The sequence below is a fragment of the Pleurodeles waltl genome, chromosome 8 (assembly GCF_031143425.1).
Source record: "Pleurodeles waltl isolate 20211129_DDA chromosome 8, aPleWal1.hap1.20221129, whole genome shotgun sequence".
Lineage (NCBI taxonomy): Eukaryota > Metazoa > Chordata > Amphibia > Caudata > Salamandridae > Pleurodeles > Pleurodeles waltl.
The window spans coordinates 199,557,843-199,629,931 of NC_090447.1; positions in this window are offsets into that span (position 1 = coordinate 199,557,843).

The following is a 72,089-nucleotide window of genomic DNA, read 5'->3' on the forward strand; positions in this document are numbered from 1 at the left end:
ACTGCTGCATTATATTACTTCTGTGTCCACATCTTCTTCTTCTGCCTCCTCTTCCTCACTGCCCACAGGCTCCAACGCTGCCACAAGACCATCTCCAGGCTCATCCCCCTCCAGGCTCACGCCCTGCAGAAAAGGCACCTGGCGTCTCAAGGCCAGGTTGTGCAACATGCAACATGCAATGATGATCTGACACACCTTTTTGGGTGAGTAGTACAGGGATCCACCTGTCAGATGGAGGCACTGGAACCTGGCCTTCAGGAGGCCAAAGGCTCTTTCAATTATCCTCCTTGTTCAACCATGTGCCTCATTGTAATGTTCCTCTGCCCTTGTCCTGGGATTCCTCACTGGGGCCAGTAGCCATGAGAGGTTGGGGTAACCAGAGTCACCTGCAAATATCGAGGGATACCTGTTAGACACACACTAACCCTTAGGGACAACCCCATATCCAGACACCAACTTATACTGGGTGGGGACCTTGGGCTCACCTATTAGCCACACCTGGTGCCTCTGGAGTTGGCCCATCACATATGGGATACTGCTATTCCTCAAGATAAAGGCGTCATGCACAGAGCCAGGAAACTTGGCATTCACATAGGAGATATACTGGTCCGCCAAACACACCAGCAATAGCTTTTTCTATTCTTGAACACTTGTTCATTTCTCCGGAGGGGGGACAAATGCTACATGTGTACCATCAATGGCACCAATGATGTTGGGGATATGTCCCAGGGCATAACAGTCAGCTTTCACTGTGGCCAACTCCTCCACCTGGGGGAATACGATGTAGCTGTGCATGTGTTTCAGCAGGGCAAACAACACTCTGGTCAACACGATGGAGAACATTGGCTGAGACATCCCTGATGCCATGGCCACTGTTGTTTGGAATGAACCACTTGCCAGGAAATGGAGTACAGACAGGACCTGCACTAGAGGGGGTATCCCTGTGGGCTGGCTGATAGCTGACATCAGGTCTGGCTCCAATTGGGCACACAGTTCTTGGATTGTGGGCCGATCAAGTCTGTAGGTTAGGATAATGTGTCTGTACTCCATAGTCGCAAGGTCTTCCAGGGGTCTGTACAACTTTGCATTGGTTATCATTGGGCCCTATGGGTTCCAGGAGCCAATGGCGATGTACGCTGGCGGTGACAGTATGCACCGCCGCGGACGTGACCTCCATTTTCAATCTTTGCGCTCACTTGCTACCTGACCTTCAACAGGAGAGGACCTACACTGCAAGTGCTGCTGTGACCTGTGTCTGGAAGCTACAATGGCTCATGTGTCTGGGGAAAGGGCCCCTGCCTTCACTACGGAGGAGTTGGAGAAACTGGTGGATGGGGTCCTACCCCAGTACACGTTAATCTACGGTCCTCCAGACAAACAGGTGAGTACACTGTGAGCATGATGCGTGGGCCATGAATGTATGGATTGCTGTGTGTGTAAGCCACATGTGGGGGGGCTGAGGCGTCCTGGCCAGGGTGCTGCATGTATGGTGGTCAATGTATGTGCGTCAGGGGATGGGAGGGATCTGGTGGGCCATCAGTGTGATGGTCTGGATGGTTAACTAATTCCCTTTTCTGCTGTCTTTTCCATGCAGGTGAGAGCCCATCAGAAAAAGGGTATTTGGTGTGCCATCACCATGGAGGTGCGGACCCTGGGGGTCTTTGACAGGCAGAACACCCAGTGCTGCAAACGGTGAGAGGACCTGCGCCGCTGGGCAAGGAAGACGGCAGAGGCCCCGCTGGGGCTGGCCTCCCAATGAGGAAGGGGTGGCCATCGTACCCTGACCCCCCTGATGTTCCGCATCCTGGCAGTGGCCTATCTGGAGTTGGATGGGTGCTTGAAGGCATCACAGCAGCCAAAAAGGGAGAGTACAGATTCCAATTCATGACAGTGCATGCATTAAGGTTTACCTGGGTGGGGGATGTGGGCTGTGGGTGCCCCTAGGCCTGGGCGAACATGACAGGATAGGTCCCTTGTTGGACAGGCTCTGAAGCACTCCACCCCCAATAGTGTTACTGGGCATCTACTACTGGGCAGGGTCCTGTGGGTTTCAGTTGTGCAGCTAATGGCATTAGGCATTGTACCCCATGGGCTGGTGACTATCTTAGTAACTGGTAGTGCATGGCCTAGTGCATAGGGCTGTTCCCTGTGAGTTCTCTACGCCAACGGTAGTGTTGTTGCTGGCATTGACCAAGTGTATCCTCTGTCTCCCCCCCCCTTTTTGTTTTGTCACCCTGTCCTTGTGTGCATTAGCATCATCTGGCGGAGGAGCAGAGGCACCGGCGATGGAGGGAGCTGCATCCCACATGGGCCTAGAGGCCAAATCCACCGTCGGTGAGGGAACCAGTGGGACGGAGGGTGAGGGGACCCCACGACGGGGACAGGAGGGGACACCGCAGACAGCTACTCCTTCTCTGATGGAAGCTCCCTGGCGGTGGTGGACACCTCTGTGCCCACCCCAACAACAGGTACAGCCGCCACCCCCCTACCAGCACCGCTCTCCCAGCAGCCCCTCAGCGTGTTTCCTGTGCCCGCTCACCCAAGAGGGTGGGTATCTCCTTGGCCCCAGGCACCTTAGGCCCTGCCCAAGTCAGCCCTGCTGCCCTCAGTAAGGAGGCTATTGACCTCCTGAGATCCCTCACTGTTGGGCAGTCAACCATACTGAATGCCATCCAGGGTGTCGAGAGGCATTTGCAACAAACAAATGCCTACCTGGAGGGCATTCACTCTGGTGTGGCGGCCCAACAGAGAGCATTTCAGGCTCCTACCTCAGCACTGATGGTAGCCATTGTCCCTGTCTCTAGCCTCCCTCCTTCAACTTCCTCTACCCAGTCCCAATCCCCTCAACCTCAACCTATCCCCAGCACACCTTCAGACCAGCATTCACCCAAATCACTACACAAAAGTGGTTCAGGCAAACACAAGCACCACACTTCATCTCACAGGCACTCACATAAGCACCATCCCCATGCAGACACACCAACATCCACTTCCTCCACTCTGTCCCCCTCCTCCTCCTCGTCCACCTCCCTCCCAGTAGCGTCTCCATTCACACCTGCATGCACTATATCCTCATCTACTACCTCCATCACCAGCACGCCCATCACAACACACCCCTCACTGGCAGTCACCACCCCCACATCCATGCACACGTCCCCTGTGTCCTCTCCCAGTGTGTCTGTGACCCCTCCTCCCAAAGTACACAAACGCAAGCACCCACCCACCCAACAGCCATCCACCTCACAACAGCATCCAGCCCATGCACCTGCATCCAAACTCAGCAGACAGACACCTCCTACAACCAATCCCTCTTCCTCCACTCCCAAACCCTCTCCCTCTTCCCGCCCCAGTGCCCCATGAAAGCTTTTTTCCTGGCCAACTTTGACCTCTTCCCTACCCCTCCACCCCGCCTTCCCCTAGGGCCAGGGTGGCCAGAACCCAGCCCAGCACCTCAGCTACCAAATCGTCATCTGCTGTGGTTCCTGCAGCTATCAAAGGCTCAAAGGGGGCTACAGTCAGCCCAGCCAGTGTGCCACCAACCCCTGCCAAGGCCAAAACCATTCCACCACCTGGCAAGGTGAAGAGGGGACAGGATCCAGCAAGGGGAAGGAGCCACAACTACCCAGCAAGGCCACCTCAAAGACCCAGCTGCCAGACCCAAGGTCACACCACCATCTGCCAAGGTGAGGAAGGGGCAGATAACACCAGCCAAGGCACTTCAGCTGTCCGAGGCTGCAGGTGAAGGTGGGTACCAGCACAACCGCCAGCACCGCCACCTGCACCTCGGGCAGCACCGCCAGCAGTCCCACCGCTAGCACTGCCGCCATCCCTGCCTCCTGCACCACCACCTGCACAGCCGCAAGCACCACTACTCTGAGCAGGAGCAGCCCCAGTGAGCAGCGGTCCAAGGCTGCAGGAGAAGGGCTGGAGCCTCCCTTCACCACTGGCAGCACCAGCACCTGCACCACAGCCAGCACCGCCGGTAGCACCCCCGCCGCAAACACCACCACCTGCACCGCTGACATTAGCACCACTAGCAGCAGCCCCAGTGGGCAGCTGTCCGAGGCTGCAGGAAAAGGCCTGGAGCCTCCCTCCACCACTGGCAGCACCCCCACCAACCCCAGCACTACCACAAGTTTGCAGCCATAGCAGTAGCCATCACCGGATGGAGTCTAGCCCTGCCTCCATGGGCTATCATGCAACCTGGTCCCTGCAAATCTCGTTCCTCAGACACCCATGTGAGGGACTGTGAACTGCCACACCCCAAATGTTGCATCACTGGGCACAAAGTGGAAGAAGGCATCCACTCACCCTATCCTTGGCAGGATGAGGCACACTGGGCACAAATCCCCCTCCAGAACCAGTGGAAGAAGGCATCCACTCGAGAGACTGTGGCCTTGCACTCCCCAGGACCAAGCAGTGGGCAAACCACCTACTTGAGAGACTATGGCTTTGCACTCCCCAGGACATTGCTGTGGGAAACCCACGCACTTGAGAGACTGTGGCTTTGCACTCCCCAGGACCAAGCAGTGGGCAACCCACCCACTTGAGAGACTGGGGTTTTGCACTCCCCAGGACATCGCTGTGGGCAACCGACCCACTTGAGAGACTGTGGACTTGCACTCCCCAGGACATCGCTATGGGCATGGAGCCCACTCCAGGAGCAGTGGAGTTTTACCATCTTCTGGCTTTGGTGCACCCCCCTTCACCCTCCCCCTGAGGTGCCTGTGTGTTTTTGACCTGATGCCCCTGCAGTGTTCTCTCCGTATTGAGGCAGGAGTCAAGTGTGGGCTTCGCCTATGATTTGTGGCCCAGTGGCCCATGGACATTTTGTGTGGGCAATGTACCGCCTTATGTACATATTGTATATTTTTGTAAATACTGTTTTAAAAAATCTTACGTGTATCTGACTATTTCTAAAATGTCACTGATTTGACTCTATTGCTTTTGTCCTTGCATTCTTCCAGGGGGTTAAGGGTGTAAATGTAATGTTGATGCATGTGTTTGTGTGTATGGTGTTGTGGGTCAGGGTGGGGGTGGCGGTGTGGCATGTTACGCATGTGTGTCACTCTCTTTTTCCTCCCCCCTCCCCTGTGTACTAGGTGCAGTACTCACGTGGTCATCACCGCCGCCTTTGGTACTCCTGATAGATGAGGAGATAGACCAGCATTAGGAGGACCTGCAGCTCGGGCTCCATGGCATCCTGGTTCTTCATTGAGTGTTGAGAGGTGAGTGGTTTCCCTCCCAAGTACTGTATCCGCCGTGCTTTTGATGCGTTGATACCGCCCCAGAAAAACTGGTGGATGGGCGGGTTGTGATGGGGTGGGCAGTACTTTAACTTTCTCCTGTCTGTTGGCGGTTACCGCCACGGTGTTTGTTGCTACCACCGTGGCGGTCAGAATGTTAAAGTGGCTGTATGTTTTGTCGGTTTCCGCCGTGGCCGTGATCCCATTTTTTTTACAGCTGGGCTGTTGGCGGTATTACCACCGCTTTAACACCGACCGCCAGGGTTGTAATGAGGGCCATAATGTATTGCTGGCCATTATGAAAAACCACACTGCATTCTGAGCTTAAGAGCAGCACACCATATCTACATCATTGTACAGACATCTTAACAGCCAGGCCCATTGACGTGATGCATACGATCCATACAGCTTGGAAGCATAGCGCAGACTACATCCTAAGACTTGGACATTCATGACAGCCCTTCCATCATGAACAGTGATAACTTCCTTTATGTTGATGTGCGAACATGTGGACAACTTAATATAATATTATACTTCGTCTGTTTGAGTGTGTGTAGTTTGTATCAACATTCCATTGTTGTCTTTGGTATGGATGGATATTAATATGTTGCAAATACATACATCACACCACTTCTAACCCCAAAACATATCTGCGCTGTAAATGTGTGACATGTGCAATTGGCCTGGTCAGTGAAATCATTACTTATGGAAAATAGAAAGCAGACCAGTAGGTGTAAGGGGCCTGTCATCGTGAAATGTGACACACTGCCTATGTGGCTCACTGGAATGAGGTAGAAGCTCAAAGGGGTTACCTCAGTCACCATTCCGAATGTATTTCCTATGAAACTAATCATGGTTAAGAATATGTGCTCTAACTCTATCAGTGCTTTTCCAAGGATTCAGAGGTCTACTGAGAAAATAATGTTGCCATTAGTTGTAGTGCCACACTACCCCTGCCCCAGCCTGGCTCATGGTAATGACTGCACACAATTCCATCTCAGGCCTTGCTCACTGGAGGCTAAGCATACTAATCCCACCTGATGTTCAGATTTCAAACATTTCAAAATATCATCTTTCAAATTGAGGTAATTACTTGTGTGTGCTCAAGGCTGCGTGCCACTCTGAAGGTGTCTGTGAGCTATTGGTAGTTCACAGACAACATATTTTTGGAGACATGATATACACTGAGTAGTAGGTGGAGCCTTACATACCTAACATCATTCCAACAGTTCCATCCAGGATACAGTTGCAGCTCATGCGGTAAGGGAAAGAATTGTGTTTGCAGAGTTAGCATGCTCTGAATGTCATGGGTACCGTGAAAGAGATTCATGCATATATGTCTACATACACCACAAATGGAATATAGCACTTAACACACTTCACACATCCCATCCCAATGATGATGTTCAATACACAATGTATAGTGCTGGCCAATCCCTGACATTATCACCTTATGTTGGGAACACAATACTTTACACAAGTAATCAGACTGTACAGTTGGAATCAGAGGTGTAAGGTTACCTGTGGGAAGGAACATTATGGAGTAAAACATTGGAACATGTGCATGTGAGAAACTTACCTGTTCCTCTGGTGAGCCAGAGAGCTGGCCATACAGGAAAAGGACCTCAGTTGCCAGCAGCTCCTCGGCTGAGAAGGCACAGGCCCTCCCACCTGTCTGGCTTGCCATGATTGCCCCCAGAGGTGACAAACAGCAGCTCAAATGGTGGAGGTCTTGAAAGCAGCAGTTTCAGAAGGCAAGTGAGCGTTTTTAAAAACTGCGCCGTACATGTACGCGACGTATGCGATCATCAGAATATACGGAAACAGCCATTGGCCAACAATGTGACTGCCACAATGCCTCTGTCGTGCTCTCATCTGCTTACTGCATGGACTACTTCCACTGGCGGCGTCAGACGCACAATGTTCAATATGCGTCTTACCACGATGGTAGAGAGACTAGTTTCACCAGAGCAGTACACCGGCCAGGTGTGTAGGGTGACCCCAGCCCCTGGGGGGGATTTCTTCCGCCCCATGGACCTGGTATCCCTGGAGTGGAGTGGAGATGAGACCCAGAGGTGGGCCATATTTAGTCCCCAGATGCCCATTCACTGCAATCTGGGAAATGAGTTACCCCTAGTGTCAGGAGAACTAAGAGGTGTGACCCCTAAGGGTGCCCTGACAGTTCAGTTATCTGGTAGTACCACTCCCCAGAGGAGGGTACGTGAGCCCAGATGTAGGGGCAAGGTAAGGGAAGACTCACCCTTGTCCCCTGTTCAGTCTCAGGGTACAGACCCTAGGTGATTGACCAGTGTCAGGGTCCCACCCCTGATTTGGTGGGAGGTAGAAAGGAAAAGGGGTACCAGACCACTGGGGCTACTGCCCCCAAGTCTGAGATACCTTAGGAGCCCATTGAGAGCTCCCTGCCAGCCCCCCGGCTGGAGGAAAAGCTCATCCAAAGGCCCCACTCAGGGCCTCCACTTAGCAGTGAATGGTCCGTGGCCTGGCTCCAGACACTGACAGCTGTCAGTGGCCTCTTTTGGTTACTGTCCTTTTGGACAGAGTTTTCCCTGGGTTGTGGACAGAAGTCAGACCCAAGGGGTGGGACGGGCCATGGTTGTACTGTCCGCATACTGGGATGCATCTGTTAGCTAATTAAATTTAGGAGCTTCACAGATGGGGTCCTCAGATGAGAAGGGTCCCCATGGGTCAGTTCAGTGGCCCCAGGGACTATAGACAGAGGAGCATCACTGAGTTCAGAAAAGCATAGAACTGGCAAGTGCCCCTGCAGTAGTTCCCATTGTCCATGTTCTATCGCCAAAAGTAGGCAAAGTCCATCAGAGTGTTTATTAGCCTACCTTGGCGTTAGGCTGGAAGGAGGATATGTTGGAAATGGCCTTTCTGCAGGGTCACCCCCAAACTTTTTGCCTTCCTCCTCCTCTTTTTCCGACCTCATTTTTGCTGGCTTTTGGACTCTGCGCACTTTACCACTGCTAATCACTTCTAAAGTGCATATGCTCTCTCCTTAAAACATGGTGACATTGGCTCATACCCAATTGGTTTATTTAATTTACTTGTAAGTCCCTAGTTAAGTGCACTGCATGTGCCCAGGGCCTGTAAATTAAATGCTACTAGTGGGCTGCAGCACTGGTTGTGGCACCCACATATGTAGCCCCCTAACCATGTGTCAGGCCTGTCATGGCATGGTCTGTGTGCACAGTTTCACTGCCACTTCGACTTGGCATTTAAAAGTAATCACCAAGCCTTAAACTCCCCTTTTTCTACATATAAGTCACCCCTAAGGTAGGCCCTAGGTAGCCCATAGGGCAGGGTGCTATGTAGGTAAAAGGCAGAACATGAACATTTGTGTTCTATATGTCCTGGTAGTATAAATCTCCTAAATCCGTTTTACACTGCTGTGAGGTCTGCTCCTTTCATAAGATAGCATTAGGGCTACCCTCATATATTGTTTGAGTGGTAGATCCTGATCTGAAAGGCGTAGCCAGGTCATATTTAGTATGGCCAGAATGGTAATAGAAAATTCTGCTTTTTGGTGAAGTTGGATTTATATTACTATTTTAGAAATGCTACTTTTAGAAAGTGAGCATTTCTCTACACTTAAATCCTTCTGTGCCTTACAATGCACGTCTGGCTAGGTTTAGTTGACAGCTCCCTTGTGCATTCACTCAGACAACCCCATACACAGGATGCTCAGTGAAACTTTCACACATCTGCATATTGAATGGGTCTTCCTAGGCTGGGAAGGTGGAGGGCCTGAAACGTATATGTCAAAGGACAGTAGCCTGCCCCACACAAAGGACTGCCACACCCCCTACTGGGACCCTGGCAGACAGGATGGAACCGAAAGGGGACCTTGTGCACTTCTAAGCCACTCTTTGAAGTCTCACCCACTTCAAAGGCACATTTAGGTATTTAAGCAGGGTCTCTGACCCTACCAACTCAGACACTTCTGGACAAAATACCACTGGTGAAGAATCCCTGAACCCGAACCAGAACCTGCAACCTGCCAAGAAGAAATGCTTGGCTGCCAAAAGGACTCACTTGGACTGCTTTTCTAAGAAGGACTGCCGCCTTGCTGTTGCCCTGCTGCCTTGCTGCTCTCTGGCTGTGCTGAGAAATGCTCTCCAAGGGCTTGGATAGAGCTTGCCTCCTGTTCCCTGTAGTCTCAGCACCAAAAAGACTTCATTCCTGCAAAAGAACTCCTTGTGCAGCGAAAATCGAAGCACAGCCTGTAAGAAACAACGCACAGCCTGCATTGTGGTGAGAAATTGACTGCATGCCGAACCGGATCAACACAGCCCGACTTCCCGAAGAGGAAAAGGATGCAGTGCCAAATTCGCCGCACGGGCCACTGGATCCAAGGAAAGTCGATCCGGAACGACGCAACCCAACTTCCTGAGAGGAATTGACGCAGAGCCTGCGGTGTTAAAGACATTTTCACCCACCGGATCGAAGCACCCCCTGTGACTTCGTCCTGCAAGCCCAAGATTTCAACACATAATCCCTGGGGCATCTGAAAACCCTGCAACCCGAAGAGGATCCCAGTCTCCGTGCCGGAAATCGACACAAAGCCTACCCTGCGTGAAAACTCAACAACGCATCGTCTGTGTGCCCCTGAAAAATTTACTCACACCTCACCGTCGTTTTCCACTCAACTCCTCCTCTGCAGTCCCTTTCAGAGAATTTGAACGCATACCAGGTACTTTGTGCTTGCAAGAGACAGTTGTTGCTTTATAAGAACTAAAGATTCTTTATATCATTTTCTAAATTATATTTCAATGTGTACTTATTGAATCTTAATCGTTTTGACCTGCATCTTACCCCATAAATATTATATATTTTTCTTAACCCTGTGTGGTGTATTTATGTGGTGTTCTTCTGTGTTATTGCATGATTTATTGCACAAATACTTTGCACATTGCCTTCTACGTTAAGCCTGACTGCTCAGTGCCAAGCTACCAGAGGGTGGGCACAGGATAATTTGGATTGTGTGTGGCTTACCCTGACTAGAGTGAGGGCCTTGCTTGGACAGGGGGTAACCTGACTGCCAACCAAAGACCCCATTTCTGACACTCACTCCGTGTAAAAAGACCATCAGTTGTGATATGCCAGACAAGTGAGAATGGTCAAAAACACATTTTTGTTATGTTTTAAATTGCTAAAAATAATGCCTCATGGTAGTTGTAGTCATTTCAATACCTACTTGCCCACACTTTCAAAATGGTTGTTGTGGCATACCTGCTCACAAACTGCACTTGGAATGGATCATATTCTTACCAATTGACACATATATTGGGTCATTGAATTAGTTTGTGGCTGCAACTACACTTACAGACTCCATTTCAACAAGTGGCATGTGATGGTAATTGATACATTTGATGTTATCTGCAGCAACACACATTGACAATGATAGGACAACCTCTCTGCTACTTTGTAGATTGCATGTTACGAAACTAGGCAGACAACACAATGGTAAATGCTGGATTGGGGGCAGACAGGACATTGAGGTTTTGTGAGAGTTAGTAAATTCTGACTTACCAGAGTCAACTCTTCCAGGTATTGCTGCCAACCCTTCAGGATGCAGGATGGCCAAGATCTTCTCCTCCCATGAGAATCATCTGATTGGGTTACTGGGAGAACCACCACCAGTCGTATTGGCCTCCGTGTGTTGCTTGGAGGCCAGTAAATGCACCATACCCCTCTGGTAATTCCCCCTCTTCCTAATTTCCTCCTGAGTGCACAAGGCAGTCCTACTGCACTCACCCTAACCACTATCCCAGATTACATTCCCCTTTTCTATCTAAAAGTGGTATTGGATTAGTGCTCCAAACAATTGTGACTCTACTTTTATGACTTCATCCACCATGACTGTCAACTCTGCCCCTGAAAAACATCGTTTTTTGGGTTAAGACATGTTCCCAAATTAAAGTCAGTGAAAGTGCAACAAAAAACTACACAAAGGGATGGGAAAAAAGAGTGCTGGCAAGATGTGTGGTGGGTAATAATAGGGATGGGTATTGGGAATGGGCCTGCCTTCTCTCACAAAAATGCTGTGTCCAAATAGCTGTGCTGCATTTAAGTGGCAAAAGGTCTTTGTCTGGAATGTGGTGTGTTGTATAATGTGATTTGCAGGTGTATCCACTTTGCAGATGGACATCATGTGTGTTGTATTTGTCTCCATCCAATGGCCACTGTTATGGTGCTTTGCGGAGCGCATACCATGGTGGTCAATCACTGTCAGTGGCCGTCGCCAGAGGACCGTCAGTGCCACTGTGTTTTCATAATCGGCTAGGTGGGAACACCATGCGCTGACACCGACCGAGTACGTATTGCCAACATTGCAGTCAGCCGCTTCGCTGGCAGTTTACACTCCATCAACGCGGGCAGCAGTTCAGGCTGCATGTATTGTATTAGGGCGTACAAAAGAGCGCCAATTCAGTGGTGTTCTTGGAACCCCCACTGCGGAAGACTAGCAGTCCAATGCCATATATATATGGCGTGATAGCCAACACACCACAAATCCCATCAAACAATCCTCTTGATAGAGAAACAAGCTGCACTCCCAGCATGTATGCTTCAAATTTGTTTAGTTGGGCCATGCCAACCAACGTGTTTTGGTCCTCATGGGACCTTTGTCACGGTTGCAACCGGTTGATACCTTTTTTGCCAGTAGATTTATACTCACCCTTGTGGGTGAGGGCTGCAGGGATGCTTCTCGCTGGAAGCCGTCTGGAAACGATGGCAGTAGAGATCCTTTTCAAATATGCTTTGACACCACCTGGTCTTGCTGGATCTATAAACAGCAACATCTCGCAAGGGGAAGCCAGCAGTTGTGCCACATGTCTGATGTAATTAGAGCTGCCTGTGCACGAGTGGACTGTGTGCTAATGCGACCTAGTTGCATCGGAGGAGAACAGTGCTACATAAACAACACTCTTTAAAAGTAAATCATCATTCTTTACTTGTAATGCATAGTGGGTTCTTAGATCGAAAGTCGTGGTGAGGTGTGAGGGGGCTGGAAGCAAGCAAAATATAAAGATTGCTGCATGTCTGAGACACAGTATGTGGTTGGAATGAGCGTGTGATTCATTATGAAAGTTGCATTTTTAAAGCTACATGTGACTGTCACTAATCTTTCTTTTCACCTAAAATGCAAGCCTGTATCAGACTGGTTTCGCACTGGAGGGATTTGGTAGGAGTCAATCTTACATAGGCCCTCATTATGACATTGGCGGTAAATCCCACTTACCTCCATGCTGACTGCCGCCAACATACGTCCGCCACCGCGGATATCCGCCTACCATATTATGACACACACATACCAATCCGTCACTATACAGCCACACACAAAAGTCCGCCCGACCAAAGGTCAGTGATAAACTGGCGGTATCAAAACCCACACTGTTACGCCTGCAGAACTACACCCACAATATTATGACCCATGAATCACCACGGCGGACATTCAATGGAGGTAAACCATTGGTGGTACATATCGCCGCACTCAAAATACACACACTCAAACAAAACAACACCACATTGGACAATTCAAACTACACACACCTGACACCCATACACACACCATACCCACACACCCACACCACTATAAAACACACACCCACATTACCCACAACTCCTTACGACTACAAGCAATTGGCATGAGACTGACACTACGACCACAGCCAAGACCACAGCCACACACCACCATCACCTGTATACCACCCACGCACCCCACATCACAAACCCCAACACATCACCCTACACCCTCACCCACACCACTCACACTACACTTATGGCACCACAACGACACCCCAGGTTCTCTGAGGAGGAGCTAAGGGTCATGGTGGAGGAAATCATCAGGGTAGAGCCACTGCTATTTGGATCACAGGTGCAGCAGATATCCATTGCTAGGAAGATGGAGCCATGGCAGAGGATTGTGGACCGGGTCAACGGTGTGGGACAGCACCCCAGAACAAGGGACGACATCAGGAAGAGGTGGAACGTCTTACGGGGGAAGGTGCGCTCCATTGCAGAAAGACACCAACTGGCTGTGCAGAGGACCGGAGGTGGACCCCCACCTCTTCCACCACAACTGACAACACGGGAGGAGCAAATCTTGGCAATCATGCTTTCTGAGGGCCTGGCAGGAGTAGGAGGAGGACTGGACTCTGGTAAGTCAACTCTTTATTACTTTCACCCCCCTACCTGCATGCCTGACATACCCCCACCCTTGCCCTCACTTCCATCACTCCACCACCTCCCACACACCCCACCATCAGAACCCACTCATCCCAATGCCAAGCCCTGCATGCACCACCAATGCATGGACACCGCTCACAGACCTGTATGGACTGCTTTCACTAAAGCATGCACACTAGAGGCAATCAGTTAGCCCACCAAATAACAACTCACACAAGGCAAAGCTGCCAGGACAATAACTACCATAGAGGGCACACACCCATGCTCAAGATGTCACATGCAGAAACAATAACACTGCATTTACATCCCCACAGGTAACCCAGCCAATGTGACTGGCGAAGAGGTGCCAGCAACATCCAGTCACCCCCCAGAAGAGGCCCACAGTGATGACAGCAGCTCTGGTCGCCTGGATCTGGATGACCAACCTGGCCCATCAGGGACCTCCGGACAGTCGGTTACCCAGGCACACTCTCACACCACTACAGAGCATCCCCCCTCAGGAAACACCACCACAACACCCACCAGCGGGCCCATACCTCTGTTCCCAGGACACGTCAATCAGCAGTGTGTCCACCACTACAGGGACCCCAGGCCACCCCACAAACACAGGACAATCAGGGACCTGGGGTCAGTGGCAGTGGGCACACGGTTCAGGGGACAGGGGCACAGGACAACAGGGAAGCTGGGAGGACTGCTGTGCGACAGGGGGAACCTAGGCCCACGGAACCAACCCTCCAGGAGGCCCTCACCACGATCCTGGGAGCATATCAACATTCCCCGGATACGCTGGGCCAGATTATGGACAAGATGCAGGAGAACATGCGGCTGCCGGAGAGACAGTACCTGGGGATCAGGGAGGACTTGAAGGCCATTAACACCACCCTGGTCTCCATTGCAGGGCTGCTGGCAGACATGGCAACAGTATGAGGGAGGCAGTGGCACACCAGCGAGCCCCTGACACTAGCCACACTACTGAACAGCCCTCCACCTCCGCTGCAGCTAGTGGACAGGAGGCCCCGCCACAGGAACAACAGGCCACCAGCACCCCTCCCCCTGCAGAAAGAGAACCACCCCACAAATGTTCCATGCGATCCAGGCTGAAGTCAGAGACTATTGCCAAGACCCTGCCAGGAAATAAGACTCTCCTGAATGTCACCCTTGTGTCCCACTCAGTCACCCTGTCCACCTTGAACTGCCATTGCTCCCCTACCTATGCCCCCTTGGAAACTGTACCTGTGATACAAATAGACTGGACTCTAACCTGGACTATCCTCTATCATCACCCAGCCCATTGCACTAACCCCTCTTCTTCAGAGCACTGCAATAAACACACTTTGATAAAATACAAGTATGGTGTATGTCAAATGATTTCAAAATGTATTTGTTTAACAAGGTTCAAACATTGCAATTCAACTGTGAAGTAATGTTTACATAGGAATGACCTGTAGTTTGCTGCACAGATCATACCAGGAGCTACAGTGGGGCACCAACATCTGCAAAAAGAGATGCCAAAGGATACAGTGAGTGGGCATAGAAGTAGGAATCCACAGCCTGCCATTGACAATGTCACACATCAAACTGTGTATGATATGCGAAATAACACAGTCTTACCTGTGTCTCATTGGAAGTACTGATGAATGACTGCACTTCTGTTGTCCTCATCCTCATCCTCTGTCTCCTCATCTTCACTGTCCACAGGGTCCACTGCTGCCACATGGCCATCTACAGCCTCCTCCTCCTGCAGAAAAGGCACATGGCGTCTCAAGGCAAGGTTGTGCAACATATAGCATGCCACGAAGATCTGGCAGACCTTCTTGGGTGAGTAGCACAGGGATCCACGTGTTAGATGGAGGGACTGAAACCTGGCCTTCAGGAGGCCAAATGTATGTTCAATTATCCTTCTTGCTCACCCATGTGCCTCATTGTAACGTTCCTCTGCCCTTGTCCTGGGATTCCTCACAGGGGTCAGTAGCCATGAGAAGATGGGGTAACCTGAGTCACCTGCAAATATCGAGGGACAACTTTTAGCCACACACTAACCCTTATGGTACACACCATACCCATACACCAACATCCACTGGGTGGGAACCAGGGCTCACCTATTAGCCACACCCTGTGCCTTTGGAGTTGGGCCATCACATTTGTGATGCGGCTATTCCTCAGGATGAAAGCATCACGCACAGACCCAGGATACTTAGCATTTACGTGGGAGATGTACTGGTCCGCCAGGCACACCATCTGGACATTCATGGAGTGAAAACTCTTTTGATTTCTGAACAGCTGTTCATTTCGCCGGGGGGGAGGGGACAAATGCAATATTTGTAACATCTATTGCCCCAATGATGTTGGGGATATGTCCCATTGCCTAGAAGTCAGCTTTCACTGTGGCCAAATTCTCCACCTGGGTGAAAACGATGTATCTGCACGTGTCTAATCAGGGCAGACAACACTCTGGTCAGCAATATTGAGAACATTGGCTCTAAGGCTCTGACATCCCTACTGCCAAGCCCACTGTCACTTGGAAAGAACCAGTTGCCAGGAAATGGAGCACAGATAGCACTTGCACAAGAGGGGGATCCCAGTGGGGTGACGGATAACAGATATGTCAGGCTCCAATTGGGCACACAGCTCAGTGATTGTGGCCCTGTCAAGTCCATAGGTGAGGATAATGTGCCTGTCCTCCATTTTTGGCAAGTCCACCAGGGATCTGTACACGTGGGGATGTCTCCATCCCCTATTCATCCACAGCATTTGCAATCTATGGGGCAAAAAGTGAGCAGATGGTCATTATCTGTACATTCTAACTACTACAGTGCAATGCATATTGTGATTGTTACACAATTCTGGTGGATATGTCCATAATGTGAATTTGTATACTGTGACGCAGTTAGGATCCATGTCCTGCCCCCCCACCCCCGAAATGGCATCCGCCTGTCCTGTATGGATTGACATGTGGAAATGAGGTAATTCCGCTGATGTTGTGCACCGTTGCGGGAGGTGTGCAACTCCTCATTGGTTATCAATGGGCCCTATGGGGTACAGTGGCCAATGGTGATGTACGCCGGCGGTGACGGTACACACCGCCACGGACGTGACCGCCATTTTCTGTTTACTCACTTACTACCTGACCTTCAACAGGAGAGGACCTACACTGCATGTGCTGCTGTGACCTGTGTCTGGAAGTAAACCATGGCTCATGTTACTGGGGAAAGGGCCCCTGTCTTCACCTCAGCGGAGTTGGAGCGACTGGTGGATGGGGTCCTACCCCAGTACCGACTGCTGTATGGTCTCCAGACCAACAGGTGAGTACACCGTGAGTACGATGCATGGGGTGCGAATGCATGGAGTGCTGTGTGTGAAGGGCTCATTTAGGGGGGTGGGTGGATGGGCCTTGAGCAGCGTGCAGCATGTATGCTGGGCCATGTCTATGCTAATGGGGTTGGGATGGGGCATGGTGGGCCATAAGTGTAACAGGCAGGATGGTTGGACTAATACCTTTTCCTGTGTGTATTTCCCTGCAGGTCAGCGTCCAGCAAAAGAAGGAAAATGGCGTGCCATCACCAAGGACGTGGGGACCCTGGGGGTCTACCGCAGGCGAAGCACCCACTGTCGGAAACGGTGGGAGGACCTGAGACGCTGGGCACAGAAGACGGTGGAGGCACAGCTGGGGTTGGCCTCCCAACGAGGAAGGGCTGCCCGTCTAACCCTGACCCCCCCGATGGCCTGCATACTGGTGGTGGCCTAGCTGGAGCTGGATGGGTGCTTGAGGGCATCAAAGCAGCAAACAAGGTGGTGAGTACAGTGCCCTTCATTACTACTTACGTCTGGTGGGGCGGTATCCAGGTGGGGGATGTGGACCTGTGGGTGCCCCTAGGCCAGGCCTGACATTGCAGAGTACGTCCCATGTTGGGCAGGGTTCTTATGTGAAAGTCCTCCAACCAAGCTAGTAGGCATCCACTACTGGGCAGGGGTCTGTGGGTTTCAGGCATGCTGCAATTGGCGTTAGGTGTCCCTATCCATGGGCTGGTGACTAGCATTGTGACTGGTAGTGCATTGCCTAATGCATAGCGCTGTTCCCTTTGTGTGAGTGTGTTGTGTACGCCAACGGTGGTGTTGGTGCCACCATTGACCAAGTGTATCCTTTGTCACTTACCCTCCCTTTTTGTTTTGTCACCATGTCCTTCTGTGCATTAGCATCATTTGGCAGAGGAGCCTAGGCACAGGCGACGGAGGGAGCTGCATCCCACAGGATCAAGGAGGCCGAATCCACCAACGGTGAGGGCACCAGTGGTACGGAGGGCGAGGGGAGCACCACTGCAGAGACTGGACGGGACAGTTCGGACATGGATACCTCCTCCAATGGAAGCTCCCTGGTGGTGGAGGACACCTCTGTGCCCACCCCAGCTACAGGTACAGCCACCACCCCCCATACCAGCACTGCCCTCCCAGCAGCCCCTCAGTGAGTTGCCTGTGCCCGCTCACCCAGGAGTGTGGGCATCTCCTTTGCCCCAGGCACCTCAGGCCCTGCCCCAGTTAGCCCTGCTGCCCTGAGTAAGGAGGCTATTGACTTCCTGTGATCCATCTCTGTTGGGCAGTCAACCATTGTGAATGCCATCCAGGGGCTGGCAGCCCAAATGCAACCGTCCAATGCATTTCTGGAGAGTGTTCACACTGGCTTGGCGGCCCAACAGAGATCAGTTCAGGCTCTGGCCTCCTCTCTGATGGCAGCCATTGTCCCTGTTTCCACCCTCCCCCCTCCAACTTCCTCTTCCCAATCCCATTCCCCTCAACCCCAACCTATCCCAAGCACACAATCAGACGAGCAGGCACCCAGGACAACACACAAGAGTGGGCTTGGCAAACACAAGCACCACACTTCATTCTACAGGCACTCACACAAACACCATCCAGAAGCAGACCTATCAACATCCACTGCCTCCACTGTGGCTCCCTCCTCATTCTTGTCCACCTCCCTCCCAGTAGCGTCTCCACTCACACCTGCATGAGGAACATCCTCATCCACTACCACCATCACCAGCACACCTATCAGTACACACCCCTCACTGGCAGTCACCACCCCCACATCCATGCATACGTCCCCTGTGTCCTCTCCTACTGAGTCTGTGCCCCCTCCTCCCAGAGTACACAAATGCAAGCACTCAGACACCCAATAGCCATTCACCTCACAACAGCATCCAGCCCATGCACCCGCACCCAAACACAGCAAACTGACACCTCTCTCTCTTCCTCCACTCCCAAACCACCTCCCTCTTCCCGCCCCAATGTCCCTAAGAAGATTTTTCCTCGCCACCATTGGCCTCTTCCCTAGCCCTCCCCCCTCCCGTCCCTCACGTCAGGCCAGGGTGGTCAAAACCCAGGCAAGCACCTCAGCCACCCAGTCCACGGGAACAGTAGTGTCTCCTTCAGCTCCAGGTGAGAAAGGATCCCGGCCACCAGCCAGCCAGACGGAAAGGGTGCCTGCCCCAAGTGCTTCAAGGAAGGGCAAGGAGCCAGCCCCAGCAGCAGGAAGGAAGGGCAAGGGGCCAGCCCCAGCTGCAGGCTGGAAGGGCTAGGAGGCAGCCCCAGCTGCAGGAGGGAAGGGCAAGGGGCCGGACCCAGCTGCAAGAAGGAAGGGCAAGGAGCCAGCCCCAGCTGCAGGAGGGAAGGGCAAGGGACCTGCAACTGCAGGCAGTAGAGACAAGGGACCTGGTGCTGGAACTCAGTCGGAGCCACCACCAACAACCATGGTGGTGCAGCCATCCGAGGCTGCAGGGGTTGGCCTGGCCCCACCACTACCAGCTCCACCAGCAGCACCGCCACCAGCACCACCACCAGCAGCAGCAGCACCAGTGGGCAGCCGTCCGAGGCAGCAGGTGATGGGCTGGAGCCTCCCCCACTACTACCAGCTCCACCAGCAGCAGCGCCACAAGCACCAGCACCGCCACCTGCCCCAGTGGGCAACCGCCTGAGGCTGCAGTGGATGGGCTGGAGCCTCCCCCCACCACTACCAGCTCCACCAGCAGCACCACCACTGCGACCTCTGAGCTGCCGTCACCGCCGGCGGACAGTGTGTAGTCCTGCGTCCATGGGCTGTTGTGCGGCCTGGCCCCTGTAAATTCTGTGGGTATGACACCCACCTGAGAGACTGTGACCTTGCACTCACCAAGATCTGCATCACAGGCCACGATGCACCCTCCAGAACCAGTAGAGAAGCATTCCACTCACCCCATCCTCCCCAGGATGAAACTCACTGGGCATGATGCCCCCTCAAGAACCAGTGGAGAAGCTTTCCACTCACCCCATCCTCCCCAGGATGAAGATCACTGGGCACGATGCCCCCTCCAGAACCAGTGGAGAAGCCTTCCACTCACCCCATGCACCCCAGAATGAAGCTCACTGGACACAATGCCCCCTCCAGAACCAGTGGAGAAGCCTTCCACTCACCCCATCCTCCCCAGGACGAAGCTCACTGGGCACAATGCCCCCTTCAGAACCAGTGGAGAAGACATCCACTCACCCCATCCTTTCCAGGATGAAGATCACAGGGCATGCTGCCCCCTCCAGAGCATGTGGGCAAGTTAACCACTTGAGAGACTGTGGCCTTGTACTCCCCAGGACAGAGCACAGGGCATGTTGCCCCCTCCAGAGCATGTGGGCAAGTCACCCACTTGAGAGACTGTGGCCTTGCACTCCCCAGGACCAAGCACAGGGCATGTTGCCCCCCCTCCAGGACCAGTGGTGTTGTACCATCTTCTGTCTGAGGTGCCCCTCCATTCCCCGTCGCCCTGAAGTGCCTGGCTATTTTCAACTTGATGCCCAGGCAGTGTTCTCTCCATGTTGTTGCAGGAGTGAGGTGGGGCCTTGGACTTTGTGATGTGGCCCTGTGGCCCACGAACATTGAGGACTGGGCAGTGCCCCTTGATTTGTAAGTATGTATATACTTTTTGATTTGCTACTTATTTATCTTATTACACTCTTTTTACTCTATAGTAGTTGTCCTTGCATTATTCCTGAGGGGTACAAGGTGAATATGTTATGTTACTGCATCTGCTTGTGTGTATGGTGTTGGGGGTGGGAGTGTTGTGTGTTGCATGTGTGTGTCAGTCTCTTTTTCCTCCCCCTCCCCTGTGTGCTAGACTACAGTACTCACCATGGTCGTCTTCGCCGCCATTGGTGTTCGTAGTGGAGCAGGACAGAAAACAACATTGAGAATATGTGCAGCTCAGGCTCCATGGCGGCCTGGTTCTTCCCTGAGTCTCCACAGGTGATTCTTTTCCCCTCTATGCAGTGTTTTCGCCAGACTTTTGATGTCGGTGGTACCACCCGGAAAAGGTGGCGGATTGGCCTCTCATAATACAGTGGGTGGAACATTGTCTTCCGCCTGGCTGTTGGCGGTTACTGCTGTGGTGCCTTTGGCGGTCAGTGTGTTAAAGTGGCTGTCTGAGCTGTTTCCGCCATGGTCATAATTCCACATGTATTACCGCCGGCTTGTTGGCGGTATTAATCCCACTTTATCTCCGACCGTCAGGGTTGCAATGAGGGCCATAGTCTCGCAAAATACTAAGGGCCTGATTTATGAAAAGTTAGCACCACCCTTACATAATTTTTTGACGAAAAAGCGGTGCAAACTTACAAAATGAAGTAAAGTTAGATTTTGTGAGTTTGCGCCGCTTTTGCGTCCAAAAATGACTTAATTTTTCATATATCAGGCCCTAAGAATCCTCAAACTTTCTTGAGGAATGCAAGACGAACTGATTTAGAGCCTGATTTAGGGTTTGGGGAAGGAGGTTCCTTGGATATCCCGTCCACCGTATTAGAATTCCATTATAGTTTATGGAACTTGTAATACGCGAACGGAATATCCGTCACCTTGGTGACGGAGTAACCGTTTGCCTACCTCTAAATCATGCCCACATTGTTTATACCTGCACTGCGTAAAATAATTCTTTTGAGAAGTAAAATGAAGCTGAAAGGGATGAGTATGTCGTGTGTGTGACCCCTGCACAGTGGGATTACTTGAGGGAGTTATAGAAGGACGATCCTGAAACAGTAAGGCAGGCACCAGATTTCCCTTCCAGTGATGGACTATGCAGCATTAACCAAAGTCACTCTTGACAGAAATCATAAATGAATCCTATTTTCTCAAATTGGTAATCAGACACCATAACATTCCAAGGAAATTAAAAGATGAAGCCGTCTTCCCGGCTTGATTAAATAACCGCCTGGCACGCGCTGCACTGCTAACTTGGGAAGAGTGGTGCCAGTCTCAGGGACAGACCTATTAGTAGTGAAACAGATACAGTGACGGAGGAGCACAGCAATGTAAGGGGCCCACTATGCCCCAGATTTGGCTTTTACTACCGAGCCCTCAAGGCTGGCGGCTCATCCTCTTTGCTTGCATTAACCCCCTTACACTCTTCCAACACTTTTGGCCAGTTCTCGATCGATCATATAAGCAAAGCTTTGTGTTGTCGTTGCTAATTCATGCAGTCACTTCATGTGCACAGAAAATGTTACTCAACTCAATAAATCTCTGTATTGTAAGTTGTAACAAAGGACTTAAGCCTTAAGATTAATGACAAACTTTTCTTCTTTCTCTGCTTCATAAACACTATAATTGAAAGTGTTTTTGAAAGGCGACTCTGCAAAGTTCAAATTTTGCCCACATTTTGAAATAACATTTGACTGTAAATCTTTTGCAAGAGCTACATGCTATGTTGGAAAACAGTAGATCGAGGTCATGACAACATGGACACCATGGAATATGCAATGAGTATTTTTTACGCTACAGCCATGGATCCGAGGAAATCCACTTAATACTGACAACGTGGGCAGGAGACTTTCCTGTTAGAGTTAGGATATTGTGTTTCCGTTGGGGTACCTTATTAATTGCCTCTACAGCGATGTTCTTGTGATGATTTGTATTCACTTCCATAAATTCACTTGCGGTGATTCCATCATGGCAAAATATCTCATTTTCACTTGTAGTGATGCAATCGAATAAAAGGCCATACAGTTTTACTTGTTATGATGTCATCTGAGGCCAAAGCAGACGTGGTATCACTTTCGCTAACCCTGGCATCTTGGAGAGTCGACGGTCTCGGGATGATCTCTAATTATCATAAAATGAACTCAAAGAAAACAGCTCTTCTCAGCTGAATATATAGCGTCCAACTGCATAAAAAGTGTCTGATTGGCCAGTAAATTTAGAACTTGAACCTTATCAATGGACACAGTGAAAACCTAGGAGTCATCATTCATGCACAGCTCACTGTAGATCTAAATAAATGTTGTGGTGAAAAACTCTATGGATGTTCTCAAAATCGTATTACAGCTTTTTCCTTTTCTGAGGTTTCTTCAAAGTGCCTGACACTTCTGTCACACTGGTAAACAGGTATACTTGTTTGCTTGGACTAAGTAAACAGGCTTTAGTTGGAACTAAATGATGGATTTGCATTTCACATAATTACATATAATTTTGGTTAATGTTGCCTAGATTTTGCATAATTACTTGAATTTCGCTCACCCCTACTTTAAACTCTGGAGTCACATTACTCTAACACTTTTGTCACTGTACTGACTTTCAGTTCTTTACTGGATTACTTTCAAGCCGCTGTGCTAAATGCCCTGAGCAGTCCAAGTAATGACTAATAATCCTTCAACAAAGATTTCAGACCCACCGCCCTGACACACTTTTAATTCGAAGACATAACACATTCCTATATATCACAGTTCCATGCTTCAACAAAGCCCAACTTGGAGGGTGTTCTTTTCAGTCAGAGCCAGCAAACATTGGCACTCACTTCTTCAAATAAGGAAACACCTCATGTTGGAAACTGGGTTATTAGTTGTGTGGCCAGAACAAATAATAGTTCCTCAGTTGTTATCAGCGGGAACCAAACACCCCATTGTAGCATTTGACTCTCACAAAGGAAGTGGACTGGGCTAAGAATCACCAATTACTGGCACACAATAATAACATTCCATAAATGACTGTCCAGTCAGTACTTTTTCTTTACGAAAGGAGAAGTACATTTATTGCGCAAACTCTACTAAATACTACGCAGCAATTCAAATATACATTGGAGGATGGAACATTCCATAGCTTACAATGCACAACCCCAGGTGATCACCCTAGAGGGGACACAAAACATATCAAGTATGTTCAACAGTCAGGTGTAATAAGGATATTACTTTGGCATGAATCATTGTTGTAATTGCAATAATGATGGCTCAATAAAACATATGCAATCATCATGTAAACCCAATAAAAACATTTATCAGAAATAAACTTTGTGTTTGTGCATTCCTTGATACACTTGACATCAGACTGGAATGATCAGAACAGCATAATAATGTAACCATATAATCAGCCCAAAGAGAGCATAACCACAATAAAACAAAATGGGGAAACACATTGCAGGAAAATTACACATTCAGCCCCTAGAGCGCTAAGCACATGAAATATCATTACAATGTAGTCACATTAAAGAACATTACATAGTATCCATATAATCAACCCCTAGAGAACACAGTGCACACATATTTGAAACCTTCCAGGCTTCTCAAAATGTTAAAATACTCTTGACTTCCAGAAGACAAGCTTCCCTCACCTCTAAAGCAAAGGCTTTAGCCATGAGAGAGCTTAGCAATGCCTTTAAAAGTGGGAAAGGTGACAATTTTGGGACCCCCTCCAACTTAGAGAGGGGACTCAAAAGATGACCAGGGAGAAAGAGATTGTGGTGCTGAGTATTTTGATGGTGGCCCTATTGTCCTAGGACCACCACAAGCAAAGGTGTGGCAAAAATGTGTTTTGAACAGGAGGCCATGCAAGGCATTATGGGGCAAGTTTCCCCAAGTACAGTGAGTTTTCTAGTAGCGGCTCTCCTGCTGTACTAGGGAGAGTTGTGCTGTGGTTTTCCTTGCATTTTTCTATTTAAAAGGTGGCCTTGCACTGCGTTTTTAATGTTTTCTATGGTGGGGGTGTTCTGTCCCACATGGGCATCCCAGAGATCAGGGAGTCAACCCCCGCTGCCCTTGCCAGCTCCCTGCGCTGGCAGCACATCCAAGTGTTGCCACAGGAGCCGGCAGTCCTTCTATGTGTCTGCCCACTCCAACAGGCAGACAGGTGATGTGGGGGCTGCTTCCCAGGGCCCAGGGATGGAGTCCTGGGCAACTCCTGCCTCCTCCCAGGGAAGCGCAACAGCACTTCCCTATTATTACATATACACAGGGGTGAGAGATGGGGTCATGGCCTCGGCAAGGAGAGTCCCCCTGGAGAATGAGGTCCCTGGGCGAGTTAGGATCCTGTGGAGGGGCCAACACACACCCTCTACCCCAACAAAATGAATTTTGCTTCCCTGCGCTGTCCCCTGGGCCCTGGCCCATCCTGGGGGAATTTTACCGGAACTGCGGTGGAGCCCCACGTGCTCATTGACGGAGAAGGTCAAAGGTCACCAAACTTTAAAATGGCATAACTCGGGCTCCGTTGGGCCGATTTGGACAATCTTGGGCTCATTTTACTTCTTGTGGTGAGTGCTATCCAGCAGGGGCAGGGGCACGGGTAGTTGCAGAAACTCTCCTCACCTCTAAAGCACTGCTAGCCTCCAAAAGCTGGTCCTCTTGGCTCCCTCCACCAGTTCTCCCTTGTGGTTTTGTTGGTAGGCATGGTAAAGACCAGGGACTCCCCCAGCTAGTCCTCAGGGGGAGAAAGGGGGCCAACTTCACTGGCCCTTTGGGAGACCCACTGGTCCTGGGGTCAATTGGGTCCTGAGTGGGGGACTTGGGGGTTCCTCCTTCCAGCTCTCCAAGGCAGTCCCAGGATTAAGCAGCAAAGCAGGTAGAAAGTTCACAGGCAAGAGAGAAGAGTCAACCCAGTATGCCGTATATGATAACACTGACTGACTTTTCATTAGCCACTGGGCTTGCTGAAATGAGGCCACTGCGAATCCTCGCACAGCTTGTTGAAACTACATCCCTCTACTTTATGACGACTGTCTTCAAGTGTACATTAGTGTGGGTCAGAGACATTCTAATGCTTTTCACTTTCTCCTGGTGCATCACAAATGAACGCACAATGAGCAATATGCAAATAGTAACGTACCTTATGAGGTTCCTATTCTTTTCAATACCTCTGTATGTGCTATAGTTGCAAAATCCTTAAATGTGAAATTCTGTACAAATCCTTGAAGGCTTGTTTAACCAGGGGAAGTGTATTTGTTATGTTGCTGCATTTTTATTGACCTTTTCCTGTTGCTTTTCTACTTTTTGTTTTACCTGCAGTCTTCATTTTTTTATTCCCTACTACATTTTGTTTTGTTTTCCCTGCTGTGGTCAGATTCCAGTTTGACCAAACTACTCAGAGGCCACAATGGTCATACACTTATGTCAAAGCCAGATGCCCTTTGTCTACCACACCACTTCATTGCCTTGCTTTGTCCTATTCCTTTTTGGACCTGAGACGGCATAGAATGACCTAAGTCTAAGTCTATAAGCCCTGTTTTTTATCACCCTCATATTCTTCCCTTCAACCTGTCCCAAAGTTTCTCCCTCCATTGTTCCAGTAATCTAAATACGTTTCTTCCAGATGTTGTCCTGAATCTTATTTACACAGGTGGGCTTTTCCTTTTACCGTTTCTAGGTGGAACCCATAGACTTTGGAAGGATGGTTGTCTATAGCTTTCCTTGGGTTGCACCATCTTTGCCTCTGGCTGTATCATAATGGACATCTTCTGATGATGCAATGTCCGCATCGGGTTGTGCCTTTTTTCACCTCTGGATGAGCTGCATGGTTCATCTACTGAGGTATTGATGGATTTTTGTTGATCCCATGAAACTATCTTTGTGTGGTATCTGTAGATTTCCATGGGTTATTCCTCCTCCTTCTTGGATTTAATTGTGTTGTTGCTGGTACTTGGTGGACACCAGAGATCCTGTACTAAGGTTTATGATAGGGTTGAGTGGTTTGTGCCTTTGCCACTATTGGTTGGCCTCCTTAGGCCAGAACTATTGACTTTGTCAATTCTGTGACCTCTAAGATAACCCCTGCTCACCCACTTGGTAGCTTGGCACAAGCAGTCAGGCTTATCTAAGAGAAAATGTGTAAAGTATTTGTACAAACACACACAGTAACACATTGAAAACACTACAAATGGACACCATCCCAGTTTAGAAAAATAGCCAATATTTATCTAAGTAAAACAAGACCAAAATAACAAAAATCCAACATACACAAAATAAGACATGAATTTTTTAAAGATCAAATTCCAATAAAGTGCTTAGAAACAGAATAACTCCCACTGGTGCTATCACAGCCCTGTGATGGAGTCGTTCCCAACAGTCCAATGCCACTTGCGAGGGAATGCGGTGCCAGTAACAGAGTCGCATGGACCTCAGGTACAGTCCCTTGGAAACAAGGTCCGATGCCACTTGCGAAGGAGTGTGGCACCGGTCAAGGGGTCGCACGGACCCCAGGTACAGTGCCTTAGAAACGAGGTAGAGTCAAAGATGAGGCACAGAGTCAGGGAGGTGAGGTGTTGCTGTAGCCGATGAGGTGAGGTGTCTGTTCCTTGCTGTTACACAGGGGAGGTGAGGCATTGATTCCTTACAAGGCAGCGGAGGTGAGGGCAGGATCAGCGGCAATGCGTTGGTTCCTTATGATCCAGCTGGGTCGATGATTCCAGCGGGTCAAGACGCGATGAGCCGACATCACTGGGTCGCAGTCACTCCACAGGGCCACAGGCACCACAGCACCACAGAGGTGTTGGGTGTCACGGACGTCGGTGACACAGCACTCAGGACTCACAGTGTTAGGAGACTTCAGAGGTGCTGCTGTAGCATCGGGCCTGCAGTGTCAGTCGCAGTTGTTGCACTTCAGAGGGGATCACAGCCTTGGGTGCAGGCAGCGGCGCTGCATTGGGCAACTCGCCAGTTCTGGAGTCGTCCGGAATTGGTGTGCCTGGTTCTTGTCATTTTATGCCAGACTTTAATTTGAAGAGCCCAGGAACTGGAGTTGGGTACCTCTTGGCAAGTCAGGGTCCTTAGCAAGAGAACCCATGGGAAGTCTTTGATGTCCCTGAGACTTCCTAACCGGAGGCAAGCTTAGTTTAAGCCCTTGGTGAAAGTTCACAAGCAGGATACACAGCAAAGTACAGTCTTTGTCCTCTCTGAATCAGAAGCAGCAACTGCAGGCCAACCCAGCAAAGCAAAAACGGCAAAGTGGCAGTACTCTCCCTCAAAGCTCTTCGGTTCTTCCCTTTGGCAGAGTCTCCTCTTGATCCAGAAGTGTTCTAAAAGTCCGGGGTCTAGGATCCGGGGTTTAATACTAGGAAAGTCTTTGTTGTGCACAAGACCCTGCCTTTCCTGCTCTGGTTCCGGACACACTCTAGGGTGTTCTAGACTGAATTGTGAAAGGACAGGCACAGCCCTATTCAGGCACAAGTGTCAGCTCCTGCCACCACCTTAGCACAGGAAGACCCATCAGGATATGCAGAGCACACCTCAACTCCCTTTGTGTGAGAGTCTAGAGTGAATTCACAAAGTGCCCACTGTCATCCTGACCCAGACATGTATTCCACAGACAGGCAGAGGCACAGAATGGTTAAGCAAGAAAATGACCACTTTCTAAAAGTGGCATTTTCAAACTGACAATCTAAAAACCATCTTTATCAAAAGATGTATTTTTAAATTGTGAGTTCAGAGACCCCAAACTCCATATCGCTATCTGCTCCTAACAAGAAACTGCACATAAAATATATTTAATGGCAGCCCCATGTTAACCTATGAGAGAGCTAGGTATTGCAGCAGTGAAAACCGGATTTGGCAGTATTTCACTGTCAAGACATGTAAAAGACATCTGCACCCTGCCCATGGGGCTACCTAGGGTCTATCTTAGGGTTGCCTTAAATATACAAAAAGGGAAGGGTTTGGCCTGGCAAGTAAGTACACTTGCCAGGTTGATTTGGCAGTTTAAAACTGCACACACAGACACTGCAGTGGCAGGTCTGAGACATGTTTACAGGGCTACTTATGTGGGTGGCACAAGCAGTACTGCAGGCCCACTAGCAGCATTTGATTTACAGGCCCTGGGTACACATGATGCACCATACTAAGGACTTACACAGGGAGCACTTGCACATTAGCACTGATCAACAGTGTAAAGTGCCCAGAGTACCAAAATCATTAAAAACTAAATCCAGCACACAGTCAAAAATACAGGAGGCAGAGGGAAAACGACTGGGGAAACCACATCAAGGATTCCAGGCCTAACATAATGCGAAGCATAACCCACCTATTGCAGTGTACATTGTGCCTGAAATGGGAGAAGCACATCCCTCTCTGTCCAAAATGCTCTCATTAAACTCATGACCTGTTTTGACTGCAAGTCACAACACTACTTACAAGAGTTCGGGACCCCCACTGTTTTCCTAACTTCCAGTACAAACTCATAACTGATTTTGTTTGATACTACTGTATATGCCTCTTGCAGTTCTTAAATCGATGTGACCTCACTCTTTATGGCTACAGTGAGGGACATTTGCTGCCTTCTCCTCTGAAAGCTCAGTTTATTTCTATAGTTAGATTGATTTTCAGTGTGCCGACACCTAGGGGTACTTGTCGCAGTACTGGCATGCCAAAGGCAACAGCTTGATCTTGGTCTACAGACATTTTTGTTGTTCTATTACATCTTTGATTCATATGTGCCTTTTGAAGTGATTCAGTGTGGCACGTGCACATTACTGCATTTGGAAAAAAGTAACTTAACAGCTGCATGAAAAACAGCGTGGTTTATCAATGCCTCAGTGTAGGGCACACAGCACCAAGTCCAGAACAAATATACAATTTCACAAGTGCAGGTGGGAACCCCTGCAGGTGGTGCAATTACTGTAATAGACTTCACCTTTTACACATGAAGTCATGCAAAGAATGAATTATTTTCTGGAATATTTGTAATTTTGTAATATTATATTACATACCTACTTGAAGCTTACACCTGTTATTTGGGCTCAGATGATGGTGCTGTGCTCAAAGGGTAGCAGTGATCCTTCTGTTGAAGTTTATATTATACTACACAGAATATGCAGCTTGCCTGTATATTTATTCATTTATTTATGTATTATGGACATTTGTAAATTACTATGAGTTGCCATTTGTTCTCATTTTGCAGTTCTAACAGTACAGACAAAAATACATATTTGTGAAACAAGCATCCAAAGCTCTCACTCACTCACTCCTCTACAACAGGGTTGTTTCATGACAAATATTACAACAGTATAGGGGGCTCAGCGGGTCATTGCTAAATATGTAATGGAAACTCCTTCAAAGGCCTGTGTCAGAACATTTTAGAGAAGATCTGCTTTTATTCATGTTTTTAGGGGATGTCTGCTCTGAAAAGTGGCTCTGAACTCATAGAGATCAGATTTTACAAATACATTAGTGGCATAGAAGTTACTATATGGCGACTTCTAAATCTTTACTTTAAAGCCTAACATAGAAATTAACATGATATGTAAAATTGTGCACGGTTGAAAGCTTTAGCCATGGCAGATGTGAATTTATATTTTAGTAAACTACTGATATGAATTAACATTAAAAGTATTGTTTTTAGAGAAACTGTAGAGATGAAAAATATATCATGATTATTGTATGAACATGAATAAACCATACTTATATTGATGTATATGGATTTTATGAATGTAGCATTGTGTTCAGAGAAATAAATACACATTTCAAATGTTTCTAATGTTATATTATGCATTAATGATGTCTGCAAATAAATGAATTTTGTTTGCATATGTTAATTAAATGGCACACATTAGCATAAGTGTTTAGCTATTAGAATTATGTATTTAGGCTTACTTAGCTAGACTAGGCTTAAATATTTATTTTTGCTGCAATAGTGAGAAGTGCTAATTCATCATGTTTCCTTTGACCTGAATTATGTCCTATGTTTGCTTACTTGTTGAAGATTGTCTCATTACATTAAGAGATAACAATTGTGGTTCTGTTGACCTTGAAATGTAACAATATTTGTTCTAGCTACCTGATGGACGACAAGTATTATTGAATTCACATGAGAACTGTTGGGATCATCCTGTGGGACAGGGAAGAAGTTGTACTGTTTCAAATAATATACCAATTGTCATTTTTCAGTGGTACTGTATGAATTAATCAAGATGACTTTGCACCTTCCATGAGACAATCCGGAATAGTTGCAAACCTGATGGGCGTCTATAATTCTCATTGGATATTGGTCCATTTGAACACGATGGACCCACTCTGAGGACCAATCAAAACTCTATGGACATTTCTAGTTAGGGAGAGACTTTTGAAACTTAGAGGAGTTCTTGCTTAAGTGTTTGTGCTGTCACCTTCTGTTTCTCTCCAAGTCTTCTACTATTTCTAGCCTTTCATGTTATGACTTTTCCTTTAGTCCTATATGTCCCATTTACAAATGCTGTTCAGTACTAATATGCTGAATAAATTCTGAACTGCTGTCCTGCCCTATGTGCAGGTCGTGTTCTGCACTGTCCCTGATGCTGCTGTCTATTGATGCTGAGAAGCTGTGAGCACTCTGGACCGATGAACCATTCCTGCCTGCTGTCTCATAAGGTGAAGCAGGCAATGTTGTTCTTCTTGTTTCCTCTACAGCTTAAATGATTTATACCAGTGTATTTTTATAGTGAGTTACCCTAGTTACATGGTTTTTCAAATTATTTTTGTCTCTTCTTTGTTTTGTACGCATGCATTAGCTGGTCCCCACAAATGCAAGTCAAAATTCGTATTAGGGATAAGGATTGTCCAGGCCCAAGATTTGATTGTTACTAATTGAATTTTGATGATTTACTTATGTCACCATCATCTGCTTTGAAATCTGTTTTTGATGTGCATATTATAGTTTTGTTAATTTGTATTATTCTCCTGGAATGTTTAAGCGTATTGATGTTTATCAACAATGGGTGGTCATTATGACATTGGCGGTCAGGTTACCGCCACGACGTTGGTAGTACCATCGCCAGATAATGACCATGGCGGTGATCCCTCCCATAGACAGTCAATGTACCACACCAACGGCCAGTGCGGTTCGACGAGAGGACATGGCGGTAGCCACCCACATACAGACGGAAGACATGAATCGGCCAACCATATCATGACATAGCACACCGTCAGGATTTGCGAGGCGGTAGCAACGACACCAAAAGCCTGGCGGAAACACACACTCACCCCCAGGGACAGAGAGGAGTCCGCTGCCCACCATGGAACCAGAACTGCAAGCCTTCCCAATGCTGTATGACGCCATGGCCATCCTGAAGTAACAACACTGACGAAGACAACAATGGTGAGTCCAGCCGCCTAGCACACATGGGAGGGAGAAAGGGTGGGGAGAGTGACCCACCACACACACACAGCACCCACCATACACCCACACCACAAACCCAGAACCAACCACCGAGTAAATCAACAGTAACAGGACCCCGGAGCAAAGAAGGCCAGGACACATACCTCTGTTCCAACCATTGTAATCATGTTGGATGACAATTGAAGTTCAAAAAACATACAACTGATATGTACATGCAGGCCCAAAGGCCAGTTCAAAGTCTCCAATCCCCAACTTGACTCCTGACAATATCGGCACTCCACTGTTCAGGGGCATCATGTTGGAAATGGGCAGGCACCTCAGGAGGCAGGGGGCATTGGGGTGGGTGGGGGTGCATCTCATTGTGAGGGGGCCCCCAGCCCACTGGTTCTGGAGGGGCTCCTTGCCCACTGGATACTTCGGGGGCTCCTTGCCCACTGGATACTGAGGGGGCTCCTTGCCCACTGGATACTGAGGGGGCTCCTTGCCACTGGTTATTGAGGGGGCTCCTTGCCCACTGGTTCTGGAGGGGACCTTTGCCCACTGGATACTGAGGGGGCTCCTTGCCCACTGGTTACTGAGGGGTGTCCTTGGCCACTGGTTCTAGAGGGGTGTCCTTGGCCACTGGTTCTAGAGGGGTGTTCTTGGCCCCTGGTTCTAGAGGGGTGTCCTTGGCCACTAGTTCATGAGGGGTGTCCTGGGCCACTGGTTCTTGAGGGGTGTCCTGGGCCACTGGTTCTTGAGGGGTGTCCTGGGCCACTGGTTCTTGAGGGGTGTCCTTCGCCTCTGGTTCTGGAGGGATATCCTTTGCCTCTGGTTCTGGAGGGGTGTCCTTATCCACTGGTTCTGGAGGGGTGTCCTTGGCCACTGGTACCGGAGGGGAGTCATTGGGCTTCGTTTTTTTTGGGACCTCCTTGTGCTTAGTTTTTGTAGGGGCCTCCTTGGACTTAGTTTTTGTTGGGGCCTCCTTGGGGTTTGATTTTGTAGGGGCATCCTTGGGCTTTACTTTTATAGGGGCCTCCTTGGGCTTACTTTTTGTAGGGGCCTCCTTGGCCTTGTTCTTGGGAGGGGTCTCCTTGGCCTTCGGTTTTGGAGGTGGCTCCATGTGCAGGTCTGTTGTTGTGGCTGTGGGCAAAGCTGTGTAGGTGGCAGGTTCAGGGACTGTTGATGCAGTGCATGCAGGTGGGAGTGCAGATATGACTGTGAGGGAGGAGAAGCAGGAGGGGGAGACAGTGGAGGCAGTGGATGTTGTTGTGTGTGCATCTGTCTGTTGGCTGTGTGAGTGCTTGTGGGCTGAAGTGTGCTGCCTGTGTTTGTCTGCGCAAGTCTTGTGTAATGTTCTTTGTGCATGTTTGTCTGAATGTGTGCGTGGGATGGGTTGAGGGGTAAGGAGACTGGGACTGGGAAGTGGTAGTTGGAGGTGAAACAGAAAAAAACGGAACACTGGCTGCCTTCAGTGAAGAGGCCAGAGCCTGAAACGATCTCTGTAGGGCCCCCAAGCCACTGTGAATGCCCTCTGGGAAGGCATTGCATTGCTGCATCTGGGATGCCAGCCCAAGGATGGCATTCACTATGGATGACTGCCCTACAAAGATGGATCTCAGAAGGTCAACAGCCTTCTCACTGAGGGCAGCAGGGCTGAATGGGGCAGGGCCTGAAGTGCCTAGGGCAAAGGAGATGCCCACACTCCTGGGTGAGCGGGCACGGACAACTCGGTGAGGACCACACAGCAATGACTAAATTGGCATGCTGGGGCATCCACTGACTAGTACCCTGCACCCAAATCCCATGCCAGGCAGCAGAGATGGTTGTCAAGCACACTGTACTCACCCCCCTGTAGCTGCTGTAATGCCCTCAAGCATTCATCCAACTCAGGATTGGCCCCCTCCAGTATGGGGTCTATGAGGGGGATCATGTTCCGACGGGCACCTCTCCCTCATTGGGAGGCTGTCCCATGGTCTTCCGAGCCCAGCATCTCAGGTCCTCCCACCGTTTCATGCAGGGGGTGCTCTGTCTGCTGTAGACCCCCAGGGTTTGCACTTCCTTGGCGATGGCATGCCACAACCCCTTCTTCTGATGGGCGCTGACCTGCAGAGAACAGTGGGACACCATGAACAAGACAATCCAGCCTACAAACCAAATTAGCTCCTCATCAGGCACACACATGACCCGTACCCCTGCATTAACACTGCCACCAGCCACACACCCCCAATGACCCATTGCTGGCACACTCATACATCTCCATGCAGCCATTTCACCTGCAACGTACCCATGATGTACTCACCTGTTGGTCTGAAGGCACATACAACTGCCCATACAGAGGTAAGACCCCATCCACGAGCCTCTCCAACTCTTCTGACCTGGAGGCTGGGGCCCTTTCCCCTGTCCACGTCCCATAGCAGGTTCCAGACACAGGTCACAGCAGCACAACCAGTGGAGATGTCGTCCTGTGGAAAGTCAAGAATCAAGTGAAGTGGTAGAAATAAAATGGCAGTTACGTCTGAGGCGATGAACACCATCACCGCCGGCGTTTCCCATACTCCATAGAGGACCATGTTAGCCAGTGAGGAATTGCAGGGCGGTGCAGACCGCCTCCCGCCATGACGCCAATGCTGGTAGAGTGAGGTCACTTCTACCTGTCCCTGCATACAGGACAGGTGGGTGCCATTTTCTAATGCTAGTACACATGTACAAATTTAAAAGTGCGTCATTGTAGCAGAATGTACTCACGTATACAATTCCAGTGTCCAGCATACAAGCATGCTCTGTGTACACTGCTGTAGTGTGTTCACGGGTCCTGTTGTCACACCCTTCTTACTTTTGGGTCCCTTAGGTACCAACCACCATGGAGGAGGAATAGGTGGAGGAGGCAAGCACCCATGTACAGACCCCTTGTGGACTTGGCTACACTGGAGGACAGGCACAGCATACTCACCTATCGTCTGGACAGGGCCACAATCACAGAGCTGTGTACACAATTGGAGCCTGATCTGCTACCTGCTATCTGTTGCACCACAGTAATACCTCCTCTAGTGCAGGTACTCTCAGTGCTCCATTTCCTGTAAACTGGCTTTTTCCAGGTGACAGTGGACTTGGCTGCAGGAATGTCACAGCCAATGTTCTCTATTGTGCTTACAAGGGTTTTGTCTATCATGCTCAAACACGTGCAGCTACATCGCATTCCTCCAGGTAGATGATTTACCCACTGTGAAGTCTGGATTCTATGCGATGGGACATATACCACATGTAATTGGGGCCATTGAACGGACCCATATTGCCTTTGTCCGCCCCCCTCGGCCAATGAACAGGTGTACAGGAATCAAAAGACTTTCCACTTACTCAATGTCCAGATGGTGTGCCTTGCTGACCAGTATATCTCCCACGTCACTGCCAACTATCCTGTGTCGTGCCTGATGCCTTTGTCCTGAGGAATAGCAGTGTCCCACAGCCAATGGCATAACTACAGGGGCACAGAGTGTGGCTTATAGTGAGCCGAGTCCCCACCCAATCTATGTCAGTGTATGCCTTCAGGAGTCATACCCCATGCCATTGAGCAGGACTAATGTGTGTCCCTCACTTCCTGCAGGTGATTCCAGCTAACCAAACCTATCCTGGCTCCTGACCCCTGTAAGGAATCCGAGAACAGGGGATGAGAATAGGTATAATGATGCCCAACGGGTGTACCAGGAGGATTTTTTAAAGGACCTTCGAGCTCCTGAAGGATAGGTTCAGGTGCCCCCATCTGACAGGTGGATCCATATGCTACTCCCTGAGACAGTCTGCAGGACTGTTGTTGTGTGCTGCATGTTGCACAATTTGGCCCTCAGGCCACATGTGCCCACTCTGCAGGAGGAGGGGGTGACAATGCAGCTGTGGCAGCAGTGGACACTGAGGAGGAGGAAGAGGAGGAGGATGTGGACAACATGACACATATGATCCAGCAGTGCTGTCAATGACACTCAGGTAAGAACGTTGAACTAAACGTTTCTCCATTTTTGTGTTGTGCTTTGTGGCTGTAGCATAATGCTAGTCATTACCTTTGCATCCCACCTGACTTTTACTTATGTGTTCCGTTACTGCAGATGTTGCTGTGGTTCCAACAGTGTAATGCTGTGATGTGTACAGACTGGTGAGAGACATTTGTAGGATGGATCAACATATTACTAGACATTTACAGAGGTTCATGCAGTTCATAACAGTTCTATACATTGTACATTACCTTCAGATAAAGCCCAATTACTCAAGTTGTGTCCAAGGGTGTTTATTTGAAAATGTGGCAAAATATGCCAAGTGCAATGGAGTGGGGTGATGGTTGGGAATAGTCCAGTGTAATGGGCCAGTCTGTTTGTAGCACAGGTCCAGTGTCCAAGGGGCCATAGTAAGGGGAGCAATGGTAGTTCAAAGTGGACAAGGTGAAACAGTGGAACACAAGGGGGACATTCAGGAGGAACTCATTTCCTGGCGGCGGTCTATGCAACTGTCTCTGGTGTCTGTCTGGGTCGCAGGGACCATTTGCGGGGTGGTTCATCTTCTGCAGTGGGCGGGGTGCTGGTGGCCTGTGGGTCCTGTGGCAGGGCCTCCTGTCGACTAGCTGCAGCAGATGTGGAGGGATGGTCAGTACACTAGCTATTGGAAGGGTCCTGCTGGTGTGCTGTATAGTCCCTCATGATGGTGGCCATATCACCCAGCACCCATGCAATGGAGATGATGGTGGTGTTCAGGGCCTGCAATTCTTGTTTGATCTCCTGATGGGGTTCCCCTTGCAGCTTCTAGCTCTCCTACATGATGTTTATCACCTGACCCATCTTGTCCTGGGATTGTTTGTAAGCCCCCAGGACATTATTAAGTGCCTCCTGGGCAGTGGGTACCCTGGGCCTGTCCTCCCCCTTGCCCACAGCTGTCCTCTGACTGTGCCTGTGTCCTCTGAATGGTGTGCCCACTGCCACTGACCCTAGGACTCTCATTGTCTTGCCTGTAAGGTGGGGACTACAATCCCTGTACAGGTGGGCACACTTCTGATTGATGTGTCCTGGGGACAGAGGTCTGGGGACGTTGGGTGGCTACTGGGGTGTTGGATTCTGAGGGGGAGGCTCTGTAGTGGACTGTGTGTGGGCTGGGGTAGTTGACTGACCAGTGGTCCCTGCAGGGCCAGGGAGTTCATCCAGATCCAGAACTCCAGAGCTGGTGTCATCACTGGGGGCATCTTCTGGGGGGGGACTGAGTAGCCATGGCACCTTCTCACTGCTTAGATTGGCTGGGGTGTATTATGCTACATGGGTCTGACATATTCTGCATCACTAGCTTCCCCTAAATTATTGCTGTTGCCCTGCCACCTTTGTTTGTGTATGGTGATGGATCATGGGATTGTTAGTTCTCCATGCTGTGCATGCAGTGGTGGTGGGTGTACATGCAGGGCTGGAAGGGATGTGCTTGCAGTGGGTATTGCATGCAGGGCTTGGCATTTAGGTCTGTTAATTGTGGTGGTGCACTGTGTGGGATGGAGTCTGGTGATGGGAGTCATGGTGAGGGGTCGAGATGGCATGCAGGCATGTGGGGGTGACAGGTAGTAAATGTTGACTCGCCAGTGTCCAGTCCTCCAGCAACTCCGGTGAGTCCCTCAGGATGCAGGATTGCCAAGACTTGCTTCTCTCATGCTGTCAGCTGTGGGGGAGGAGGTGAGAGGCCACCGCCAGTCCTCTGGATTGCCAGCTGGTGCCTTGCTGCAATGGAACGCACCTTCCCCTGTATGTCATGCCACCTCTTCCTTATGTCGTCGCTTGTGCGTGTATGTAGTCCCACAGTGTTTACCCTGTTCACGATCCTCCACCATAGCTGGCAATGGATATCTGCTGAACCTGTGCTCCAAACAGCTGTTGCTCTACCCTAACTATTCCCTCAACTATGACCCGCAACTCCTCATTGGTGAAACAGGGAGCCTTTGTGGAGACATGGGTGTTATGTGGTGTCTGTAGGTTGTGCAGTGGGTGATGTGGTGGGGTGTGGTGTGTGTGGTGCATGTGGGATGAATAGGTAGTTGTGATATGTGTTTGCAGTTCTCTTTTGTGTTAGCGTCACTAAATGTATCCGTTTTGTTGTGTTAGCAAACGATTGTGGGTGATGTGGGTGTGTGTTTTATAGTGCTGTTGGTGGGTGTGTGGGATGTGTTTATTTGTGTCAGGTGTGGGTTTTTTGTTCTGGCCAATGTTGTCTTGATTTGTCTGTCCTTATCCACCGCAGCGGTTTTTACCAACAATGGTTTACCACCGTTGAATGTCCGATGTGGTGATTTGTGGGTCATTTTTTGGAGGGCATAGTATTGGTGGCGTAACGTTATGGGTGGTAGTTCTGACAGTTTATCACGTTCAGTGGGTCTGGCGGATTTGTGGTTGTGGCTGTTTTCTGTCAGTTTTGCGTTTATGTGTCATAATCAGGCAGGCGGATGTTGGCCTCCGCAGCAGTATGTTGGTGGCAGTCACCATGGTGGCTTTCGGAATTTACCACCAATGTCATAATGAGGGCCTTAATCTCTTTGGTCAGCCTATAGTTTACATGTATGTTTATAACTTAATTTTGAATACCATATACATGAAATTGGCTCTATTGTTGTGATCCAGCTTTGAAACTTAATTCAGTTTTGAGTCTTATTTCCGTGGCCAAATTGGTCATGGTGTTTAAATTGTCTAGATTTCTCATGTTATTGATTTGTGTTGAATAAATCTGAATACCCACTCTTTACTGAGTCCAAATATCCCATCGACCTCAAGTGTGGGTGGGACGAGTCGTGGCGTCTCACCAGCGCGAGGATTCAGAAACCGAAGTGGGGGAAGACTCCACACTCTACTACAGAACTTCATCTCATAACGATGTGCCCCTCTGAGTAGTTCCTGCTTTATGCTGTTTCTCTGACCATCCACTAGACCATGCAAAGGTAGAATCAACAGCCGGGAGAGTCGAGGGTGGTGGCACCTCCATTGCACTTTCATCTATGGGCTCTAGGAACTCCTGCAGAGCATGTCCACCATACTAAGCACATCTTCTCAACTCCAATCATTACCAGCATCATGGCACGAACTAGGAGCCCATATTGGGTGTTCTTTTTCTTGAGAGGTGGTCACAATACTAGGAATTTCTTGTGAAGTGCATCTGTTTCATTGGCGAAAAATGCTGCAAATGTAATCCTTGATCTTCCTCTCTGATAGGAGCTTTGTTTCTTGGCTTCAATAACAAATGGTTTCTCCTAACTGTGATGATATAGGCTTACCATGATCAGGCTAGGTGAGTTAGATTTGTTTTGGATGCTGAATTGAACCCTATCAACCTGGTGAAACTCAAGGGGTAGAGTGGAAGTTTTTTCCAAAATACGCAAATTCACCCTGGTGAAGAATGAGAACATGTTGTCTGTCTCTTCTTTCTCCAGATAACAACAATTTGGAAACTGATACATATCTTTCAGTTTTCCAAGTCCATAATTCTCCTACGTAGATTACACATTTTGTCACTCCAATCCAAAATTGCCAGAAACATCCGAAATATCCTTTAGTATTATGCTTTCAAGCTGATGAGGTCAGAGGCAGAGGTGATGGATATGATAGCCCTTTTATTTTTCACAGTAGTTTGTTCAGAAATACCCATAGAGAGCTTTATTGCTTGCAGTTATGGAAATGAGCAAGTCCAGTATAGCATTTAAAAGAGACATCTTCAATGAGGTGTTTTCTGAGTTTTTAGTGCTGTCGGACAGGGTTTCCAAGAAATGCAACTAATGTGTTGCTTTGGAGCTTGACATGATTGTCAGTCCTTGCAATGTTGTACGCTGCTGCAAAATCCAATCAGAAATAAGTAAATGGCTTAAGCTAATAGGAGGGAATTGGCCTGTACATGTGGGCTCCACAGGCACCTAGAGAACTGTGGGTAACTGATCGAGGTACAATAAGCTGGAGTCACCCATTGCTGTTGGCAGTCAATAAGAGTAATCCTCAAAGGCAAAGAGAAATGAAAATGTCATTGAAACCAATAATTTCAAACCTGAGAGGACAACTGATGGATGGGATCTGCACTGCACAAACAGGTAGACTGTATCAGAAATCACCAACTGTAAAGAGCGTGATCATCTTGTAGCATTCATTGTTCCTACAACTGGGTTCTGGCATGAGTAAACACGATTGACTAATGGCAGTACTAGTGGAAAGCCATAAATGTCATTAAGCAGCCACCATCTGTAATGTGTCAGACTTATTGGTTTAAAGGATGGTAGGTAGCCCTCACCCACCCCAAGGTGCCATGCTTCATGATCAGGCCCCTCTTCACTCTATGATGGTGTGGGTTACAACCCTCAATTAAAGGGGAGCTCTTCAGGTGCTCTAAAAAGCTTGAGAGTCCTCTGTAAGGGTAGGTGGGGGTGCTTGGCAGCACGAACAGTACAAATGCACACTTCTTTCCACCCATACTCCATAATTAAACACAGCCCCTCTCAGGGCTCTTCATGTTGCATGAGAGCATGCCATAATCCTCCCAATTCAACTCATTTAACGATCAATTAGGCAACTCTGATTTGTGCTCCCAATGTTGTCTATCTTTGAGCCATTTACTACTTTGAGTCTGATTCACTAGCTGTGGCATCTTCAATAGAATATGTACCTTGCATCATTAGTCATAAACTTTGACCACTGGGAATGGGATATATGCTTTATGCAGACCATTTTTGGCTATGACTGAGATGCATAGTGCTGTTTGATGTTCTCAAAAACATATTTTCCTACTTTACCATTCTCTAGGGGCATTGCTTAAGTGTGCTCATGCCATATCCACTAAGCAGAGTTGAGGTATAACCCAATTGTATGTGGGTAAGCAAATTCCTCACCCATCTGCTGCCAACTATTTTGGGTTGTTTTGCTATGGGTGTAGTATCCACTTGTCACCTTCACTCTGTGGTACACTAATGAGCCCAGCCCCCAAGACTGCAAGAAGGCGCTATTCGTTCTTTACAATTTTAATATGTCTTGTCATGTAAAGTGTGTGTTTGTTCATCTTCTGTACAAGCCCATGCACCAATGAATTCTAACATACACTCGGCTATAACTGATTGTATGATTTTTTGGGGGGATAATTTACAGTCGCAGAGTACATCTTGGCCCTGATGAATGCCTCTACACCTATTGTTTGAGGGTACATTTCAGGCAGAGAGATGTTGCCCTCATGGATTGTGTTGAATTACATCCCATTCCTTTATCCTCCGCCCCTGGGGACAATAATAAATTATTTTTACGTTATGATTACCAAAAGGCAGTTTTAATTTTTTTTTCATTCCTTCCCCCATTCCACTTATCCAAAAAGGATGATCCATTTGAGCTTTCCTGAACATCTAAAGGGCTCCTCTTTATTTGATGGTTGTAGCCCACACCAACGCCATTCACTGGGTTGGTGTGATGAAGTGGCTCTGATGATGAACATTGCCACTCTAGGGTGGGAGAAGACCACAATCCTTTAAACCAATGGGACTGACAGATTACAGACAGAGTTTCGCTCGTTTATTAACTAACCACAAGTTTTTTTGTGCTGTAGAAATATAATGAGGAGGCAGTGCTCAGGGGCCTTGCAATGCTCCACGTTCCACCTTCTGTTTGGGTATAACTCACTATATCTACATATAGAACATCGATTGCAATGACACAATTACAAAAATTAGCAAAAATAATTGTTCGTCCCACAATTGCAGGTTCTGTATCGACAAATTATGTTATTATAAAAAGGATATGATTCAGAATAATTTCCTGTTTAAAACACACTCTGCCTCACATGAAGCCCAAAAATAGAGACCCCCACAACAGCCTACCTCTCTACTCTACATCAGTGCCATCAAAACATTCATGAATTCAAGGAGAACGCATACATGTTTGAAACAAATAACTAGTCAGGCACTGCACTGTGAAAATATACTGCGATTGTATCTGCCTTTCAATCGACCTTGCTACATTCAATTGAATAGGTCCAATGTAGAGCAAAATATGTACTGTCAATTTAAAAAAAGGAATTGCTCTAAACAAGGTTCATAATGCAAAGCACAAATGTAAATAGCAAACATAAACTTCCTCTGTACAGCTTCTAAAAGAGACAAACATATACCAGGAATTGTTCTAAAGGAATTGTTCTGAAGGTTAAACTAGTACGATGACCATAATGCACTTCCACAGGCTGCTGTGCCAAGAGCTATTTATGTAATAGATCCGGGTGATGAACAACTGCAGTATACATCACCGCAAGCTAGACAACTGTAGCAAGACTAGAAGGAGTAAAAGGGCAATTTCAGCAAGTGTAAGTGATTTGCCCGGTTTAATGGAATCTGCCTTCATCCTATCCATGGTCCACCTTTTCTATTTGAATATACAGCTTTTAATAATATTTGTAAAATGTTACTTTTAAGTTAACACAACTCTAATGATAATGATTTGTTTTAGCATAACACTTTGTATTGACCTTATGCTACTTATAACATCTTTAAGGAAAACTCAGTTCTCAGAATTTATGCAAGGTCATATATAGGTATAAATAGACAAAAACTCAGAGGTATATTGACAAAACCGGTGTACCCCAACTGTAGGTATTCATGTAGGGATGGCATGATTATTAAGACAATATAATTCATCACCTATTTAAACATACGGAGTGATTTATTGTCTTCCAAGGAGTGATCTGCACATCACCATACCTTTTTTAACTAAAACTCTTACAACTCCATCTGTCATCAGTTCAGTCCGAAAATCAAGAAACTCTTGTATACTTTTTGCTCAAACAACTGCTCCTCATGAACTAAAAGAATGACACACTGAAACCTTAAAAATTGCACACATTAAAAAGTTACAATAATTGAGACTGAATTAAGTTATGCTCTTGCAGGGACTTTTATCAATCCTTCAACGTTTTATTCTCTAAAATCCTTCTAAAAACAAGATCAGCTGCACAGCAAATCTTCAAAATGAAAAAAACGAAGTGAATTTTAAAATGCCGTAGCAAGTCCTTGCATAGATTATCTGTTATGGTGAGGTTTAAGGTTAGAACAGATGTCCTAATACCTAGTGTACAAATCTGCACAGAAATTGTACTACAGACCTCCAAGTCATGATCCTCATTACCATCCATCTTCAACTCTTTGCTCTGCCAGTTGTGCACTGAGAGTCTGCTGTATAGTCGAAGTTAGATATCACTTATGTGTCGCATGCCACCCCTTCCCCCCATTAAACACTTCGCCTACCTCGGTTAATCACATTCCAACCTCGCAAAATTATTAAAATGCACTAGTGTTGTTTTCTAATGCTTGAATAGCAGTTACACTGTTGCTTTTAATCTGCATTATAAACCATGCCTCACAGTATGTTTTGTTTGGTGGTTTGCGATCTGTTTGTGGTGAGAATCACTTGTATCTCATTCGATGCTCTATATTTGCTACACAGAATCTGAAATAATTTGAAAACAAGCATCCTGGACATATTTAGATGCAATTCTATCAAACACATACTCTTCCTTTTATTCACTTTAATCACAACATCATTCTTCCAGGACTTTATCCAATAGTAGGAGTTTTCTACAGTAGGACAGTATGCACTTGTGGGATGGGTACTGCTACATATTCAAAGATTATAGTAATCTACATGAAGCCCTAACTCGATTTGACTGGCAACCAGAATCTTCTACATAGAAAGGTACTTAAATTGTCCATGGGTGTTTTAGCAACAGGGAAAGGCTGGTCCTGAGGTCCAAATAAGAAGCAATGTGGTGTGAGAGAGTCTAAAGGCAGGGCCGGCTTTTGGGCGGTGCAAGTGGTGCGACCACACCGGGTGCTGACCTCAGGGGGGGCGCTGTGTTGAGCAATTACTTCCGAAACTTGTGATTTAAAAGCACCTGCTGAAAAGTTACTTGTGCATTTAGCCTTCACGAAACAATTAAAATGTCAAGATACCTCTTGTTATTAATGTTCCTGCTAAAGAGAGAGATGTGAATTTTGCCTAGGGGCAGCTTTGACTCAACATAAAGTAGCATAGATAGTTAATATACCTGCTGCAAATACAGAACTATGGGGCATATTTAAGAAAAGTGCAGCTGCACACAGTGCAGCGCCACTTTTCTTGCACCCCTTAGCGCCCCACTAATGCCACCATGTGTGAGTCATATTGAAAATAGGTTGCACCCTGGCGGTAGTTCGGGGACTTGTGTCAGAATGTTTACGCTAGTTCGGCGCTTTGCAGGAATAGCATCTAAAATGTTGACACTAATCTTGCAAAGCACACAGAGGCCCATTGTAACCAATGGAAGCCTCCTTTTAATGGCTGCTCTGAGCAAGCATTAAAAGTGGTGAAAAAAATGTATGCAAAGAAATCTGTCAGATTACTTTGCACCATTTTTTGGCTCCCCCTAACGGGGGGGATGACCCCTTCGCATATATTATGCCTGGCGCAGGCATAATGTAGCGCAAAGGGTTACAAAGTGGCGCAATGCATGCATTGCACCACTTTGTAAATATGGTGGCGCGTTTTTGGCCTTCTAACGCCACATTAGCTTAAACAAATTACACTGATGTGGCGTTAGAATGGCACTAGGGGCTCTTAAATATGCCCCTATAGGGAATATTTGAAAAAAGTAGTGCTGCACACAGTGCTGCACCCCTTTTCTTGCGCCCCTTTAACGCTCCCCTAATGCCACAATGTGTGCACTGTATTTAAAATATGGCACAACATGGTGGTAGTTAGGGGACTAGTGTTAGAATTTTTTAAGCTAGTTCGGCGCTTTGCAGGAATAGCATCTAAAATGTTGACACTAATCTTGCAAAGCACACAGAGGCCCATTGTAATCAATGGAAGCCTCCTTTTAATGCCTGATCTGAGAAGGCGTTAAAAGTGCCGGAAAAGAATGATGCAAAGAAATCTGTCAGATTTCTTTGCACCATTTTTTTGGCCTTCCCTAACAGGGAAATGCCATCTTTGCATACATTATGCCTGTGCAGGCATAATGTAGCGCAGAGATCCAAAGTTGTGCAATGCATGCATTTCGCCACTTTGTAAATATGGTACAGTGTTTTTGGCCTTCTAACGCCACATTAGCGTAAAAAAAAAGTGACGCTAGAATGGCTCTAGGAGCTCTTGGATATGCCACTATATTTTATGTGGCTAGCTGAGTGGATTAGTAAAGCCAGCCTTTACAAGTGCTTTAAAACACATAAATGTATGTGAAAGGTGAGCAGTGGAGAGATGAGGTGAACATTTGCCGGGTGGTAGTGAGTGAAACTGAGGAGAAGGTCATGGGGTGGGGTGTGCCACAATGAACTGTCGCACAGGGGCCCACCAGTCCTAAAGCAGGCCCTGTCTAAAGGGATCAGTCATCAAAGGCTTTGCTTTAAGTGCTTCCTGTAGGGTTAGTACCGTAGTGCTTCAAAGTCTTCTGTAGCAAAGTGAAGAACTATGTAGTCCCTGTGATGTACTGCATTTTCACAAAAAAAGATTCTAGCAGACAAAATTACTATTAAATAATAGTACCCGCAGATGTAACATTGATGACATCCCCCAACTTTGCATTTTTACTTCAGGTGTTCAATAATTTAATTTTGTAAAAGAAACTTTGCAAAAGTGACTAACTATGAAACGTTATGAAGTTGCAAAGTTAATGACCTTTGCAAATATTTGCCTGCTGGAGAAATTTCCCAGAAGCGATTATAGCAGGAGAATTATACCACATTATTTACAGTTCAGATTTCCCACAAAGGTTTTACTTTTTTATATATGTTTAGCAAAATTTAGTTGCCAGCACCAACGCAGGCATCTTTGCACCGTAGTGTAAGGGTGCCTGCATGAAGGGAATTGATTATTTATGTGCAGGAAGGCTTCCCTTCCTGCACATAAATAATCTACAATGGTGATTTGGCACTTCTATAGAAGTAGCAAATCGTCATTTCTGAATTATTGTCTATGTGCAGGAGGGGACACCTTCCTGCACATAAACAATCATTCATAGCCTTTTGCTCTTTTTATGTGTGCAGCACACATGGAAAAAAGCAAAAATGAGGAAAAATAAAAGTATTTCTCCTCGTTGCACCATGATAACCCCACCCCTGGGGTGGTGTTAGTTTTTGGCGCTGCCACAAATTTCCACTTCCTAGTTAATCTGGGGCGGCATCAAAAACAATGGATGTTGCAGTGGAACGCCCACAGAAACACCCATTGCACGCTCCTCTGCTGCAGAAAACTGCATCCGAGGGGCTCATATATACAAGGAGGCGTTAAGCCATAAAGAGTGGCTTAACACCTCCTTGTAAATATGGTGCAGTGAATAGCGCCATCGGAGTGCCACTGAAAGTGACACTCCGGTGGCGCTAGTGCTTTGTAAATATGACCCTATGTTTTAAATACTTGTACATATGGAGACAATACTTTCCATCATTTTTCCAACTACAACTACCAAAAACAGGATTAAACATGTTTTCTCAACTGTCTGCCACTTTTTAGCAGAATTATGGTACACCTGAAATATTAATGTATGACCTAATCTGAATTCGGTCCTTTACATGAAGAACACACCCCTCATTTTTTCTGCAGGCAGATTTCTCCAGGTAATACCAGATGAAATGTTCAGTTGAAAGACACCTCGACATGGATTGAAAATGGTGGGAATTGGTATGCAGCATCCACAAACCAGCAGTTATTTGCTATTCCAATCATACTCTGCAACATGATCATTCAAGGGGCAGAATTACCTACTCTTTTTTCTAAACGTTAGTTATAAGTATGGCTTCTTTGTTTAACCTTTAAAATATCTGAGACAAATGCTACTACTCTGTAGAATGAGGTGACTAAAAGGTAATTTATTAGGTACATTCTGTAGATTTGGCAATACATTTATATTTCAGAGGTAGGCTGTGTACATTTTTAGGTCTTGTCTAGGCAGCACATGCACTGTCTCTTCAATCTTGTTTTCCACATAACCCTACAACGGATTTCTAACAGGTGGCTTAGGAGTCTCCCAATGCTTACCATTGGTTGGTTTCATTGTCACTCTTATTTACCTCTCAGAGGTCAACTGGCATAGATGTCCTTCTTCATTGTGTTTTGTACCTCCCCTGGTGCATAGAAGCAATATCTGTGTCCTTCCACTGCTCATTGTTTTAGGCACTGCTGTTTACTTTGTGTTTATGCACTCTACCACATTGTGTTTTTTTCAGTTGGCTTCCTTGTGTACTTCTCCTTTTCCATGTTGGTTGTCCACCTCCTCCCACCCTCCCTTGTCCATGTTGCTTATCCCATCCATTGTTGTCTGTGCTGTTGCTTGCCAAACACCCTCACTCCTTCCATTGTTCTCTGAGTTGATCCTTGCCCCTAGCCCTATGACCCTCCTTTGTCTTTCAGCTTCCCTCCATCCTCTACTGTCTGTGGGCCTGCTTCCAGCCCCTACCTTCATTCCTCCATTGTCCATGTTCCCCCTGCTTGCCCTCCATCCCTCCCTCCATGCTACTTATCGCCTCCTCCTCCTCCAGTGTTGTCTCCTGCCTCCTCCATCGAAGTTGCTTCCTGCCTGCCTTCTTTCCGTAGTGATACATGCCTCCCACCCCTCCTTCTTGCCTCTGGCTCCCATACCACAATAAACAAAAAAAAAGCTTTCTGGCCTGGTCAGCCTTTCCTGCATCATTGACCTTTTTTAACACCCTCTGTTGTCTGTGTTGCACCCCACACACTTCTTCCCTCCATCTCGACCCCACCTCACCAGCAATTTTCACTTTGAGACATTTCGCACAACAGGCGCACTGCTGTACAACATGACTAAAAGACATTGATAAAGCCAATAGCTCTTTTGTATGCGAGACCTATTGCCTTTGAGAATGCTTGTAATTGAATGTTGTTCCCTGAGTCTTCTCAGAGGGACAACCTAGCAGATTTTTCTTGGTCGTCTCTTGTAAACGACTGAGTTATTTTTCTTTGTTATTTAGAAGTTCGTGAATTAGCTGATTCAGAATGTGCACATCTATTTTGACTCAAAGGTGACTTTGCACATTTTAGCAACATGTATCTGAGAAGATTGCCAGTCTGCAAACCTTGCATTAATTGATAATGATACGACTGTGCTTTTTGCTCTTAAGTAAGCTACACAAGACGTGATAAAATGGAAAAGATAACATGTCGAGGAAGCAGAGACACTTGGCCACTATACAAAAAGATGATTGGTACGTTTAATGTCTGCCGAGTTTGTACATACCGCTTTACCTGCGTCAAAGATAGGGGTCTATTTCACTAAATTAGAATCACATGTGCTGCCTGGAATACATTAAGCCTCTTAATGTAGTGAGGGTGAAAATGTAGGAAGGCCGAGGGCCTCGAGGCTCTGGTTACAATGATTTGTGTTATTTTTATGGAATGGAAAAGTATAGGTTATGTATGTTTAAGGGAACAAGGCCAAATACTTGCTGGCAACAGGTACAGCACGCGCAATTATTTTCTGCATGATTTAAGAATGTATTATGTGAAAGCAATATAAATGGAGGTGAAATGGTGAAACACTTCCACCAAAGAATACTTAAATACATAGTTTCATTGGAAAAAAACAAATCTGTCAAAGGTCAAACTTTATTGCTGATTCAAAACTTTCAGAGAATACATGAATGGGTTGGAAAGACATTCACATCGAAAACAATATGCTATGCTTAAAATAAAGGCAGTGAATTTCCAAATGTAGTTAATGCAACAATGCAGTTTCACCAGGAATATTAAATGTGTCTAGGAATGACATATTGATCCCTCCGGTTAGGGTGCATTAAGGGCAGGCCACCAAAAGGGAGATGGTTATTGAATTTGGTTGGATCTGCTATATATTAAAAATAGGTACATTCCAGCGTTATTGTAGGGTTATTTTTAAGCGTACTCACAACTCAATTCTTCAGCTGCTTGGAAATACATTCCAGTAATTTCAAAATATTAATATAGCATGATCAAAAAGAGTTGGAAGCAAGCTTGTTTTCCACATGACAATATAAAAGGTTATGGGCCCGAGTGACAAACTGTTGTCAACTAATGGAATAAACTAAATCTGTGCTCAATGGGAAAGCTCCATATATTCAGCAAACATTTTTGGTTTACTAAGTGCATGAAAGATGAGGGAACATAGGATGAACAGGTTGGGAAAATATGGGAAAGGAAGTTAAGCAAGACTTTGGAGGCACCCACTATCATATCTTTGTGGGTCTCATACATGCTTTGCATGAAGTTTCTCTCCTTGCATAAGCTGGTGTAAGTGTGTTTGCAGGGCTGGAAAGTCGAAGTGGAAGGTATCACCTATATATTTAATAATGGGGGTGTATAGTAGTGGGCTTCGTAAGAGAGAAACATATTTTGCTATTGGAGATAAAAGCAAGAAAGGTGCAGCTCACTGACCCTAAACCGGAAGGACTGCCGATTGGCTGTCAGGAGAAGGAGTAGGGAGGAAAAACCTAAGCCTTGAAAACTACGAGAGACATGGGATCGATTCAATAAGATTTTGTTTTGAGTAGGTGTGACTTACTCTTGTATTATTTCTGACTTCTAGGCCCAATTAGCAAATGTTAATTAATGCCTCGAGATTACCAACCCATAGATGTATACCTACGTTTAGGCATGAATCTCTTTTCCAAGTGCGATTCAGTTAGTCTGAGTACAGATATGACCCTCGTAGTAAAAAATCGTCACCAAATCTTGCACGGGGGGAAGGGGATACGTTCAAATTAGAATAAGACCTTAAAGTAACTTTGTGGGCTTGTATTCTATGTACATCACCCAGAGATTGTTTTACATAGTGTTAAAAGAGATTGGGGCATCCACTGCATAGAACTACCATTGGTGCATCCATTGCATAGACTACAAATTGAAAAGAATAGTGAAACGGAAATCACCTCATCAAACACTACAAAACAAACATTACTACCAGAAGAATATATATAATGTTCGCACTCCAGGTTGGTTCTGACCTCTTCGGCTTGTGCCTCAAGACATATCACCTACATTTGTGTTGTGTGTCATTGCGTATCTTTGTGTGTGTTTGGGAGATGCAATGTATCTCAGAGTTTGTGAAGAATTGTGTTCGATGTGTGATGTCACTGGTAATTATAAACACTCTTTAACAATTTAATTTTCTGTACTTTTCTGTAGGTGTCTGCAATTCTATGTCTATTTTGTACTATTTTTTTTTATAGGTGCCTGTAATGTCGGTAATATAGGACTGTATTTTTAATTTTTACATTAAATATATAGATATATATCTATATCTATGTAAACATATACATATATATGTATATTTAATATTTGTACAGTGCAATGTATATGTAAATGCATGCAAACTCTTTCAAAATGTATTAGTCTATTCTTATTTTTATTTATTTTTTTACATTTTTGTTTACATTCGTCCAATGTGGTGTATGTGGGTGTCTGCAATATCTAAAGTAATAGGGCCATTTTTGTATTTCTATTTATTTCTTGGGTTTATTGCCTTTCTGCTGTCAGAATTCTTACCTACCCTAATTGATTTGTATGTGATTCCCTTGCTGTACCTTTGAATGTGCAAATGTATGACTTACTCCAAGGCTTGGCTCGAGTAGCATTACTGGATGTTTAGGTGTACGACAAGAGTGAAGCTTGTGAATTGAGATCTTTGTGAATTGGGTCCAAGGTATAGGACATGCATGTACAAAAATCTCTACATGCACCTCAGTGAATTGCATTTAGAAGTAAGTGAATTAGTACCATTGGAATACTGCTTCATGTAATCAATAATGCTTTTGTAAATTGGCCTAATAATTCTCAAGGCATAACCGTTTTGTGACTTCCAAAATAAATGGAAATTCAAGACAAGGTTAGACTTAAATTGTAATCTTCTCAGTCATTCTTCTTCTGTAGTTGGCTATTTTTGTAATGGGACATACTGTTACCAGGAAATATCGTTACCAAGGTTGAATACCAAGATTTGTTTATTATAGTTCAGTGACTTGGGGCCACATGTGCAACTGTTTTGGGAGTTGCAAATCAGTCGCAAACAAATTAGCGAATGCAAAACTGGCCATATGCAATGTACGTAACCCATTCGCTATCCCTAAATTCCAATGCAACTGAATCGTGACTTGCTAAATATTGAGTCTCCAAATAGTGATTTGGTATTAGGAAATCTCAAATATGGACTTGCAATTTGTATGTATAAGGCAGTTGCAAATAGCAAACTGTCTCATCTCTATTTCACCTGTTTGCACATGCAATTTACCACCAATACAAAGCAGGTAGTAAACAGGTGCAAAGCATAAAAGGAGGCCCAGAATGCACCACAGCTGTCCACAGTGGCTGCACTATATGTGATTGTGAGGGGGATGAAAATACAGGCTGCTCTGCATAGGCGCAGGTGGAGACAGGAGCAGATATTCAGAGCCAGACTGACCATTTTTGACCAAACTGAGGAAGAGATATATAACAAACACAGGCTATGTAGCACAGTGATTTTAGATTTAATTAACCTCTTAAACCCACACCTAGAAAGTAGTACTCTGCACAGCAACTCCATTTTCACCCATGTCCAGGTCCTATGCTTCTAACACCTATGAGCCACTGATAGTTACCAGGTTGTGGTAGCTGTTGCAGGTGGGGTGTTGCAAAGTGCACTCTCGTGTTTCTTTCACTCTTTCCTTGATGTCATTAGCCTCAATATTCACCACCACATATACATGCCAAGGAATGATGAGGAAATGCATATGACAAAATTGCAATTTTACGGCATTGCTTATTTTCCCCTGGTGATAGGGTGCATAGATGAAACTGATAGAGATCACATTTTACTGATACAATGGTGGCATAGAAGTTAGCACATGGTGACTTACAAACTTTATTAAAAAGCCCAACAGAGAAATTAACATGAAAATTTAAATTGTGCACGTTTGAAATATGGTGGAAAATGTGGTCTCCATTCTTATTTGACATCATGTTATAATATGAGAGATATTTTGCATTGATATTCAAGTAAGCTACTGACATAAATTAAGATTAAGAGTATTTCATTAGATGTATATTAGCATTTGGGTTATTAAATGAACAAGAATTAATCATACTTATTGATTTAAATAAACTTAATAAAGTGATGTTACATGTGTGCAGAAAAAAAAATGCACAATTAAACTGTTTTAATATGTCATACATTTGTAGTAAAATGATTAGGTTCCCTTATCTAATTCAAATTGTAAGGTGTACAATAGTGTTAATATATTAAATTGCATTAGATTGTTTGTAGGCTTTCTTAGCTAGACTGGGCTTGAAGATTCATTTTTGCAGCAGTAGAGGAAAATGGTTTATTCTGTTTCCTCTGACCTGAATTATTTCCTAGGATGCTGACGTGATGTTTGAATGTCCTATTGTATTAAAAACTGAGAGCATGATTTGATATGGACAAAGTATCAATATTTGTTCTAGCTGTCGAACAAGATAGGAAACTTTATTAATTTTCATGTGACAATTGTTCAGCTCATCCTGTGTACCGTGAGAAAGGATCTCAAAGTAACAAACAACTACAAAATGTAATATTTTGGCAAACTGTATGAATTCATCGAGATGATCATGTATTTTCTCTGAGAAAATCTGGCATAGTTTCAGTCAGCAGCTACTGTTGGATGCTGATTCTTGTGCGCAAGATGAGCCCACCAGGAGGAGCAAATGGAAAGGCTTGGACATTTCTAATTAGGGAGAGACTTTTGACATTTTTAGTTAGTCTACTATAGTCTGCGATTGTCTGCCAGAGTCTGCTGATGTCTGGCGAAGGCTGCTGCTGTCATCCCTACCTACTGTCTCCTCTAAGTCTTCTGCCATATTTGATTCTTATGTTATGAGTTTCCTGTAGTTCTCATTGTCCGACTTGCTTATGCTGTTCAGTTCTCATATGCCCAAATCAATTCTGAACTGCTGACTTGTCCTATGTGCAGCCCGTGTTCTGCACTGTCCTGATACTGCTGTCTACTGTTGTCGCATGAAGCTGAACATTCTACTTGACAAAATTTTCCTGTCTGCTGTCTCATAAGGAGAGGTATAAACTAAATGTGGTTTCTTGTTCCCTTTTCAGCTTAGATAATTACACCACTATATTTTTATAGAGAGTCACGCTAGTTAGATGATTTTTCCAAATTATTTTTGTCTCTTCTTTTATTTTGCCGCATGTGTTAGCCGATTCCCACACATGCAAGTTCAAATTTCTGTTAGTGATAAGGATGGCTCAGCCCTGAAATCTGAATCTTGTTATCTGAATTTTGATGATTTACTGATGTCGCCATCATCTGCTTTGAAATCTGAAGTAAATGTGCATATTCTAGTTTTGCTAATTTATGTGATTCTTTAGAGTGTTCAACGGTATTGATGTTTAGTAGACTTAAGCCCTCATTACGACTTCTGTGGGCTTTTTCAAAGACCACCGAAGCCGCAGGCGCTAACATACCACCAGTGCTGACGGTATGTTTGGTGCCCTCTTATGACTTTTCTGCTGGGCCAGCAGACGGAAACGGCGTTTTCGCCCGCTGGCCCAGCAGAAAACTCTCTGCAACATTGAAGCCAGCTCGTAATTGAGCCAGCGGCAATGTTGAGGTGCATCGGGTACAGCAGCACCTGTCGCGCATTCCACTACCCGTAATTCAGGAGATAGAATGCACGATGGGGCTGTGCATGGGGGCCCCTGCAGTGCCCATGCCAAGTGCATGGGTGCTGCAAGGGCCCCCCGAGTCTCCCATACCGCCAGCCTTTCCATGGCGGTGTTTACTGCCATGGACAGGCTTACGGATGGGGACTCGTAATCCCCAGGGCAGTGCTGCCCTGGCAGATTATAACCGGCGGGACCACCAGGCTGCAGGCTGGCGGCACCCTGGCAGTATCGGCAATTTACCTCTGCGGCTCCGCCACGGAGATAATGTGGCAGTAAGTACCGCCAGCCTGTTGGCAGTACTACCGCCACATTATCACCTCCTGCCAGAGTCATAATGACCCCTTAATCTCTTTAGATGTTTTGGTCAGCCTGTGGGTTTCATGTATGTTTATAGCTTAGTTTTACGCACCATTTACGTTACATTGATTTTGGGATTGTAATAAAGCTTCGAAAACTTAATTCAGTTTGGAGTCTGTTTATGGTAGAGTTGATCATGTTGTTTAAATAGTTTATGCATTTGATGATGTTGGTGTTATGAAATGAATCCAGTTACCACACGCCTCACTAAGTCCCAAGATCCGGTCGACTTCTTATGGTGAGATAAGGTATGGTTTCTCACCAGAGTGCTTGCATTTTCTGAACCCAAGGCAGGAAGAAGACTGCTGCGGGCGCTCCGGCAGTGCGCATGTGCCACATGTCCCCTATCTCATCTTGAATACCTGTTTAAGAACCCGAAAAACACAGATTCCCTCGATATTCAGGTGGTTTGCAATGCCCATAACATAATCACAGACATTGTATCACAATATCCAGAGAGTACACATGACTCATTGATGTTCGGGCACAGCGGAATATATAGACAACAGAAAATTGGAGAGTTTGATGATGGATACCTATTGGGTACTGACACATATTGTAAGTGCCAATATGGAAGTGCCCAATCTGCACAAAATTTATGTTCACTCACATCCATATATGTATGTATCACACGTGACAGTGCATATGCCCTTCGACCATGGATCCTCACACCTTACTTCTCTCCAGCAACCCCAAATGAAAGGCAATACAACACCTCACATCAATGCACCAGGACTGTGATTGAGCGCACATTTGGACTCCTGAAATCCAGTGTCTGCTGCTTTCATAAGAGTGGAGGAGCCTTGCAATGTATACCAGAAACTGCATGTAAGATCATTGCAATGTGCACCATCCCACACAACACTGCCTGCAGGAAAGGCCTACACATAGCAGTGTCTGATTCAGAATCAGAGGAGGAGGATAGTGGTCCCCTGGCTCATCAACCACCGGAGGTTAACAGAGCAGTAGAAGGGAGAAAGCCCCGGGACCAGATATCCAGACACTACTTTACACAGTAAGACATTTTCATTAACACAATGTTCACACAAAATAACACTACAGTTATTTGAATGCTCAAAATATGCTCCCTTTACTGGCAGGGTTTACAAAAGCAGTGATAGACAACCAGTCCAGCAGACAAATCATAAAATATTTGGTTGCACATGGTGTGCAGTTACATATCTACAAATGTATTATAGAGAGGAGTAAACAGTATGGCAGCCTGTCACTGTGCACTCATTTCTTAGAGGTGCGTCCTGCATGGGAGGTGTTGCCATGTGTAGGTGCAGACTGATGGCTGCTACTACTTCGCAACAAATGGGCAACTGAGGCTGACACACTACTGAGGCTTGATACCTCACAGACCTGTGCCTCACCACTAACCCCACTGGCAATGTGGGCTGTTTGCCTTGCCACCACAGCTGCTGTGGTCTGTGCCAGGACCGTGAGACATCACCACTGTAGTGGCTCATCTCAACCTAGAGGGCCATGGTATGCTTGCTGCACCAGCCTCCCTATGGCAACCAACCCTCTGCCTTGGCTTCTCCTCCTCCTCCTTTGCAGGCTTCTGTCCTCAGCCAGCTCAGTGCACAGTTGGCCAATTGTACCTGTAAAGGCATCCATTTTAGAGTCCATGCAGGACTAGTCATCAGCCAACTTGTGGGTCATGATGTTAAATCCCTCTGTAATCTTCTTGTTGACCAAATTTATCTGTTTATGTTGCAGATGCAGAAACTGCAGCATTGCCTCCTTCAGCCTGCCAAAGACCACCTGGTCTTCGGATGCCACCTGGGTCCAATATGTCTGTCTGGCCTGCTGGCACCTATGTGCCTGTTGAGTGGGGCAAGGCTGCCGTACCCTTGTGACTGGATTGTGCCTAGGAGTGGCTGGCTGTTGAAAATCCCATACCTTGTTTGCAGCTGGCGGTGGGTAGCTGTAAACTACACTGGCCTGGCCAGGCATTGTGCTGCGGAGGCTCATAGGCACCTCACTCTGCCCTTCCTCCCTATGGCCTGGCCTTTTCCCTCATCTACAGCTCATTCCTGTACTTCCACTGGTGCATCTAATTGGCAAATGGGGAGATGGATAAAATGCATTTGTGAAACACTAACCCATGGTCGCACAACATTATTCAGTTAATGTCTGAAAGTTTCTGCACTGTTTATTTATTGGTCTACATTTCCCTTAATGCATCATGTCTGACATTTTGATTATCTACATGGACCATCCTGATATTTCTGGATGTGGCTGTGTTGCATGCATCGAGACCTCAGGTTTGCGGGCATGAATGTTGGCATAGTTGTAATCTTGCACATACCTGGTATTGTTGGAGGAGCAGATGTGTCCAGGGATCCAAATCTAGCCACTGCCTCAGGTTTTAGGGTTGTCTCAACAATAGCCCTGCTGTTGAGGGCGGGGGGCATTTCAAGGACTGCTTCCAGTACCCTGGGAGTGTCGCAGGCGTGCTGACACCTTTTCATTGGCCTGTGCACACAGGTCATACCAGTGCTTTTTGATCTCATCTATGGGCTGGTCAGCCACTCCTAGGGCATTGATGCACTGTTGTATGTCCATCTATATTCTCTTCTTTGCTGAGTCAGGCACAGTCATGGAGGCTTGATCGAATAGTTGGTCATGATAATTGCAGCATTTATCTGTGAGAATTTCAAGCTCCCTCTCGGGGAGCTTCAATTTCCTTGGTCTCTCCACTTCTGCCTTCTTAGACTGGTGGCTGGTCATTGCAATGGGAGGTTTGGAGTTTGGATGCTCAGTATGTGTGTGCTACAGGACTGTCCTCTGCAGGGCCACCACTTCCTGACTCTGGGGGTCCATCCTCTGAGTCAGGGAGTGAAAAAGGCTGTTTCAGACCTCGTGGTCGCAAATTGCGACCACATTCACAATTTGAGACGGTTACAAACTTTCAAATAGCGATTTCAGTAATTGCGATGTGACTCGTCAGCGAGCCACAATTTCGGGGCATTTTTTGTGTACATCAGAATTAGAGACTCACAAATTGTGTGTCACAAAAAATGCAATTTGTGAGTCGCTAATTTGGACCGTCGTACATCTGACCCTTTGTCCCTTTATACCTATTTCCAACACAGTTTTATTGGCATTATGTACTACATGAGTGTGGTATCTGGCTATGCCTCATGCCTTTGTGGGTTCTATGTTCTAGATTCTATTGTAAAAAGGGACGATTGGAGCTGAGGAGTAAGGATTGAAGGTTGGTGGCTGGAGTCTCTTTCCTAGAATAAAACCTACCTCTTACATACCATATAAGAATATTGGATCTCCAATTGCCCCATTTGGATTACCCTACTACAAGAAGGCATTTGCTTCCCTTATCTTCAGCTTCTTACGCCCATATTGACTTTCTTAATCCTTGAATTTTTTCAGTCATAAACTGTTCTTATAAAACCTCCTCACATTTTGCTTTCTCTAGAAACATATTGATTCAGGTGGGAAGTCACTGTATAGACTCTTGGCGAGATTCTGAAATATTTACCCACTGTAGTATTTAAATCACCCACAAATGAGAAGGATAAAAATGTGTAGTTCTACACTAGGATTTTGGGTGCAGGAATGACTCAGTTCAAGCAGTCTGCAGAGTTTAAAACTCCTGTATCATTCACCAGTACGTGAATAATAGAGATTCACTTTCCCTGTTATCGAAGCTGGCCTATTACGGACTTGATAGAGTTTTTATTTACCCTCAAATTTTCCTGCAATAAAACAGAAAAACTTGAATTGAGGGTGTAAACGTTTTGCTGCTCTGGTCTTGATATGTGGAATGTGCTACAGTTTCAACCCCTGGCATTTTGATCATCGGCCAAACACTAGGAAGTGACTTAAAAATTCCCACTTTCTGTGGTAGCACAAATGTATACAACTGCTGTAAAAATATTGATTGTCAACACAGTACTGTTCTAACATCAGCATCGGCCATCACACAACAAACATTGTTTGGCAGCTATTTGTTTCGTCTACAAGGAACTTTCACTGAGGCAGAACGAGTGGACCTTTGCCCTGGATGAGGACCATGGGCCAAAACTGTCAGCACCACGCTGCGTCACTTTAGAAACATAGGGATGCACTGTAATTAACTAGATACAGCGCATCCCTGCAATTCCCCTTGCGCTAGTACTAAATTTAGCTGCCAGTGCCAATGCAGGCATCCTTGCACCATCGTGCAAGGATGTTTGTGTTGAGAGGTGTGATTGTTTATGTGTGGGAAGGTGTCCCTTCCTGCACATAAACAATCACTAATGGCGCTTTGGCATTGTGCAGCACACACAGAAGTGCAAAGCGTCATGTTCAAATGATTGTTTATGTGCAAGAAGGGACACCTTCCCTCACATAAACAATAATTTCTGACATTTTGCTCTTTCTCTTGCGTGCAGCAGAATGCAGCACGCATAGAAAAAGCAAAAAACGAGGAGAAATAAAAGTATTCCTCCTCATTGCACCCTGCTAACACCACCTCAGGGGGTGGTGTTAGATTTTGACGCTGCCTCAGGTTTACGAAATGTTATAAATCTGAGGCAGCGTCAAAATGCAATGGGTGTTGCTGTGGCACGCCCATGGAAACACCCATTGCACTCCCTTCCACGCATAGTGCTGCATGGGAAGGGGTCGTATTTACAAGGTGGCATTAAGCAACAAAAAGCGGCTTAACACCACCTTGTAAATACAGCACAGTGCTTAGCGCCACAGGAGCCTCACAAAAAGTGACGCTCTTGTGGCGCCAGGGGCCTATAAATACGGCCCCATGAGTTTTATCCTGTTATAAACCAGAAGCATTGGATTGTGAACCAATAGGACAACAAAGCAATCAATTTCTTTAACCCCTTGTAAGCTCTTCGTGGAGCAATGTAAGGAGTAAAATTTTTGGGTACTGGTGGTTTGTTCATGTTCAAATGCTAATGATTGTCATTTGTGATTAGCAAAGTACCCCTTCTTGTGGCAGTGAAACTGCTCAATACCATGTTGAACTATGTTAAATGTATTCTCTCTGTGGTCATTTCCAGATATGCATGCCACAGTTAGCCAAGAGGATTTTTATGCTAACATCATGCCAGAAGTCTGAAGGAAGCAACTAGAGCAATGTAATTTAGAGCTCCACCTGTTTATATGCTACATACACACAAAATGTGTATTTTACAGTATGTGGCACAATATCTGTGTGCCTTATATTAACCGAATGTAGCCATCCATATATGTAGTTGAACTATGATCAATGTATTCAAATTAAATGGAACAACGTATACCTTCCTTGCTAACTATATTAGCTTGTAAGCCATGTTGAATTTAACATTGGTCTAACTTGTAACAAGGCCTGAACAATGTGAATTTCATTTAACGAAACACTTGCCAGGTGTCTTATTATGAACCTCGTTAGCTAGAATGGGCTTGTTGCGTACTGTACTGATACATAGCCGAAACTTAATTAGAAGTTGGCATTGACATGGAGACCGTGATGGTGGCAGAGATCCTCCTGTACCAGGCAGACCCAGACCGATGTTACATCCAAGGTCGCACAGATATATATCGCATTGTCCAGTGCTGCAAAACTCTGGAGAACGCTGTTCCCAGATAACAGCGATTTCCGGAGTGGTCTGTTTGGTGGGAACTGAAGGGGAAAAATTTCCAGAAGTTACATCCCTACTTTTATGTGGTTTTTTTAACAGTTGAGAGCAGATTCTGTCCTCACTTCGCTGACAGAAGACCCTCTACTTAAACCTGCTAGTGTCTCATGCCTGGAGTTTGAGCTTCATGCTAGAGTACTTTTGTTTCTCCCCTGAACCTTAAATTTGGTTCAGGTGATATTCACACCTTCTACACAAAACGTTTGGGGAATCAAGAGGGCAGGCCAACGCAGCTTGTTCTTCTTGACATAAGATCACTCTTCTCCGTGATCTAATTGAAAATGGAGTGTGTATGTGATGACCATGTTCTGGGGGATTCCTCCTTACGGAATAGGTGGTCTCACACACATTATAGTGTCATGGTTCATCATTTGACCACCTATACCAACCCAGGTTGGGCAATACCACCTGGGTGGACTCAACCTCGTCATTAAATGAACTCTGAGGAAGTACTGAAATGATATCTTTCTGGATAATCTGGGGATCCAGTTATGTGAGAGATAAAATAAAATTACTTAACGAATCACTAGTGCGTCTGACACCTTTAATGATGGTGTCTGTTGTTAAGATTAAAAACACAATTTAGACACTATTGGGTAATATGACTCATAGTGTCATCATTGTCCAATTGGCCAACATGTTTCTGCCCGCTCATCGAACCAATACAGGTCTGGGGCATTCGTCAAGGCCTGGGATCCCTCTTAAATTTGTTATGAAGTGAATGCCTATCCTAAATTAAAGGTGAAAGGCACGTACATAGTACATACTGTGCCTACCTGTCTCCCATTCTATTTGATTTGTAGATAGAACCCCTGGCACAAAGTCTGAGGTCAAATGAGGAAATAAGGCTGTTCGTGGCTGGAACGTTATCTAAAAAGATAGCTCTACATGCAGAGGATTTGATAATGTATACTTCAGATGTGGAAGCTCCTCTACCACGAGTAATGGCAGAGATTACATCTTTTGGGAAGTTGTCTGGTTATGAAATAATTGAAACTAAAACTGATACAATGGTTTGGAACCAGGATCATCGGAATATTAAAACCTCAAAAGAGATAAGATATCTGGGGTTAACAATATTGCATGATTTGGAGAAGGTTTCTTCTTTGAACTTTGAGAATGTTTACAAGACGGTTGATGAAATCTTAAAAAGATGGCAGAATCTCCTCCTAACCCTGCATGGTCAGTAAATCTGGTCAAAAATTATATCCTGCCCAAGTTCTCTTTTTGTTTGAAAATATCCTGTTAGGTTTTAACAAGAAATCCCTTATAAAGATACAGGGGAGAATTACATCTTTCATACGGACCAGTAAGGGAAGTACACTCTCTTGGAAGAAGTTGAGAAGGAGGGTAGGGAATGGCAGTTTAGGGCTTCTGTACTTTCAATTGTACTGTTGGGCATACCAACTAAAGAATAATAGGATTCTTTCTCTTCATCCTGATAGATCATTGGTTGACCTCATGTATAGTGCCATGTTGAACAATCTGCCCAAGGATGGTCTGTTGTATAAGTTTGGGACCCGATTTTGTTTTTTAAAGTGTGTTCGAAGTGCTTGAAGGCAGCGGCAAAAATGTGGTATGGGCTTAGATCACTTCTGGGGATTCTGTACTACAGTAAGATGTCACTGATGTGGGACTCACAAGGGACCCCAGAGTGCTGGCTGGGCAGTTTGGCAAGACCAGTGAGGGAATCTGGCGTTTTGTACTGGGGCAAATGCTGGAAGGGGGGCTGGGCCTCTTTTGGGATGCTTAGAGGGAGTTGACTGATAGGGCAATTTCCAGTTTTAAGTTTTACCAGGTAACTCTGTAGCTTAGATCCCAAGGGGGGATTACCACTGAGGTGAGCTCCACGGAAAAAGGATTTTCAGGATCCCAAGGCAAGGAAAAAGGAGATATTATTTTGGTAGAGGCATCTTCTGGCAGCTGCTAAAGAAGGCATGAGACCCCCTGTTTGGTCTGGGATGGATACTTGCTAAGCACAGAGTTGGGAGATATATGAAAAATATCTCTGAGCATGCTGTATTGTGCAAATAGATCAGCTGCTTTAAGGAGAAACCATTTCTTTACCCTACACAGAGTTTACTGGACCGTGGTGAAGCTGACCTCGATAAGTGGAGACAGAGAATCAAACTTTAAGCGATGTGGAGCCAGAAAGGTAGATGATGTCCATATGTTTGTCAGTTGCTCCGCCTTGGAAACACACTGGTTGGATGTGTGTAAGACAATGTCTGACATTTTGGGACTAGAAGTGGAGGTAAGTCCCACTTTGATCATGTTTTGTATGGTGCAGCTAGGATCTGGTTCCGGGGGCCTCTAAAAATTACAGAGCCTGCTAGTATTTTACCTGGTCTCCTTGGCAAGAAGGGCGATCTCAGCCGTCACCCCCAACTTGGCAGGATTGGTGAATAAGAAACATCTAATTACGGCTCAGTCATGATTGTCTTATACATGACTACTTTTATAATGAGTTTCATTCATTCAAAAGCTAGGTCTTCATTTCACAAGAGTCACATCAGATAAGTATCAACATTAATTATACTAGCGCAATAAGAGTGTTACCACCTTGAAGAGAATGTGCCAGCTTTTCCAATGTTTATTTATCTTATTTTCTCACAGGACGTGCTGGATGCGAATAAAGAAACAGAAAACCTGCCACCTGATGAGAAGATAGCTAGGAAGAGGGGAGCTGGGACGAGAACAAAGAAAAGAGCAGGTCAGAAACCGCTCATAGAGAAAGTCTGTAGCACCGCAGAGAACAGAGGACGCTGGACGCAAGGATTCAGGTAAGCGGAAGTGAGCATGAATTCCTGAACGACTAGCAGTCGTTCAGGGTGCAGCACGCAGCCTAAAAGGTCTATGCACTCCACCCTCTTACAGGCACCGGGCCATCAGAAAGCCGCTCACACACCACTAAGGTCCTCCCCAATGTCTTGGCCTTATCAGGATGACTGCAATGGAAAGTACACAAAAGGCAAAGGGTGTGTATATGACATGCAGTTTCCCAAGTATGATCTTATGGGCTGTAACCTTTCCAATGAATCAGATTGAATAGCCTATGGTGTATACACTTAGAGTCCAATACTGCCTCAACTTCGAATTTAGGATCATGGTCTACAAAGACAGCTTTGGGTTTTGGGGGGAGCACAGTTCCAGGAGAGACAAGCTTCAGTAGAGACACATGAAACACCAGGTGTACTTGCAATGATGATGGGAGATCTAATTTCATAGCAACATAATTGATCTTCTTGATAATGGGATATGGGCTTATGAAACATGGTTGAATCTTTCGATGACCTTTTAGAATGAGATGTTGTGTGAACAACCATACTTGATCTCGGCCTAATAGTCGGGACTTGCTCTACGATGTCTATCAGCATTGCATTTATAGATAAGTTTTGCTTGCTCAAGATTTTCCTGGGATGTTTTTTTGTAATAGTTTAATGTGGTCTACGTAATCTTGCAGGAACCTTCGTTGTAGACAAGGACAGTAGGAAACAAGCATGTTCACCATAATTACATTGGAAAGGGATGATTATGGTAGAGCTGTATTGTGAGTTATTATAAGCAAATTCCACTGCTCAAAGAACGCTATCCCAATCAGCAGTATTTCTCAACACCTGACACGTTATGTATTGTTCTAAGCATTGATTCACCCTTTCTGCCTGGCCATCTGTTTGTGGATGATAACCTTTGGATAGGTGAACCTCTATCTTTAAGACTCCGCATAAGGTTCTCCAAAACCTCAAGATGAATTGTGGATCTCTATCGGACACTATTACTGATGGCAAACCATGTAGGTGGACTATAGATTGTAACAAGGTGTCCACAGGGATAATTGAGGAATATAAACCAGGTAATGGAGTAAAGTCAGCCATTTTGAAAAAACATGTCAACAGTAACCATTATTGCTGTGTGCCTAAGTTCTGTCTTGGGTAACTCTATGATGAAGTCTAAGAGATGGATGCCATGGATATGGAGGTCTACGTAACGGGTGTAATAGGCCTGCAGGTGATTGATGACTAGCTTTACCCTGGGCACACACAACACATCTCTGCATGAACTAGTTTGTTTTGGGTACAAGAGTAGGCCACATAAAATGACATCGTACTAATCCTAAGGTCTTCTTTTCACCTGGATGACCTGCTAATATTTGAGTATGACACCACTGTAGCACCTGTTGTAAGGTTTGTGGGGACAAAGATACCTTCTTGTATGTAACAGATATTGTTACATATTTAACTATTGTGTTTATGTATGATTTCTTTTGCTTCTTTGGTTTGATGTGCTGTAGTTATGGCCATCGGAAAGGAATCTTTGGACACCATTGCCCCTAGAATAAGGTCTGGGGGTATGATTGAGGGACAATCTGGTTTTACTTCTTCATCCTTAAACCCTAGGCGTGATAATGCATCAGCTTTTTCATGCTGTCTACCTGGCAAACTGAATTACAAAGTCATAATTAGTAAAGAATTGGGCCCATCGTAGTTACCTCATAGACAGGGCTCCTGCGGATTTCAGAAATTTGAGACTCCTATGTCTGTAATCATGGTAATGGTATGTAAGGCACCCATCAAATAATGATGCCATTATTTAGATGCCTTTTAATGGCTAAAACTTCCTTATTGCCTATAGAATAGTTTACTTGAGGTTAGGTGAGTTTAAGTGAAAAGTATGCAATGGGGGTAATAAACCTGTCTCCTTTTTTCCTTGTAACAAATCCCCCCCCAACCGCTGCATGAGATGCATCTGCCTCCAGTATGAATGGTTCTGCGGTATCTTGGTGTTACAAAGAGGGAGCATTAACAAAAGCCTTTTTTAGAAGTTGAAAGGCTTGTTCAGCTGCTTCAGTCCGGCTAAAAGCTATCCCTTTTTTCAATGGGTTTGTTATCGGGGCTACTATGGTGGAAAAGTGGTCTATGAACCATCAATAAAAAATAGCAAACTCTATAAAACTCTGCACTTCTTTTATGGAGTTTGAAGACTTCCACTGTAAGATGGCAGTGACGTTTTGTGGGTCCATGCTAACCCTGCGGGAAGATACAATATATAGCCCAGAAAGGAAACAGTAGGAGCATGAAATTCACATTTTTCTAGTTTTACAAATAGGTGGTCATCTCGCAATTGTAACGTTGCTCTTACGTGGTTCTCATGTTCAGTCATGGAGGGAGAATATATTGGGGTGTCATCAAGATAGGCAACTACACATATCCAAAAACTCTCAGTACTTCATTGATGGAGAATTAAAAAGCAGCAGGTGCATTGCACACAATAAAGTGCTGATTATGTTGTATTCCAGATGTCTGATGTTTTGAGGCTAAATTGCACTGTTCACCCAACTTGACCTGGTCACTTAAAAAACAAGTTGGATTGCATTGTAAATGCAAAATGCAGTTAGGACTGGTTAATAAATGTTGTGAATTTTGTGGAATTTCCAGAAAAAATGCTCAGGAGGGGCCAGGGGTATAGCAGACGGAACAGTAATATGTATTATGGGTACGGCTGCAGGCAAAATGCGAAGGACTTCCCTCTGTCGTTCCTCTCCTTGACCTACATATACTGTGTTTGGCTTTGTGTTCACTATACCCTGTAAGGCGTCTATCCTCTGTGTGAATGACTGCATCTCCTTTTGTAGATTACCAGTCATTTGGGCTAAATCAGCCAGGGTGAAGTCTTGCGGCCTCCATTTCACTTGGGAAAAATATCAAAGCGTGTTCATTGTTCTGTCAGGATCCTACCTTTTTTGCGTTAGTGTCAACCCCAGCCCTTTTCTCCAGAAAGTTTGGAATACTTAGAATACTGAACTTCTAGTAAGAATCCTACCTTTTTTGCAGGAATGAAAGGAACAAGCAGAAAGTTCCTAACTTCCCTGCAGGCCAAGTGAATCAAGTAATGATGATCCGGCTTAACCTACTGGGATGAAGGGACGGGCTGATTGACACCAGACTGCCAACGGAGGACTTCGGAGCTGCCTCACCACCTTCTCAGTTTCTAAAAGGTAAGCAACAGAACTTATTGCATAATTAATTATTCTGTGAGCACCCATTAATTTGCAATGTATTTGTGGATTACCTAATGTCCCTTCCTCCCTTCTGCTAGATTTCTGTGAACTCACCAGCTTCTGATGACTGAATCTAAAAATACAAGCTCTTCAATGTAAATGCCTCTAAGAAAATATCTAGATTGTACATACAGGTAAATATAGGCCTAAACCCTCTTAACCTACTCCAAATACATCGATGCAAGTGGAGAGAAACACTGCTTTCAGGGAACATAACAATACATCTTGTGCAATACTCAGGAAGTTGAGTCAGGCAAGTTTACCAAACAACTATAATGAAGCCATAATTGCCTGATTCACTAAGGAAATTAAATACATCTAAATAACGCTCATTCATGATTGTCTTATTCATGACTACTTTAATGAGTTACTTTTTTGCTTTTAAGTAGTTCCAGGAGCTAGGCTTTATTTTGAAACAGTCACAATAATTATACTAGCACGATGAGCGTGTTACTGCCTTGAAGAGAAAGTGTCGACAGTAATTATACTAGCACGATGAGTGTGTTACCGCCTTGAAGGGAAAGTGTCAGCTTTTCCAATGTTTGTTTATCTTCTTTCCTTGCATGATGCATCAGACGTGAACATAGGACAGCAGACCTGCCACCCGATGAGAAAACTGCTTGGAAGAGGAGAGCTGGGACAAGAACAGAGAACGGAGCAGGACAGGAACTGCTGCGAGAGAGCCTGCAGCACCACAGATAGCAGAGGACACTGGACACAAGGATTCAAATAAGCGGAAGTGAGCATAAATTCCTGAACGACGAGCAGTCAATCAGGGTGCAGCCCAAATGGCTATGTGCTCCACCCTCTTAAAGGGACCACTGCTCACGCTCGGCACCCGACAATTCCACTTTCAAGGATCATGATGCAGGTTTCATGGCTTTAGCCTCAAGGCATTTTCTCTGACTTTAATATTTAGAAATAGGTAAAGGCCGGTTTGCTTTCACTAATGATTCTGAAATCTTCAGGTCCGGCTCCCATGATCCTATTCGTTTGGAGAAAAAGAATGGTTTGGTGTTCCATAACGAGAATGAGGTCTTCAAATGACCAGTCCTTAATAGTGTATTGGTAATAACTCTCTTTGGGATTCCAGTACATATGTAACTATACATTAAGTCATTTAGGTTGTCTTGTTACAGTCCTGGCCTTTCCCGAAAAAAAAAAAAATTCAAATGGTTGGTCCTTCAAATAGGAAGTTGATGTAACTAAAGTTCTGTGACACATTCTTTAGATTCAAAAGCCTAGCGAATTTTTTTTGTTGAATATATAAGAGAAGAAACAGTTCTAATAAGAAAAATGATTAACAGAAATGCCAGTCTGTCTGAGGAAAACAACACTCTACATGTCCATATCACTACTTTTATAACAGAAATTAACCAAAGACCCTGTAGTTTCTTTTGGTCAAGACTTTTAGGAGGGAGCCAAAGTGCAGGGTCACAAGATGGATGCACTTTACTAGGCTAACCACGGCTGCCTGGAACATCCTCAGTGCAGGACCTCACATTCCAGTCCAGCAGCTCCCCAGAATTCCCACTGCGCAACACATCCTCAACACAGGACCTCCCATCATAGTGTGGAGCCCCTTGGAACCACTGCTGTGCGACACATCCTCAATGTGGGATCTTGTAATGCTCAGCAACCCAGATTTAAGGTTCTTTGTTTAGTGGGACTAACTTGTTTCCCGTATCCGGCCTGCACTCTGTCTCGGTCAGTATGACATTCTGACTTTGTCCCGATCCAGCACAACCAGATAATCACCATTGGCACTTCGTGCTTCTAGGCACTATTTTCACTTAATTCTTTAAAATTGTATAGGTTCTACTTATTGGATTTGTGTCATTTTGGTATCAAACAATTTATTAACTGCACTCTATATTTCTCAATTGGTATGGGATTTTTCTTTTGTTGTGTTGTCACTTTATTACTGTTTGAGGTGCTGCATAAATACTTTACACATTGCCTCTAAGTGAAGCCTGACTGTTTTTGTGTATAGCTACCAGAGGTTCCAGTACAAGTAAATTTGGAGTTGCGTGTGGCTTCACCTTCACCTTGACAAGAACTGTGGTTGCTTCTTGAGTAGTGTTTCACCCCTCTCAATGGGTAATCCAATTTCCTACAGGAACCATAGTCTCTAACTCTGCCAATCTGACTGACATACTTGACAGAAGGAAGAATCAGCTTGGTAAACACAGCAATCGTATCAACCATCTGGAGCAGTGCATCTCGGACAGTGAGGCCCATATTCAAGAAATGTTAGTGCACCTTTGCGCCTTTTTTTAATGCAAAAGCGGCAGTAACCCTGCGCCATATTTATATTTTGTCACTAGACCTGCCTAGCAACAAAATATAAGAGTTAGCTTCAGTTTATGGGTGTGCCACCCTACCTTGCGTTGTTTAGCGACAATGATATGCAAGGTAGGCGTTCCCTGTCTAAAAATGCCGCTAGCTCTCCAGCACCATATTTACTGCCCGATGCAAAAATGACACACATTAAGGAACCGGTCCCAAAAAATGACTTAAAGTCCGATGAGCACCAATTTTTAACACCTGGTCAGACCAGCCATTAAAATGAGACCACACACTACTCCTTAAGGAAACCACAGAAAGAGTATTGGCAACCCCCTGGACAACATGGAACTCTTAATGCTCCAGTTGGGCAAACGCCACAGACAACAGCGACAACAACAGGTCCCACCAGCACCACTGCAGCAACCCCAAGCACCACCACAGCAGCCACAAAGGCAGCACAGAAGGTGGGAGATTATATTTTGACAGCGCACAACCATCATTGCGCTCAGGGGCCAAGATGTCTTCAGAACCTACTATCTTGTATATAAGCCACCATACCAATCATTACACAGACAACACACCAACCTAGTAGGACAAACAATACATACACCACATTAAACACACATGGACAGGGGAACACAGATGTTCAGACAACAACACATATGCCACATGACACACTACACTGGATTCACTGTGCATCACATACACTCATATGTACATAAAACCGGCACAACCTGACTGGCACACCATGTAAAGGACAGGTGGAGCTATGTCCTCTTTGAATACAGAAGCTGGACCCAAACCACTACAAGTGTCCACTGGTTGACAACTAAATACAGATCCCACACACATAACACCTAACAGCGAATAGCTCAACTATGTAAATGGCTTTGGCCATGTCAATGTAAAGAAAGTCACATATAGTAACAGCCCCACGTTTTGTCATAGTGTTGAAGCCTCTGGTGGCACCAATATCAAATGCCATCCAAGTGTTGCCATCACCAACTATATAGCATCTAAACATACCAGATGTACCGATTGTGTCCACCTTCTCCTGTCTGGTGCATTGTGCCACACACATAGGAATACAACATCACCAGACATGAAAGACCATGGGGCAGATTTATGAAAACTGGTGCTGCATCTAGTGCAGTGCCACTTTTCTTGTGCCCCCTTAGGGCCGCCCTAATGCCACCATGTGTGCACCGTATTTAATATATGGCACATCATGGCAGTAGTTAAGGAACTATCATCAGAATTTATGATGCTAGTTCGGCGCTTTGCAGGATTAGCAACAAAAAGTCAAACGTTAATCCTGCAAATCACCCAGAGGCTCATGGAAACCAATGGGAGCCTCCTTTTAAATCCTGCTCTAAGCAGGCATTAAAAGTGAAGAAAACAATTAAGCTAAGAAATCTTTTTGATTTCTTTGCACCATTTTTTGGCGCTCCCCCCCACAGGGGAACATCCTTTTGAATACATTATGCCTAGAGGAGGAATAATGTAGTGCATAGGGTTACAAAGTGGCGCAATACATGTATTGCGCCACATTATAAATTAAGCGCAGATAATTTTGTTCTTGTTGGGCCCCATTAGCATAAAAAAAAATTATGCTAATGTGGCACAAGAATGCGCTAGGAGCTCTTAAAACTGCCCCATGTGCAAGGATAGACACCTCACAGCACTCCTACAATCATACCTGGTAATTCCACAACTCCCTAACATGATTCCAGGGTACAATAGGACACTGTGGGAGCTGGACTACTGACAATGTACTGGGGGAAGGCAGAGATGCATGTGAATGAGGAGACATTGGACTTAGCAGGACTGGTCATGTGTTGCAGGGCATGGCAGATAAACACATCATTACCACTCCTGTCATACAGGTGTCTGAAAATGCATGCATACATCAATAAACATACCATTCAATGGTGCCACACTGTGCACATTATCGACATGCAGATATGTATGCCAGCCAGCAATTACCAACAACAAAACTATGTGCAAGGGAGCATTTCTAAGGGAAAAGGGGTGGGCATCACATGCTACACATAGGGCACAACACCTGTGTCATGGCCCGCAACACACAAAATAGGTTCTAAATCCACAAAAATCACTCACCTGCAGGTCTAAAGTGAATTGACTGAGGGCCACATGCCAGGAAAGTGGTGCAGCATCAACAGCTGCACCACTGTAGTTGTGCCCCTTTGCTGCACCCTACTGCAACAATGTGGGCACCGTATACAATAAATGGTACACTATGACGCAGAGTAGGTGCAATAGTGTCAAGATAATGGATGCCATAGTAGGACTCTGTAGGAGTGTTGAAAACATACCTGATAATTTCATGCACAGTACAGAGGGACACATTCAAAACTATGGTGTGCCCCCTCCTAACGCCTGCTCTTTAAAGGTGTTGAAAATGTCTGTGATAAACTATTTCTAGGAACCTTGGAGATATCTCTTCGCCAGTTTTGTTAGTACTCCTATTGTGTGAATCTCACCCTTGTACACATGATGGCTGGCACACAAATAATCTGCTGCAAAGGGTCACTAAGTGTTGCACTGCAAGAGTAGTGCCACATGGTAACATGGAGGCATGAGTTTGACCTTGTAGGGCTACCATAGTGTCAATACAAATGACGCTATTGTGGTGAAAGTAGATGGTAGGTTCCACTAACATTAGGACACAGCCTCAAATATCGACAACACAACACATATTTTGCATTGTTGAACTCTCAGTTCAGATTTAAATTGACAATCACCAGGTCCCTGAGCCACAACCCATGATAGTAATGTCCACCACCACAAACCAATGCAACCATTCAACAAAACAGGAACACACACAATACCAGAAGCACGTCTGAGTCACCACTCCACCTAAAAGTAACATCTGCCATGGCACATACGAAACCAGAACTATGCGCGACAGACAAATGTTCTCACATTCCTTTGCAGCTGACAATGAAGGGCACAGAAGGACATGAAATGTGGTGGAGAGGACATTTGGGCTCTTGAAGTCAAGGTTCAGTTGCCTGTCCCTGACAGGAGGAAGCCTGTTGTATGCACCACCCCTGGTATGCAAGATGATCCTTGTTTGTGCAATGTTGCATAACATATGTATTGAGACTAAAGTCCACTGGGATGAACTGGTAGATGTCCCCAATGAGGAGGACGATGACAATGGTGCAGCACAGGGACAACAAAACACTGCTGCTGCATTTCACAGAAGACAACAAATTGTACTGAACTTCTACACCTAGACAATGTACAACTAATATCACCCTGTAAATATCACCATTAAATCACTTAGCACCAGACTGTCCATGATGTACTCATTTTTCTGCTACATATACCATTGGAATGTTGCTCATACCTCAGAGAGCAGGAAAAAACCACAACAGTTACAATGATTGTTGGAACATAGGTTGTGATGTAAGAGGGCCTAGCGCCTCCATGCCACACATCAGGGTCACATAACTCACGCTCATGTGGCTCTCGAAGGCCAAGATCCACGCATCAGAAATACTAAGTGCATAGTGCAAAATCCTACCCCTTTCACTACATCGTTGCTATGCCAGGCAAGATGTATGCAAGGGGGTGTACATACGGTTGGACCTGTTTCCAAATGGTGTATTTGAAGATAAACAACTCAACTGTGTCACAACTCACGTGGGTAGCTGTAACGCCAGCACTGAGCACGTGTGACAAGGGGGAACACCACTGGTATCAATGGACCTTCATGGGCTGGTCAGGGTAAGGGACAAAACTTTGACCCTAACCCTACACCGTATATCAATGGTTACGTACTATGAGCACTATTGGTCCCAACCCTGCCACATGGGTGCTGTAGCGCAAATATTGCACACACATGTTGGATGTGGAGTGCAGTAAGGGTCGCTAGACAAGCGTAGCAGCAATAGATGCTGATCCACTCTCCACACATACACTGGTCCTCGCTCCTCTGGAGTCCCCAAGCGCCTCTACTCCTCCACAGAGCTCCTTGCTCTCAACCACAGCCAGAACACCGCCTGCACCCAAGCCGACCCCGGACACACCCACGGTCCTTTCACATGTCACTCATGCCACTTCTCCTGCACTCACACCAACAAGCGCCACATCAACTCCAAACACCCCAATCACCTTAGCTGCATCCTCCTCAACACCCGCTCCGTCCACAAGCACACCATTGAGCTTTGGGACCTACTCATGACAACCTCTCCCGACATCGCATACCTCACTGAAACATGGATGAACCCCTCATC